Below are 72089 nucleotides of genomic sequence, written 5' to 3'. Positions count from 1 at the left end.
GGTCTGGACATAGGTTTTGCCACAAAAGAGTAAAAGTTGGAAGCATAGTTTGTGGCCTAGAAAAGCTATACCATAGATTCTGCTTCCAAAAATACATTAATTACAATATACACTGTACAATTCTCTGTGAAAGAGGCAAATCCAGCCTTGGGCATCAGCCACAATGTACACTGGTCAATAGCTGCAAGTCTCTTTCACAATTTTACCTACAGTTGAGTCTTAACTGTCTTGTTTTTCAGTTGCTCAGTCATGTCCAACTCTTTGCAACCCCATGGACTGTAGCACACCAGGCTTCCCTGTCCTTCACCATCTCCCAGAGCTTGCTCAAACTCATGTCCATTGAATCAGTGATGCCACCCTCCATCATGTCCTCTGTCATCCCCTTCTCCTACTACCTTCAATCTTTCCCAGCATCAGGGTCTTTTCTAATCATTCGGCTCTTCGCATCAGGTGGCCAAAGTGTTGGAGCTTCAGTTCAGCATCAGTCCTTCTAATGAATATTCAGGATTGATTTCCTTTATGAGTGACAGGTTTGATCTCCATGCAGTCCAAGAGATCCTCAAGAGTCTTCTCCAACACCACAGTTCAAAAGCATTAATTCTTTCGTGCTCAGCTTTCTTTACGGTCCAACTTTCACATCCATACTTGACTACTGGAAAAACCACAGCTTGGACTATATGGACCTTTGTTGGCAAAGTAATGTCTCTGTTTTTTAATATGCTGTCCAGGTTTGTCATAGCTTTTCTTCCAAGGAGCAAGCGTCTTCTAATTTCATGGCTGCAGTCACCATCTGCAGTGATTTTGAAGACCAAAAAAATAAAGTCAACCACTGTTTCCCCATCTATTTCCCATGAAGTGATGGGACCAGATGCCATGATCTTCATTTTCTGAATGTTGAGCTTTAAGCCAACTTTTTCACTCTCCTCTTTGACTTTCATCAAGAGGCTCCTTAGTTCTTCACTTTCTGCCCAAAGGGTGGTGTCATCTGCATATCTGAGGTTATTGATATTTCTCCCGGCAATCTTGATTCCAGCTTGTGCTTCATCCCACCCAGTGTTTCTCATGATGTACTCTGCATAGAAGTTAAATAAGCAGGATGACAATATACAGCCTTGATGTACTCCTTTTCCTATTTGGAACCAGTCTGTTGTTCCATGTCCAGTTCTAACTGTTGCTTCCTGACCTGCATACAGGTTTCTCAAGACACAGGTAAGGTGGTCTGGTATTCCCATCTCCTTCAGAATTTTCCACAGTTTATTGTGATCCACATAGTCAAAGGCTTTGGCATAGTCAAGAAAGCAGAAATCGATGTTTTCCTGAAACTCTCTTGCTTTTTTGATGATCCAGCGGATGTTGGCAATTTGATCTCTGGTTCCTCTGCCTTTTCTAAAACCAGCTTGAACATCTGGAAGTTCACGGATCACATACTGTTGAAGCCTGGCTTGGAGAATTTTGAGCATTACTTTACTAACATTTGAGATGAGTGTAATTGTGCTTTGGTTGAGCATTCTTTGACATTGCCTTTCTTTGGGATTGGAATGAAAACTGACCTTTTCCAGTCCTGTGGCCACTGCTGAGTTTTCCAAATTTGCTGACATATTGAATGCAGCACTTTCACAGCATCCTCCTTCAGGATTTGAAACAGCTCAACTGGAATTCCATCACCTCCACTAACTTTGTTCGTAGTGATGCTTTCTAAAGCCCACTTGACTTCACATTCCAGGATGTCTGGCTCTAGGTGAGTGTGAGTGATCACACCATCATGATTATCTTGGTCATAAAGATCTTTTTTGTGCAGTTCTTCTGTGTATTCTTGCCACCTCTTCTTAATATCTTCTGTTTCTGTTAGGTCCATCTCATTTCTTTCCTTTATCGAGCCCATCTTTGCATGAAATGTTCCCTTGGTATCTAATTTTCTTGAAGAGATCTCTAGTCTTTCCCATTCTGTTGTTTTCCTCTATTTCTTTGCATTGATCACTGAGGAAGGCTTTCTTATCTCTCCTTGCTATTCTTTGGAACTCTGCATTCAGATGCTTATATCTTTCCTTTTCTCCTTTGCTTTTCACTTCTCTTCTTTTCACAGCTATTTGTAAGGCCTCCTCAGAGAGCCATTTTGCTTTTTTGCATTTCTTTTTCTTGGGGATGTCTTGATCCCTGTCTCCTGTACAGTGTCATGAACCTCCATCCATAATTCATCAGGCACTCTGTCTAGCAGATCTAGTCCCTTAAATCTATTTCTCACTTCCACTTCCACTGTTTAGTCATAAGGGATTTGATTTAGGTCATACCTGAATGGTCTAGTGGTTTTCCCTACTTTCTTCAATTTAAGTCTGAATTTGGCAATAAGGAGTTCATGATCTGAGCCACAGTCCCCTCCCAGTCTTATTTTTGCTGACTGTATAGAGCTTCTCCATCTTTGGCTGCAAAGAATATAATCAATCTGATTTCAGTGTTGACCATCTGGTGATGTCCATGTGTAGAGTCTTCTCTTGTGTTGTTGGAAGACGGTGTTTGCTATGACCAGTGCATTCTCTTGGCAAAACTCTATTAGCCTTTGCCCTGCTTCATTTCGTACTCCAAGGCCAAATTTGCCTGTTACTTCAGGTGTTTCTTGACTTCCTACTTTTGCATTCCAGTCCCAGACTTGGATTACTGTAATATTAAATGGTTTGCCTCAGAAACAAACAGAGATCATTCTGTCATTTTTGCGATTGCACCCAAGTACTGCATTTTGGACTCTTGTTGACTATGAGGGCTACTCCATTTCTTTTAAGGGATTCTTGCCCAGAGTAGTAGATTCAATGGTCATCTGAATTGAATTTGCCTATTCCAGTCCATTTTAGTTCACTGATTCCTAAAATGTCAATGCTCACACTTGCCATCTCCTGTTTGACCACTTCCAATTTGCCTTGATTCATGGAACTAACATTCCCTGTTCCTATGCAATATTGTTCTTTATAGCATCAGACTTTACTTTTACCACCAGATACATCCACAACTGGGTGTTGGTTCTGCTTTAGTTCAGCCTCTTCATTAGCATAGTGGGCACCTACCAACCTGGGACTTCCCATGTAGCTCAGTCAGTAAAGAATCTGCCTGCAGTGTAGGAGACCCAGGTTTGATCCCTGGGTTGGGAAGATCCCCTGGAGAAGGAAATGGCAACCCACCCCAGTATCCTTGCCTGGAAAATCTCATGGACAGAAGAGCCTGGTGGACTGCAGTCCATTGGGTCACAAAGAGTCAGGCACGACTGAGCGACTAACTAACTAACTAACCACTCTGGGGAGTTCATCTTTCAGTGTTATATCTTTTTGCCTTTTCATACTGTTCATGGGGTTCTCAAGGCACTAATGCTGGAGTGGTTTGCCACTCCCTTCTTCAGTGGACCACATTTTGTCAGAACTCTCCACCATGACCTGTCCATCTTGGGTGGCCCTACACGGCATGGCTCCTGGTTTCATTGAGTTAGACAAGGTTGTGATCCATGTGATCAGTTTGGTTAGTTTTCTGTAGCTGTAGTTTTCATTCTGTCTGCCCTCTGATGGATGAGGATCAGAGGCGTGTGGAAGCTTCCTAGTGGGAGTGACTGTGGTGGTGGTTTAGTTACTCAGTTGTGTCTGACTCTTTGCCATCCCATGAACTGTAGGCCACCAGGCTCCTCTGTCCATGGGATTCTCCAGGCAAGAATACTGGAGTGGATTGCCATTTCCCTCTCCAGGGGGATCTTCCCAACCCAGGGATTGAACCTGGGTCTCCTGCATTGCAGGCAGATTCTTTACCAACTGAGGTACATGGAAGGGACCCGCTATGGGCAAAACTGGGTCTTGCTCTGGTGGGCAGGGCCGTGTTCAGTAAATCTTTAATCCAATTTTCTGCTGATGGGTGGGGCTGTATTCCCTCCCTGTAGTTTGGCCTAAGGCCAAATATGTAGAGGTAATGAGTGGTAAGTCAACCTCCTTCAAAAGGACTTAACTGTCTACTGTTACCAAACTCCCTCTGCTAATTCAGAAATCCAACACAATACAAAACTCAAATAAGTCAATGTCATTAGAGTATTGAGCCACAGGCTATGGCAAGTACAGTTATTATGTGCTAAATGCTAGGGACTGTTAAGTGCTTTATAGTTATTATCTTCTTTGGTCCTCAGCGCAAAATATGATTTGGGTATTTTTATTCCATTCTACACATGGGAAAACTGTGACATGGATAAGTTAAGTAACAGAACAGCTGTGAAGAGGTATAGTCACAATTCAAACAGGAATTTGAATTGATTCTAAGTTCCTTCATACTATATTTTGCTTAATTTTGTATACATGTTACTATGAAATATTACCAACAACATATATGTGCCTATTGTTCACACTTGAGACTTTGTGGGACACTGAAAGTCAGGCCCTGTGCTCTGCATGGGGAAAGTGGACATGAATGAAGCCTTGCTCCTGGGTAAATGTGAAGCTAGTAAAGAATGAAGCCTAATCAGATCACCTGGGTTCAAATCCTAACTCTACTTCTAAATGGTGTGCAAACCTTGGGAAAGTCAGCTAATGTCGTGCTACCTCAATTTTCCTGCATTTAAAATACAATAAGAGTTCCTACCACAGAGGGTTGTCAGGTGGAATCATGGGACAGATATATAGTGCCCAGAGACAGTTAGCAGAGTGTCCAGAAAATGATGAACACACGATAATATTAGCTAATCTGATTATCACTGACACTATGAGCAAGCAGGGCTCCTGGGAGGTAATCACAAAGCCTGACTTCACTGTTCCTTTAAAATTCTTGCAGAGGTGAAAGGACTGCCAATGGTCCTGGGTAAAGTCTCAGACATTATCACATTTCTGAAGATTCCCAAGTAATAAAGAGAGTATTCAGATTGTTCTAACTCATTAATGTGGCTGTGGCTCCAGTGCTCTGCTGCTGCTGCTGCTGCTAAGTCATTTCAGTCGTGTCCGACTCTGTGCGACCTCAGAGACGGCAGCCTACCAGACTCCCCTGTCCCTGGGATTCTTCAGGCAAGAACACTGGAGTGGGTTGCCATTTCCTTCTCCAATGGGTGAAAGTGAAAAGTGAAAGTGAAGTCGCTCAGTCGTGTCCGACTCTTTGCGACCCCATGGACTGCAGGCTACCAGGCTCCTCCATCCATGGGGTTCTCCAGGCAAGAGCACTGGAGTGGTATGCCATCGCCTTCTCCAGGCTCCAGTGCTCGGTTGTCTCTCAATCCTTGTGAGCCCATGGACTATAGCCTGCCAGGCTTCCCTGTCCATGAGATTCTCCAGGCAAGAATACTTGAGTGGGTTGCCATGCCCTCCTCCAGGGAATCTTCTGAACCCAGGGATTGAACCAGCATCTCCTGCGTCTCCTGCTTGGCAGGCAGAGTCTCACTACTAGTGCCATGCGGGAGTCCCCAGTGAAATCATTAATAACTATCTTAATTCAGAAATCAGAATGTCCAGTCCCATGTAAGAAGTACAGCCTCTCAAAAACCACCACAATATTGTAAAGTCATTAGCCTCCAATTAAAATAAATAAATAAATTATTTTTTAAAGTACAACCTAGATGTCCATCAGCAGATGAATGGATAAAAAAGCTGTGGTACATATACACAATGGAGTATTACTCAGCCGTTAAAAAGAATACATTTGAATCAGTTCTGATGAGATGGATAAAACTGGAGCCGATTATACAGAGTGAAGTAAGCCAGAAAGAAAAACACCAATACAGTATACTAACACATATATATGGAATTTAGAAAGATGGCAATGATGACCCTGTATGCGAGACAGCAAAAAAGACACAGATGTGTATAGCGGACTTCTGGACTCAGAGGGAGAGGGAGAGGGTGGGATGATTTGGGAGAATGGCATTGAAACATTGTATACTATCATATAAGAGTCAAATCACCAGTCTATGTCCAATGCAGGATACAGCACGCTTGGGGCTGGTGCACGGGGATGACCCAGAGGGATGTTGTGGGGAGGGAGGTGGGAGGGGGGTTCATGTTTGGGATCGCATGTACACCCGTGGTGGATTCATGTCAATGTATGGCAAAACCAATACAGTATTGTAAAGTAAAATACAGTAAAATAAATAAATAAATAAATAAAAAGTACAGCCTCTAACCTGGTTTAATGTGAGAATGTTTCTGGGAGCGCTCTGCTGAAGGCTGACTGCGTTTAGGGAGAAAGACAGGCCTCACCCTTGCCCTCTTCTCCACGGTGCCCTCTCCCATTTTCAGCATTTCTACTTCTCCCCAGGTTGTCACTAGGTTTTCTACCCTGTCAGAGGCGAAAAACAAAGTGAGAAGGAGGAGAGGCAGAGGGCAGAAAGTTTTTATTTTTGACTGATTCTCTTTAGGGACAGTTTCTCACCTTTGGGGACAAACTTGCTTTTGGGTGTTTAAAGATGACCTTTTCTCTCTTAACAATTTCACAGATTCTTCAATATTCTTAGGAATATTAGACTGCTCTTCCTCTGACAAGGGTAAGGTAAATTTTGGCCTCTGACTGACCGCTTCCTTTCTTCATGGCTCGCTTGCAGGGGAACCTTCAGGCAGCAATCTTGGGAAAGATTTAAAGTAATGATTTCAGGGACATCCACGGCTGTCCAGTGGTTAAGACTCTGCTTCCAATGCAGGAGACGTGGGTTCAGTCACTGCTCAGAGAACTAATATTGCACATGCTGTGTGGCAAAGGCAAAAAAATGAAAAATTTTAAACAAAATAAAATGATGACTCCAGACACAGCTCCCATTTGCTCCAAGGGAACTCTTGACTCTCCCCAGCAGTCTCTAGGAGTGGCTCCTTGCTCCTGACACCAGAGCATCTGGCCAGCCAGCTTTTTGTTGTTGCTGTTCAGTCGCTCAGTCATGTCCAACTCTTTGCAACCCCACGGACAGCAGTACACCAGGCTTCCATGTCCTTCTCAAACTCATGTCCATTGAGTCAATGACACCATCCAACCATCTCATCTTCTGTCACCCTCTTCTCCTCCTGCCCTCAGTCTTTCCCAGCATCAGGGTCTTTTCCAGTGTGTCAGTTCTTCACATCAGGTGGCCAAACTATTAGAGCTTTAGCTTCAGCATCAGTCCTGATGCTGATTTCCTTTAGGAAGGTTGATTTCCTTTAGGACTAACTGATATGATCTCCTTGCTGTTCAAAGGACACTCAAGAGTCTTCTTCAGTGCAACAGTTCGAAAGCATCAAATTCTTTGGTCTTTTATAATTTCCAGGCAAGACTCAATGAACCACTCTGTCTCCCTAACAGCCAGGGACACAGCTCCATTAGTCCTTTTGAAACCCTTCTTCTGAAGGAAGCATTCTCCATGCTCCTCCTGGTAGAGAGGGAAGACTCAGAGCACAGCTCTTGCAAAAGAAATCCCCCTCAAAAACCTCTTCACAATGTTACTCTCTTGATCCTTTAATATCATAGTGTGGGTGGGGGTTTTTTTTTTTAGTAAACTCATGGAAACTTGCATGAGAAACTCATGGAAATTTGCCTCTTTTGATGTTATCTCACTTTGAAATTTCATACTTATTGCATTCTTGTGCCTCAAACAAAACTCTTGATTTCATATTGGTACATTTTAATTTATCATTTTTAGTGAAATATAAAGCAACTATCATATACTGCGGTAAGTGGTATAATACAAGTATAATCTTTATGGTAATATAGAAGACAGATAAATTTTATCCAGAGTTGGGAGTAGATGTCAGACATGGAAGTCTTCATGAGGGAATGACTTTCGAATTGAGCCTTTAAGGATTTATTTACTCATCTAGCAAATATTTATTGAGTTTGTATATGTTCCAAGCAGTATTCTAGTTGCTTGGGATTTATCAGTGAACAAAACAAAGATCCCCACACTCATGGAGCTTACATTCTAGTAGAAGAATGGGAGAATGGACAACAGACATAATAGATAAACTATATAACTTGATTTAAAAAGTGATAAATGCTATGAGGGAAAGAGAAAAAGCAGGACTAGAAAAGCCCATGAAACAGAAAAGAAAAAGGACCTTCTAAGGGGAAAAACAGTATGAACAAAAGACCTGGACGTATAAGAGGAATGGCATAATGAAATAATTGAAGACACTGTGGAGTCTAGAACAACATCAGAGATACTCAGGGCAGATCCTTCCGCCAGCTCATCTCAATGTGACCATTAACACTGAGTACCAGTTATCTGCACACTGCCCCCTCCTTCCTCCTGGAACCAGGAGAGTTTTTCCTTTGTACTTATCCCCATGGACCCATATCTAATGCCTAAAAAGAGAGGAAGTACAAGTAGAAGAACTGGGGGGGAAACTGTTTTAATTTATTTAAGATTCTATAAGATAGTGGGCTGAAGAGGCTTTGGTGCTTCTCCAGCAACAAGAAAAAAAAAGATCAAGCACATGCTCCACAGCAAGCATAGTGCTGGTGTTATAGATACGGTAATATGCAAGGCAGAGATGCTCCTTGTCTGTGTAACAAAGCAAAATGCAGAGGGAGAAGCAAGCCCCACAGCTCTGCATGGGGTCAGCATGACTGGCACACAGAAGGGCGACTAAGACCCACTGCTCAGGTGCCCAGTGGTGACACCACCTGGTGACAGACAGCGCAGCTCAGCACTAGAAACAAATGAGAGATCTCTGTGCCACCTGCTTCTCAGGCAAGCTAGACAGTAGACAGAGACTGAAAGGTAAAAAAAAAAAAAGTTTTTAATGGAGAGGACTACAAGAACTGCAATAGTGAGTCAGGTTACAAACCAAAGAAATATAAGTTCTATATAAGTTCTATTTCCCACACTTACCCCAGATCAATCTGACTAAAGAAAACCAGCCAACAGTAGCAACAAGGACTGTGGACTCTGCTTTTATAGACTGAAGCCATTACAGCAACTGCATCTTGAAAATGCTGCTGTTGTAGACCTTTCTTTTTTTTTTTTTCTTTAGATACAAATCATTGTCTTCAGAATAGAGTTAGCTCTCAGGCTAAAACTCCCCCTTAAATATCTAACCCGAAGCCTTCTACTGACATAGCACAGGACCTTCACCAGTAAATGGTTTCCCTGTTGGCTCACACGGTAATCTGCCTGCAATGCAGCGACCCAGGTTCGATCCCTGGGTTGGGAAGATCCCCTGAAGAAGGGGATGACAACCCACTCCAGTATTCTTACCTAGAGAATCCCACAGACTGAGGAGCCTGGTGGGCTATAGTCCATATGGTCAGAAAGAGTCAGACACGACTGAGCGACTAACACTTCACCAGTAAGTAAGTTCTTGACTCCCTTCCTTAAAAAAGTTGACAATCACCTTGGAGACAGGCTCCCCCAATGTAAAGGTTCGGATTCATTTGCTACTCAAAGACAGCAACTTAAGAAACAAGCTATGTTCTCCGACTTGAAAGGAGGATGTGGTTTCATTAACAAAAAAGATTCAAGGAAAAATCAGACAAAAAACCTTCTCAAGTTAGAGCCTGAGTTGCCTTTGAAAAGTGGGGCTCTGCTGCCCCCTGCCTTCCACTAAAAAAATTGCTGAGGATAGAACTGGAAATCACTAAAGGCCACTAAGCCTGATGGGCTGCCGTCTATGGGGTCGCACAGAGTCGCGATGGCACCCCACTCCAGTACTCTTGCCTGGAAAATGCTATGGACGGAGGAGCCTGGTAGGCTGCAGTCCATGGGGTCATTGAGAGTCGGACACGACTGAGCGACTTCCCTTTCACTTTTCACTTTCATACATTGGAGAAGGAAATGGCAACCCACTCAGTGTTCTTGTCTGGAGAATCCCAGGGACGGGGAAGCCTGGTGGGCTGCCATCCATGGGGTTGCACAGAGTCAGACACGACTGAAGCGACTTAGCAGTAGCAGCATCAAAGGACACTTTTTTCTCTTTTTTTTTAATTAATTTTTTTATTGGCGTATAATTGCTTTACAATGTCGTGTTAGTTTCTGTTGTTCAGTTGTTCAGTTGTGTCCAACTCTTTGCGACCACATGGACTGCAGCACGCCAGGCCCCCCTGTCCATCACCATCACCCAGAGCTTGCTCAAACTCATGTCCACTGAGTCAGGGATGCTATCCGACCGACTTGTCCTCCACCGTCCCCTTCTCCTCCTGCCTTTAATCTTCCCCAGCTTCAGGGTCTTTTCTAATGAGTTGGCTTTTCACATCAGTTGGCCAAAGTGTAGGAGTTACTGTACAGCAAAATGAATCAGCTAAATCCCCTTTTTTTGGATTTCCTTCCCATTTAGGTCATCAGAGAGACTGAGTAGGGTTCCCTGTGATACTTTCTCTCACACGTATATGCATGCATGTACACGTATATGCATGCTAAGTCGCTTCAGTTGTGTTTGACTCTTTGCGACCCCATGGACTGTAGTCCACCAGGCTCCACTGTCCATGAAATCCTCCAGGCAAGAATACTGGAGTGGGTAGCCATTCCCTTCTCCAGGGGATCTTCTCCACCCAGGGATCGAACCCGAATCTCTTTCATCTGCTGTGTTGGCAGGTGTCCCAGGACCACTAGTGTCCCCGGGAAGCCCAACATGTGCACATACCCCAGAACTTAGGGGTTCCGAAAACATCCTCCATCCTCTTAGCACCACTGTTACCTGAACAGAGGCTACCTGCTTGCGGTGATAAGCAGTATGAGGCCCCAGGTAGTGGCAGCTGGCTGAACAGACCTGACTCCCAGCACCTTCCCCTCTGTGCTCTTCCTGCCACAATCCTCTGACTTGAGCTCTTGCTTCAGGATGACTGAGAATCTCCTACCTTCACCAGCCATGCTTCACTCATACCTGGATATCCAACACCTTCAAACCCCAAATGACTAAAACTAGCTACATTTTCCCCTCACAAGTCAACCAACAGGAAGTTGTTTTATTTTTTTTTCAATGGGCTCAATTGTTTTAACAGCACTACTGCTATTGTCACTGAAGTAAAAAAATCGCACAGTCTTTGACTTTCTCCCTCTTCCTAGGCCCCAGCATCACATGATCTGCAAGCTTGTTCATACCTACTGCTTCTCCATTGTTAGCCTGCTGAGGCTTCACTGGGCCCTTTACTCTGCATCTGGAATGTCCTACTAGCCCTCCATCTAGTCTTCACCTCCTGCCAGCTTTTCTTTACTCCAGTGCACCTTAAAACTGCAGAAGGGTTTATCTTTCTGAAGCGCAGCTTTGCCCATGTCACCCCACTCTTTCCCTCTGGCCTGAGAATAAACTGCAAACACTTCACTCTGCATCGAGGCCTTCCAGGATCTGCCACCGTCCGATGCCACTGCCTTGGGCAAGTCCTGCACTGCAGCCACGTGGAGGACAATGCTGGTCCCCAGACAGTCCAAAATTTCCTCTGGGCCTCACTCTGGATGATACCTCTTCCTTCGCTGGTTTTCTTCCACCACTTCCATTTCCCCAGTTCTTTACATCCAAGTCATTTGCATCTTTCAAGTTCTAGTTCAAATGCCACTTCTTCCACACAGCCTTCTCTATTTCTTCAGCTAGAACAAAAGCTTTGTCTGAAGTCCAATCACATTCTATCTATTCCTTTCTTCTGTTCAAGTGAGCAAATATTTATTGAGCTCTTACAGTGTAAGGGAATATACAGGCCCTGGGAACACTGAGAGAAACACAAACAGACATGCTCACCATCTTTGTGTATCTTACAGTCTAATATTTATACTTTCCAACTTATATTCTCTTCCTGTCTATATATTTCCCTTCTAGCCTGAAAAATTCATAAATGAGTATCAATGCTTCAATCTCCCAGACACTTTTTAAGCCTTTCTCACACATAGCACCAAGCAGAGTGTATTACATGTGTTTATTATTCAGTAAGTATTTGAATAAACCAATAAATGTATTAAGGGTACCTAGACAGCTGAATGTTAGGGTCATTATTCACTTCCCAAATTTAAGGAACTGAATAACTCTTAAGCTCAGTTCAGCTCAGTCGCTTTCTCATGTCTGACTCTTTTCCATCCCATGGACTGCAGCACACCAGGCTTCCCTGTCCATTACCAACTCCTGCAGCTTGCTCAAACTCATGTCCATCGAGTCGGTGATGCCATCGAACCATCTCATCCTCTGTCGTCCCCTTCTCCTCCTGCCTTCAATTTTTCCCAGCATGAGGGTCTTTTCCAATGAGTCAGTTCTTTGCATCAGGTGGCCAAAGTATTGGAGTTTCAGCTTCAGCATCAGTCCTTCCAGTGAACATTCACAACTGATTTCCTTTGGGATTGTCTGGTTTGATCTCCTTGCAGTCCAAGTGACTCTCAAGAGTCTTCTCCGACACCACGTTCAAAATCATCAGTTCCTCGGTGCTTATCTTTCTTTATAGTCCAACTCTAACATTTGTACATGACTACTGGAAAAACCATAGCTTTGACTAGATGGACCTTTGTTGGCAGAGTAATGTCTCGGCTTTTTAACATGCTGTCTAGGTTGGTCATAGCTTTTCTTCCAAGGAGTAAGCTTCTTTTAACTTCATGGCTACAGTCACCACCTGCAGTGATTTTGGAGCCAAAAAAAAATAGTCTCTGACTGTTTCCATTGTTTCCCCATCTATTTGACATGAAGCAATGAGACCGGATGCCATGATCTTAGTTTTCTAAATGTTGAGTTTAAAGCCAACCTTCTCACTCTCCTCTTTCACTTTCATCAAGATGCTCTTTAGTTCCTCTTTGCTTTCTGCAATAAGGGTGGTGTCATCTGTGTATCTGAGGTTACTGATATTTCTCCTGGCAATCTTGATTTCAGCTTGTGCATATATCTAGCCCAGCATTTCACATGATGTACTCTGCACATAAGTTAAATAAGCATGGTGATAATATACAGCCTTGACATACTCCTTTCCCGATTTGGAACCAGTCTGTTGTTCCATGTCCAGTTCTAACTGTTGCTTCCTGACCTGCATACAGATTTCTCAGGAGGCTGGTAAGGTGGTCTGGTATTCCTATCTCTTGAAGAATTTTCCACAGTCTGTTGTGATTCACACAGTCAGAGGCTTTGGCATAGTCAATAAAGCAGAAGTAGATGTTTTTCAAGAATCCTCTTGCTTTTTCTATGATCGAACAGATGTTGGCAATTTGATCTCTGGTTTCTCTGCCTTTTCTAAATCCAGCTTGACTATCTTGGAGTTTCACAGTTCACATACTGTTGAAGCCTGGCTTGGAAATTTTTGAGCATTACTTTGCTAGCATGTGAGATGAGAACAATTGTGTGGTAGGTTGAGCATTCTTTGGCATTGCCCTTTTTTGGGATTGGAACGAAAATGGACCTTTTCTTTTAGTTTAAATTTATTTAATTGGAGGCTAATTACTTTACAATATTGTATTGGTTTTGCCACACATCAACATGAATCTGCCACGGGTGCACACGTGTTCCCAAACCTGAACCCCCTCCCACCTCCCTCCCCATACCATCTCTCTGGGTTATCCCAGTGCACCAGCCCCAAGCATCCTGTATCCTGCATCAAACCTAGACTGGTGATTCATTTCTTATATGATATTATACATGTTTCAATGTCATTCTCCCAAATCGTCCCACCCTCTTCCTCTCCCACAGAGTCCAAAAGACTGTTCTATACATCTGTGTCTCTTTTGCTGTCTCACATACAGGGTTATCATTACCATTTTTCTAAATTCCATATATATGCATTAGTATACTGTATTGGTGTTTTTCTTTCTTGCTTACTGCACTCTGTATAATCAGCTCCAGTTTCATCCACCTCATCAAAACTGATTCAAATGTATTCTTCTTAATGGCTGAGTAATACTCCATTGTGTATATGTACCACAGCTTTCTTATCCATTCATCTGCTGATGGACATCTGAAAATGGACCTTTTCCAGTCTTCAGAATCAGATAGAACTGGCATGAATTACAGCTTTTCTATTTACCAGCTGTGTGTACTGCACTATGATGGATCTGGGGGAATTACTTAACCACTCTGAGCCTCAGTTTTCCTAAGCCAAGTTTGGATGAGGATTAAATAACAATAAATGCAAGGGAACTAACACAGTCCCTAACATGTCCATGTTTGACCAAGTGAGGCTATTACTATAGCTATTTGTTTATTGCTATTGCTTTCCTCTGAATCATAGCATATCAAAACCATTCCCCAAGGCTTGTTGGGAAACTGACTCAACTGTCTTTGCCAGTCATCTTCTTTCTTGCCATCTTCCACTCAGCAGAGCGAGAGATGGCCAGTGATCACTTCTGGCCAAAGAGACATAAGCAGACGTCTGCCAGAGAATTTCCAGAAAGATATTTGCCTTCCCACTAACAGAGATGGATATGTCTGGGAACTGCTTTCCTGCCATCTCTTCTTCCTGCCTTAAATGTAGATAACACATTGCTTGGAGCTGCAGAAGTGTCTTGAGTTGATGAGGGAAAGGCCAGAAGAATCGACAGGCTGACTCAGACAACACTGAGCAGCTGAGCCAACATCAGTAGTTGTCTGACTCCAGATTCCTCATGTGAGAAAAGTAAACCTTTTTTGTTTAAGCCAATGTAAGTCAGCTTTTATCATCTGCAATAAAACACAATCACAACGGATTCAACCTCCCAAAGTACTTTATGATATGTGTAAGAGAACATTATTAAAAGGCAAATTAGAGCTTCCCCGGTGGTCCAGTGGTTGAAAGTCTGCCTTGCAATGCAGAGCACATGAGTTCGACCCTAGTCCCGGAAGACCCCACATCCTGTGGAGAAAATAAGCCCACAACTATTGAGCCTGTGCTTTAGAGACCAGAAACGGTAACTGCAGACGCCCTCACACCTTAGAGCCTGTGCAACGAAAGAAGCCACCACAATAAGAAGTCGAGCACTGCAACTACAGAGTAGCTCCCGCTCGCCGCAACTAGAGGAAGCCCAGGCAGCAACGAAGACCTAGCACAGCCAAGAATGATTAAGTAAATAAATCTCTCTCTTTTTAAAGCAAATTAATAATAGCTCTGTTCTTTAAAGACCCTCTGAAGGACAAATACTTTTATCAAAACTCTGTATAGGAGTGTTCTACCTTAAAGTCTAAGCCAGATTAAAATTGAACTAAGAGTCATCCTGAAATCAACTAATCCTGAGGGGAAAAGCTAGAAGGACTCCTCACTAAAATCTGAATTGTCAGGGAAAATTTCAGTGTGATTATCATGTAGATATGTCTCCTGCTCTCGTCTACTGTTCTATGTCTAAACAGAGAACTGTGAGTGAGACTGAAGGGTCTGTGTGAACCTTTGGGTTTCCATTCAGCAAATATTCAACCCCCTCCCCCTTCCCACTGCAGGTGTATTTCCCTGCCCTTTGACTTCGGTCTTAGCCATGTGTCTTGTTTTTTCAATTATATTTTTGAGAATGTGACAAAAGCAGAAGCTTGAAATATAGTAGCATGATTGGATTTCCCTTTTGGCACATCTGCTTTTCATCACGAATGGACTCAGCTGGCCACTGATCCAAAGAGAAGGAGAGATACTAGGAACAGACTGGATCAAATCATCAGCTTGAAGTCAAACCTTGTCCAGCCCAGCCAATATTATATCAAACCAAGGAAAACTGCAGACATGAGAAAAACAAAATGGAAAACAAAACATGTGTATTGCTGTACACCATTGAGTTTAGGGTACATTACTGAACGTTATCATAAAAATAACTGTAAAAAACTATGTCTCCAACAACTCTGTAAGATACAGATGTTCAAGGTTCCTGGCTTTGGATCGCTTTAATAAAGTGGTTTTCAACCAGGAGCAATTTTGCCCCAGACAGAGAAGCCTGGCAGGCTGCAGTCCATGGGATCACAATGTAAGAGTCAGACATTACAGAGCCACTAAGCACAGCAGAGACGTTTTTTGGGCTTCCCTGATGGCTCAGATGGTAAAGAATCCGTCTGCAATTCAGGAAACCTGGGTCAGGAAGATCCTCTGGAGGAGAAACTGGCAACCCAATATTCTTGCCTAGAGAATCCCATGTAGAGAGGAGCCTGGCCGAATACAGTCCATGGAGTTGCAAAGAGTCAGACATGACTGAAGTGACTTAGCAAGTAGCCAGAGACATTTTAGCTTGTAGTAAATTGGGATGGGTAGCATCCAGTGGGTGGATCACAGGGACACTGCTAAACATCCTACAATGCAAAGGACAGGCTCCCCAACAAGGAATTATCCTGCCCAGACTGTCAGTAGTTTTGAACTTGAGAAACCTTGTCCTAATAAAGTAAAATGCTAATAAGGATGACATATTCTTTCCCATTTTGCCACACACCTCTATTCAGCCAAAAGAACACCTGGGGGTATGTGTGTGGCAACATTGACTGATTAACTAGTTACATGAATAAATACTTAGTGAATGCCTGTCACCATTCCAGATGCCAAGGAACCAGGGTTGAATTAAAAGAAGCAATTTTTATTTCCATGGACCTTACGTTCTCCTGAAACAGACAGGTGATAAATAAGTGAAACAATTTTAGATCTCGTGCTGACATGCACCCATGCTCAGTTGTGTCTGACTCTTTTGCGACCCCATGAACTGTAGCCGGCCAGGCTCCACTCTCCATGGGATTTCCCAGTTAAGAATACTGGAGTGGTTGCCATTTCCTTCTCCAGAGGATCTTCCTGATTCAGGAATCAAACCTGCGTCTCCTGTGTCTCCTGATCAGAAGGCAGATTCTTGACCACTGAGCCACCTGGGGAGCTGTGGTTTTAGATCTAATGAGTAGTAAAAGGGTAATGGGATAGAGGATGATTACATGGGAAGACCTCTCTGAGTTTAACGTCATGACGAGGAAAGAGACCTAGCTATGCCATGGTTTGGGCAAAGAGCATTCTGGGCAGAGAAAACACTAAACACAATGGCCATGAGACAGAAGCAAGTGTGATATCAGTGGAGCAGAAAGAAGGCCAGTGTACCTGCGGCATACTGGGTAAGGTAGAAGATGAGCTCAGAAAGACCTCTGCAGGATCCCATATTGCTGGCAAGATACCAAACGCAGATTCAGATGAAGCCCTCAGAGATGCCATGCCATGGAGAGCTTGGTGTCTGGCGGTGACCACAAGCAGTGTGAGTAAATATTCATGAACACATGGGTAGAATGTTTCCCTGGTATTTGCGGAAAGCTGGAGTCAGGGTGAAGACTTTACACTGAACTAAAGAGAATAAGTTAATAAGCAGGTAAGGGTGAGAGCAGGAGAATTTGAATTATTTTTGTTACCGTAACCCACAGACAGCCAATTGATCCTAATGAAACTTAGGGAGGCATCCGAAACTAGAGGAGAAAGAAAACTATTCTGCACTTTCTTCTCTCACACAACATCTCGTGCTTCCTTGGACTGTGCCTCTTCATTCCTGGCAGGCACTGTGTTCCAAAGACCAGAGCACTGCCTCCTGACTACTTCCCAAAGATAACCCCACGGCTGTTGGCTCCAGATTTCCTCCTCTGGTGATCTGGAGCATGGGAAAAGCTAAAAGAAATCATTTAGGACCTCTTAAGCAGAAGGGAAACCCTGAAAGTCTAGAGGCCAAGTTTATAACGTGCCATGTATCCACAGGTGGTTTCTAGGCACACACAATTTTTTTTTTTTTTATGGAAACCAATACTGTCAAATAGACCTAAGTGAGCAGATCACTCCTGAATTGAAACTGCCCCACTTTCAGCCTCGGTAAGACTTCCAAGGATAAGGATTATATCCATTTATTTTTAACTGTATCCTCAGCTCCTAGTACTAGTGTCTGATATCTAATAAGCACTCAGGGTATGTGAGGTGAACAAATAATGCTTCATGGACTTCCCTAGTGGATAGGAATCTGTCTGCTGGTACAGGGGACATGGGTTTGATCCCTGGTCCAGAAGATTCCACATGCTGAGGAGCAAAACAAGCCTGTGTGCCACAACTACTGAGCCCACGATTTAAAGCCCCCAAGCTGCAACTACCGAGTCTGTGTGCTGCAACTAAACCCACATGCCTAGAGCCTGTGCTCCACAAGAGAAGTCACAGCAATGAGAAGGTCATGCACCACAATGAAGAGTAGCCCCACCTCCCCACAACTAGAGAAGGCCCATGCAAAGCAAACAAGATTCAGCCAAAAATTAATAAAATTATTTTTTTTATGCTCCATGAAAATAGTCTCCAACTTATAAAAGTTAGATAATGCAAAACACAATAAAATAGCTGGATACATCTATTCTCAAAAGGTCTGTATATTTACAGATATATACTTCCAAGAGAAAAATAACTGTAACATTCAGTCATACGACCAGTTCATTTTTTTGAGCACCTACCATATACAATGTATTGTACTAGAAGCTGAAGACAGGGAAAAAAAAAAAAAGAGTAAGGCACAGATGCTTCTGGGATGCAGAGGCCTACAACACAGAGTGGAGAAAGAAATACCTACACTATGGTTTATTAATGAGTAGAGAGGGAAAAGGTCAAAAAAGCCTACACATGCTCCTTAGAACTGAATCTAAGGCTGCCTTTTTTTTTAATCCTAATATATTTAAGCAAAACATTTATTTAGAGTTCAAATTCCATACCCAGCTGTTTTTAATATATCTAGATCAGTGGTTCTTAACTAGGGAAGATTTTGCCTCCAAAAGGACATTTGCCAATGTCTAGAAACATCTTCAATTGTCACGACTGGCAGTATCCTACTGGAATATATGAAACAGAGGTCAAGCATGTTGCTAAATATTTTATAATGCACAGGACATTATGTTGTGGACAGCCTTCCACAACAAAGAATTATTCTGTCCAAAATGTCAACAGCGCCAAGATTAAGAATCCATGATCTCGAATGAGAGAAGAATTAGGAAGTACCATGGAGATGATGGAATTCCAGCTGAGCTATTTCAAATCCTAAAAGATGATGCTGTGAAAGTGTTGCACTCAACATGCCAGCAAATTTGGATAACTCAACAGTGGCCACAGGACTGGAAAAGGTGTTTTCATTCCAATCCCCCCAAAAAACGGCAATGCCAAAGAATGCTCAAACTACCACAGTTGCATGCATTTCACACACTAGCAAAATAAGGTTCCAAGTAATTCTCCAAGCTAGGCTTCAACAGTTCATGAACTGAGAACTCCCAGATGTCAAGACAGATTTAGAAAAGGCAAAGAAACCAGAGATCAAATTGCCAACATCTGATGGATCATAGAAAAAGCTACAGAATTCTAGAAAAAATATCTACTTCTGCTTCATTGACTACGCCAAAGCCTTTGACTGCGTGGATCACAACAAACTGTGGTAAATTCTTCAAGAGATAGGAATACCAGATCATCTTACCTGCCTTCTGATAAACCTGTATGCAGGTCAAGAAGCAACAGTTAGAACTTAACATGGGACGACTGGTTCCAAATTGGGAAAGGAAACGTCAAGGCTGTTTATTGTCACCCTTCTTATTTAAATTACATGCAGAGTACATCATGTGAAATGCCAGGCTGGATAAAGCACAAGCTGGAATCAAGACTGCCAGGAGAAATATCAATAACCTCAGATATGTAGATAATACCACTCTTCTCACAGAAAGCGAAGAGGAAATAAAAAGTCTCTTGATGAAAGAGCAGAGTGAAAAAACTGGCAAAAAACTCAACATTCAGAAAACTAAGATCATGGCATCCAGTCCCATCACTCCATGGTAAATAGATAGGGAAATAATGGAGACAGTGACAGACCTTATTTTCTTGGGCTCTAAAATCACTGCAGATGGTGAGTGCAGTCATGAAATTAAAAGATGCTTGCTCCTTGGAAGAAAAGCTATGACAAAACTAGACAGCATATTAAAAAGCAAAGACATTACTTTGCCAACCTAGGCCCATGTAGTCAAAGCTATGGTTTTTCCAGTAGTCATGTACGGATGTGAAAGTTGGACCATAAAGCAAGCTGAGAGCTGAAGCATTGACGCTTTTGAACCGTCGTGTTGGAGAAGACTCTTGAGAGTCCCTTGGGCTGCAAGGAGATCAAATCAGTCAATCCTAAAGGAAATCAGTCCAAAATATTCATTGGAAGGACTGATGCTGAAGCTAAAGCTCCAATACTTTGGCCACTTGATGCAAAGAACTGACTCATTGGAAAAGACCCTGATGCTGGGGAAGATTGAAGGCAGGAGGAGAAGACGACAGAGGAGATAGTTGGATGGCATCACCAACTCAATGGACATGAGTTTGAGCAAGCTCTGGGAGATGGTGAAGGACAGGGAAGTTTGGTGTGCGGCAGTCCACAGGTGGCAAAAAGTCAGACATAACTGAGGGACTGAACAACAATGACAACAACAACGGAAATAAATATACAAGTAAATCATTTAATCAAAATTTCTCTAATATAATTAATGTGATAATAGGATCACTTAATAGCCAACTCAAATGTAAGTCAATAAAACACAAGTAATAAAACAATCTATTTTTTTGTAATAACTATGAATAAAGTCTCAAGATATGTACAGTTCAAATATTTATATTAATCAGCCATGTTCCTAGCACTGCGTATCAAACACAAGGTCTTAGGAAAACACTGCTTGATTAGAATTTCAAAGTGAAGAATGTCACACAAACAGAAATTGTGGGTTCTTTTATAGCTTTCAGCTTATAGGATGTAAAAGGCTTAGCACATTCCTTTTGAGTTTAAAATTACATTACATAGTCGTATGTTCAGCATCCTTTAGCTGGATACGTTTGTTCCCTGTAGGAAGTTTATAACTTGTAAAAGGAGTTTTATGCAGAATACAAATTGGGAGTATTACATGACTACCTCTTGAGGACACTGAGTTGTGCAAACAACATCGTTTTATCTGACGTAGTGGCTCTGGATTGGTCTGTCTGTTCACCCCAGGGCTGTCTGGAATTATAGATCAGGGACATCACTGTCATACCCCAGCTGCTGCAGAAAGCTACTGAAAGAGGAGGAGATTTATGAGTATTTTGGTTATACTGAACCAAGGATACAGGAGCTATACAACAGGGAGCCTGGTGCCTCTAAATTGTAGGCATTATGCAAAAAGAAACTGCAGAGTTGGGTGTCAAGGGAGCCCTCCAGGAGCAATAGGACATCTTTGTAAAATCTCTAAAGAATAAATTTAACAGTTATTAAAGAATACCACCCTGTTGTTCCAGGCACTGAACTTTATATCCCGTGAAGAGATACAAGGGATTTACAGGCAAACATCTGTCATTTAACAGTGAGATTGACCTCGGCTCTGACAAGCAATTCAAACCCCAGGTGAGGAGAGTTGTTTAACTCTTTGCGGTGGCTGAGTTTGGAGCTCCAATATTAGCAGGTTAATAATATCCTTGACAGCGGAGGACCTCTGATACTGAAGGAAAAAAATTATGAGGAACAACTATGATTGGTTCTATGAGCCATTTATCATTTCTCTTTATATCAAATTATCAGGTCATAATTAATTTTGCCCAAAGGCCTATGCAAATATTATGGAGAAACAAGTAGATGTGATATAATCTCCAAAACATATGATGAAAGATCAGGACTTGTTTAAAATAAATGTGAAAAAAACCCCAAATTTTTGTATTAATTTTACATAAAGATTTACCAAGCCAATACTTCCTTTTCTCTCTTTTTTTAAATTAGCAATTTTTTTATTATTTATTTTTTTAATCTTTTGGTCATACCACAGGGCATGTGGGAACTTAGTTCCCTGACCAGGGATCAAACCCAGGTCCCCTGCATTAGTAGCGCAAAGTCTTAACCACTGGACCGCCAGGGAAATCCCTTCTTTTTCTCTTTTATCTCTAAGTAAAAATAAATAAATAAACTCTGACATTTAGGTAACAGTAAGAAAAGTAAAATGTAAATGCTGAAAGCCAGATAAGTACCCCAGACAATACTAGGTGTTAACTTATACTCATTTAATCTTTGCTTCAGTCATACAAGGAAGATAGTAGTGTCTTTATTTTACATATGAGAAAACTGAAGCTTTTCTTAATTTAAATGTTTTTCTCAAAGTAGGCAAAACTAGAACATGGTACCACTGCCATAGGGGTGGGGAACAAAGACGAAAAAAGATCTGCTTCATTCCAAGGCTAAGAAGCTGTGTTTCACTATGCTGCCACAAGAAATTATATTTTTATTTTTGTCAGACACATGAATATTAAACTCATCACTTGAAAGAGAAAACATTAACACTATAAGTTAATTATAAGCTCCCCATAGCTCCACGCTCATGTATCCAGCTGCTTACTTGATATCACCATTTCAATATACCACAGGGAATACCAACCTATCATGCCCCCAAATTCATTTATCATCCACCTCACCTAAACTTGTTCTTTTTGCATCTCCTATCTCAAGGAACAGTATTAACATGGTTATATCCTTGTTTAGAAAACAAACAAAAAACCAAATAGGTAGAGTTAAAAACTTACTGCTTTCCCAATGGAACTCCCCACTTTACAGTTAACACTATTCTTTCAGACTTTTTTCTGTGTAAACACATTTATGCATTTCTATACAAATATGTGCTTCCCTGGTGGCTCAGTGGTAAAGAATCCACTAGCCAATGCAGGAGACATGGGTTCGATTGTTGGATAGAGAAGATTCCCTGGAGAAGGAAATGGCAACCCACTCCGGTATTCTTGCCTGGAAAATCTCACGGACAGAGGAGCCTGGCAGGTTACCGTTCATGGGGTTGCAGAGTCAGACATGACTTAACAACTAAACACCAACAACATACAAATATATAGTTTGGAGTTTATATATATATACATATATACACACACACACACACACACATGCAGTTTTCCCAAGTACAATTCTAATATATCATTATACTGTAACTTGTCTTTGGATATCATTCCATGTCAGGATGTACAGTTCTCTCCCATTCTTTCTAAGGACTATCTAGTATTCAACTGTCATGATTGTACTATAATTTAATTACTCCCCTTATTAAATATTTGTTTCCAATGTCTCATTATTACAAATATTGCAAAGACCATTTCTTTAGATATATTTTGCTTCAGTAATTTCCAGACACATTTCCCCCCTCCCCCATAGTTTATCATCTCTGGAACTGGAATGCATTTTACAATTGATGACTTTCTTATGATTGCTGTCAACCAAGTGGCATGTTTTTGACACCTTCTCATAAAAAAGCATCCACCTCAATACATTTTAGATTAGATGTAACAAGTTATCTTTGCATTCATGTGCATTTCAGATTTCAGGAAAATGAATAGCTATTTATGAAGAGGACTGGATCAAATAATCCGTGCTTTTCAAATTTTGCAAGTTACTTTCAAACTGCCCTCCTAGATAAAGTGAAACAATTTATTCAGTCATCCACCATCTGAAAGAGGGCCCACTTTCCTCATCCAAAGTAGCTATGATATTTGAATATTTATCAACATAACGGTTGATAAATTGGCGCTCTTTGACTTAGTCTTTGGTCGCTTATACATATTGCAAATATTTTCTCCGCTTCTGTCGCTCCTTTCAATGTCGTTCAGGGTGTCTTTCACTCTACAATAGTTTCTTTCGTGTCCCAAATTTCATGTCAGCATTTTTCTTAATGTCTTCTGGGGTTTATATCTTGCTTAGATAGACCTCCATCCCCAAATTGTGATTTTCCTACATTTTAGCTATGTCTGTTTTATCCATTTGAAATTTATGTATAAAGTGACATAGGTATTTACCTTCCTCCAGTGTGACTGTTCTATACTGCCTGTCTCCAAATCATTCAGTGTACTTTATCTTTTATCCTTGGTTCAAATTGGTATCTTCACTGTATACTATGTATCTACATATTATGTCTATTTCTTTAATCCATTTCATTGATCTACTGATCTATTTATCTTTAATGTATTACTGTAGTTTTGTTGTTCATCTCTAGTAAGAAACATAAGCCAAATTCTCCTTTGTTGTATTTTCAAGTTTGTTTTTCTTGGTTATTTACTTTGTGTATGAATTTTTATACCAGTTTAAATGGCACATACTGCTAATAGTACGCCAACCTCCATTTTCACCTTCCCTATAAAATCTGAATAAAAGGTCCCTGCTTTTTACCAGAAACATAACAATATAAAATATATACAATTCCCCACCTTTTTAACAGGTGTGTTCATGTGGGTGTTTCAAGCAATGGGATTAATGGAAGTAATATTCACATACTGAGGTGTGGGGAAGTCACTCTAGCTGATACATAATTTAACTTGAACTTTAGGCTAGTCAAAACAGCCAGTTTGTAGTCTATTAAACATGCATTGTACACGTGCTTCAACCATTTAAGAAAAGAATGCATTTAAAAATCAAAATGGAGTAACTATGGTTCAAGCATTCAAAATGGAGCTGGGTGGCCACTGTGAAAAACCCACTGGGGTGGTAAATTCATTAATTCACTTGAAGATAACTGACATCGGGACAATACTGAGCTTTTACCAACAAAAACATTAAATGCTTATTTTTTAGCTGTTTTACATCCTTCATTAAAGTGCAGTTTTCCTCATATGGATCTTATACTTTCCAATTGTTTATTTGTAAATAGTATATATAGTACAGATTTTTACTGCAAATAGGATTTTTAAAATTACATTTCAAATTGGCCCTTACCAACCCATAGAAAGCTACAGGCTTTTGTATATTCAACTATTAAACAAAGCTACCTTTCATAATTTCTAATAGCTTTTCACTTGAATCTCTTGGAGGTACTATCTCCACAATCACATTACCTGAAATGACATTGTTGTCTCTCCCTGATATTTCTATCTCTTGTGGTTAAATGATTGTTGTGTAACCAACAGGCTTGATCCTGACTTGAATGTGGACATTTGCTGAAGGTTTTTGGTAGATGTCCTTAGCCAATTAAATTTTTTTTTAATCTATTCCTAGCCTGACAAGACTTAAATCTGCAGGGAGTGCTAAACTTCAGAAAATATTTTTCCAGCATCTGTTGAGATTATCATATGATTTTTTTCCCATTTAATCTGCCTTTTAAAAAAAGTCATAGTATTGCATTACATTAACAGATTATTTAGTATTCTTTGGATAAATCCTACTTTCCCATGACCAAGTCTTTCAGATTTGTTAATGTTTTTTTCAATGATTACATTTGTTCCTGAGATTGCTTTATAGTTATCTTTGACAGACAACATTCTGGAATAAAAGTAATGCTAGTCTCAGAGACCAAACTCAGAGGTGTTTCAGATTTCTGTATAATCTGGAATAGCTTAAATAAAATGGAAATTCTTGACATTTCCTTTTTATTTTAAAGCAAGCATCACAAGGAAAGTTTTCTGATCTGATTTTTATTATTATCCACCTGTCAATTTCTACTTTATTATACTGTGGTAATAGAATGGAACCTATATGACTTCTTTGTGGCCTGCTTTATGATTAGTTTTCATAGTATTTGAAAATAAATATAACTATTAAAGTTTTAGAATTTTATGATACAAAACCTGTGTCCTCAACTTTGAACTTTTCATCTAATAATTTTTGAAAGAGCTATGTTCAAATACTTAGCTATGGTAACAAATTTATTTCTGTCAATGGTTTTTTATCACATAATTAACTTGATTTCATGTTATTGAGACATCACTTTGTCTACAAAGGTCCATATAGCCAAAGCTATGATTTTTCCAGTAGTCATGTATGGATGGAAGAGTTGGACCATGAAGGATGAGTGTTGAAGAACTGATGCTTTCTAATTGTGGTGCTGTGGAAAACTCTTGAGAGTCCCTTGGACTTCAAGGAGATCAAACCAATCAATCCTAAAGGGAATCAACCCTGAATATTCACTGGAAAGACTGATGCTGAAGCCAAAGCTCTAATACTTTGGTCACCTGAATTGAAGAGCTGACTCACTGGAAAAGACCCTGAAGCTGGGAAAGATAGAAGACAGGAGGAGGAGGGGGCAAAGAGGACGAGATGGTTGGATGGCATCACTGGTTCAGTGGACATGAGTTTGAGCAAACTCTGGGAGACAGCGAAGGACAGGGAAGCCTGGCATGCTGCAGTCCATGCGGTTGCAAAGAGTTGGATACAACTGCACAACTCAACAACATGTTATTGAGTACATAGTATGACAGTTAATTTCCAAATCTTTCCATGTTCTAGAATTTCTAAAATGCATTCATTGTGTACTCTCTCAAAATAAAAGTTTAACTTGATAGAATTCTAAATTCAAAACAATTTGTCTTCATACCTTTAAAAGTAACAGTATCTTTTAGTATCTCGATGTACAGATAACAAGTCTGAGACTAGTGTTATTCTTTCCCCCTTATAAGTTTTCTTCAGATGCTTTGAGATTGTCTTTTTATCCTGGAATTACATAAACTTTGTCAGGATTTATTTTTCAAATGTCTCCTTTTCCATTATTTTTTCTCAGTACTTTTTAAAAGGCTTTTTAATATGAGATCAATCTCTCATTAGAATTTTTTTTTACCTGAAAGAAAATTGTTTTACAATGCTGTGTTGGTTTTGGTTACACACCAATGCAGATCAGTCATAATTATGCATATATATCCCTTTCATCTTAAGCAATTAAAATTTTTCTCCAATTTTTTTTTCTGTTCCCACCTTCTGGAACTCATACCCATATACATGCATGAATCATTCATTCAAAAATATTGATCACTTACCAAACACCAGGCACTGTGATGTATGCATAGTGAATTCTCTCTCTATATGGCTCCTAAGCTTCCCAGGCGGCCCAATGATAAAGAATTCAACTGTCAATGCAGGAGACTCAGAAGTGGGTTTAACCCCTGGGTCAGCCCATGGACAGAGGAGCCTGGCAGGGTACTGTCCATGGGGTCTCAAAGAGTCAGACAAGACAGCAATTGAGCACACACGGCCTCTAAAGTCATTAAGCTTTATTTTAAATGGATGGTATTTACCTGGACCTTCTATGTCTCTTTACTTTTCTATTTTTCACCTATTTGATTTTATCAGATTCTGTAACTATTTCTTAGGTCAAAATTCTAGGTCAGTAGTTTGATTTTCAGTCATGTTTATTCAACTACTTGGCCTAAAAGAGAAATTTTTATTTTAGCAACTATTTTTTATTTTCAAGTTATTTCCTTTTCATAGCAGTTTGCATTTTTTAAATTAGATCTCACAAATCTCTTTGAAGATTAAAATACATAACACTGCCCAAGGATTATATATAAAGTTATTATAATTACTAATTATTATTTCATATAATACTAATTATACTTACTCTGAAGTTCTTTTTCCCTCCTGTTTTATTTTCCTAGAAATTATTTTTGCTTGTTAAGATCAGTTCAGTTCAGTTCAGCTCAGTTCAGTCGCTCAGTCGTGTCTGACTCTTTGCGACCCTGTGAACTGAAGCCCACCAGGCTCCTCTGTCCTTGGGATTCTCCAGGCAAGAATACTGGAGTGGGTTGCCATTTCCTTCTCCAGGGGATCTTCCCGACCCAGGGATCAAACCCAGGTCTGCCACATCGCAGGCAGACGCTTTAACCTCTGAGCCACCTACTGTCTATCTTTCACATTGCTCTTTCCCTTCAATTTTTATTGCTTCTAGGTTGTTAATATGAAAACCTAGGAATCAGCAAAATTTTTGTAAAGGGCCAGTTAGCAAAGTATTTTAGGCTTTGAGGGGTATCTGTCATATAGTCCGTTTTTGCTTCCTAAAGCCCTTTAAAAATGCAAAATTCATATGAAAACAGGCAGTGGGAGTCTTACAGATGGTAGTCTGCCAACTACTAGATTTTTCACTATTGTTACCTGGTTTATTTTTATTTCGAGGAAGCTAGCATTCTATATTTGTTGAGAAAGGAGGGAGGAAGTCAGAAGGAAAAATGGGAAAGGGACAGCCCCAGGTTTTTGTTTGCTGGTTTTCTAAGTATGAGGAATCAAAGCTCCTTGTGGTATCCACAGAACACATAAGGTGTTGCCACACTTTGATGGCCCTTAGATACAACCTCTAGAAGTCTCCTACATCAGAAGTTTCACTCCATTTAGCAAAAGCAAGCTGTAGCAATGGCTTTCACTTGAAGGATTCTATGAACCAAAGAGCTCTGAGCTTCCCTGTTCTTCACCATCTCCCAGAGCTTGCTCAAACTCATGTCCATTGAGTCAGTGATGCCATCCAACTATCTCATCCTCTGTCAAACCCTTCTCCTCCTGTCTTCAATCTTTTTGAGCATCAGGGTCTTTTCTATTGAGCCAGCTCTTCTCATCAGGTGGCCAATGTATTGGAGTTCAAGTCAACGTATTGGACTGAGCTTCAGCATCAGTCCTTCCAATGAATATTCAGGACTGATTTCCTTTAGGATTGACTGGTTTCATCTCCTTGCAGTCCAACAGACTCTCAAGAGTCTTCTCCAACACCACAGTGCAAAAGCATTAATTCTTCAGCGCTCAGCTTTCTTTATGGTCCAACTCACACACCCATACACGACTACTGGAAAAATCACAGCTTTGACTAGATGGACCTTTATCAACAAAGTAATGGCTCTGCTTTTTAATATGCTATCCAGGTTGGTCATAGCTTTTCTTCCAAGGAGCAAGTGTCCTCTAATTTCATGGCTGTACTAACCATCTGCAGTGATTCTGAAGTTCAAGAAAATAAACTTTCTCACTGTTTCCATTGTTTCTCAATCTATTTGCCATGAAGTGATGGGACCTAATGCCATGATCTTCACTTTGTGAATGTTGAGTTTTAAGCCAGCTTTTTCACAATCTTCTTTCACTTTCATCAACAGGCTCTTTAGTTCCTCTTCACTTTCTGCGATAAGGGTGGTGTCATCTGTGTATCTGAGGTTACTGGTTATTTCTCCCAGCTGTCTTTGTTCCAGCTTGTGCTTCATCCAGCCTGGCATTTCTCATGATATACTCTGCATATAAGCTAAATAAGCAGGGTGACAACATAGAGACTTGACATCTCCTTTCCCAATTTGGAACCAGTCCGTTGTTCCACGTCCAGTTCTAACTGTTGCCTCTTGACCTGTATAGATTTCTTAGAAGGCAGGTAAGGTGATCTGGTATTCCCATCTCTTGAAGAATTTTCCACAGTTTGTTGTGATCCACACAGTCAAAGTCTTTGCCATAGTCAATGAAACAGATGTTTTTCAGGAATTCTCTTGTTCTATGACCCAACATATGTTGGCAATTTGATCTCTGGTTCCTCTGCCTTTTCTAAATTCAGTTTGAATATCTGGGAGTTCTCAGTTCACATACTGTTGAAGCCTAGCTTGGAGAATTTTTAGCATTACACTGCTAGTGTGCAAAATGAGTGCAATTATGTGGTAGTATGAACATTCTTTGGCACTGCCTTTCTTTGGGATTGGAATGAAAACTGACCTTTTTCAGTCCTATGGCCACTTTTGAGCTTTCAGAATTTGCTGGCATATTGAGTGCAGCACTTTCACAGTATCCTTTTTCAGGATTTGAAATAGCTCAGCTGGAATTCCATCACCTCCACTAGCTTTGTTCATAGTGATGATTCCGAAGGCCCACTTGACTTTGCACTCCAGGATGTCTGGCTCTAGGTGAGTGATCCCATCATCATGATTATCTGGGACATGACTATCTTTTCTGTATGGTTCTCTTGTGTATTCTTGCCACCTCTTCTTAATATCTTCTGCTTCTGTTAGGTCCATACGATTTCTGTCCTTTATTGTGCCCATCTTTGCATGAAATGTTCCTTTGGTATCTCTAATTTTCTTGACGAGATCTCTAGACTTTCCCATTCAACTGTCTTCCTCTATTTCTTTGCATTGATCACTTAGGAAGGCTTTCTTATCTCTCCTTGCTATTCTTTGGAACTCTGCTTCAGATGGGTAAATCTTTCCTTTTCTCATTTTTACCTCAACCTCATTCTTAAGAGAGGACTATGTTACATGATTATACACTACTATAAAATATGATATAAATAAGTATGTTCTACAATAGTGTGATACTGTAAAATACACATAGAATATCCAGATGTTATGATATAGTCAGGTTATAGTCAAATCTTGGCTACTCTAAAATCCACTCCTGTCTTCTGAAGTAGGATCATAAATTCAAATGTTTATGGGGAGAGGCAGTTAATACAAATATGTTATGATTGATATATAAGGCTGAAGAAACAGAAGAGGAACAAAACACAGAGCCACAGGTGCAACCCTAAAAAGATTTGGATATTAATTACACTGGCTGGTATTGAAAGCCAATGAAGGATTTTTAAGTAGGGGAATAACATAAGAGAAACCTCGTTATATGGAGAAACTACTCCTCCTATTATTATGACTTTATAAAATGCTTCTAAGAAATAATTCAGTAAGAGGAGAAAGAACAACAACATTTGTAACAGGTCATTCCAATGCTTTCATAAACTATCATGGAGACTCTCTTAAACCTGTAACAGTTTATTAAAGGACAAATGCCCCTGCTTTGATATTAGAGTTTCAGTAAATTCACTAAAATTTCTGTAAAAGCACTACAAATATTCTCAAATGCAATCAATGACGACTACCCACAGAATCACCTGGGATACCTCTTAAAAACACACCAATGCCCAAGAATATGACCTAGGACATCTGGGGCACAGGTGCCCCTAAATTCTCACTTTAACAAAAATTAAGAACTACTATCCTTATCTTTCCTCAGAGCAACCTCTTCTAAAATTTAAGGATGAAGCGTCTACTAATGAAAGCTGACAGGTACAGGTTCCAGAAAATGCAAAGTTCTGAAGATATACAAGTTTCATTAAAAAACTAAAAAAAGGCCATCAGAACCGGTGGCAAGAATGATATAAAGTCAGAGATCTAAACAAGGCCTGACTGCCATGATAAGGAGTTTGGATTGTACAGGTACCAGAAAAGCCCCCAGAAAACTAACATTATCTGAATACATTTTTAAAAGATTATACTTTTGTGTGGAAAACTGAATCCTAACAAGGTAAGAGTAGAAGCAAGATTAGTTAGTAAGCTATTTCAATAGTTCAGGAAGGAGATGATGGTGACTTGAACTGGAGTTGGTAGCAGCTGAGGTGAAGAATGAGCAGATAAATTCAGGAAGTAGAAAACACAGACCTTCTGATAGACTGGAGGCGGTGGTTATTGTTTAGTCACTAACTCATGCTTGACTCTTTTGCAACCCCATGGACTGTAGCCCACCAGGCTCCTCTGTCCATGGGATTTCCCAGGTAAGGATACTGGACTGGGTTGTCATTTCCTTCAATTCCCTGGATCAGGAAGATGTTCCTGATTCTGATCTGAACCTGCATCTCCTGCTTTGGCAGGCAGATTCTTTACCACTGAGCCACCAGGGAAGCCCAAATGCAGAGTGCATCACACAAAATGCTGGGCTAGGTGAATCGCAAGTTGAAATCAAGACTGCCAGGAAAAGTATCAACTTCAGATATGCATATGATACCACTCTAACGGCAGAAAGTGAAGAGGAACTAAAGAGCCTCTTAATGAGGGTGAAAGAGGAAAGTGAAAAAGATGGTTTGAAACTCAACATTCAAAAAAGTAAGATCATGGCATCCAGTCCCATCACTTCATGGCAAATAGAAGAGGGAAAACTGGAAGTAGTAACAGACTTTTTTATTTTCTTGGGCTCCAAAACCACTGCAGACAGTGACTGCAGCCATGAAATTAAAAGATCCTCTTTGGAAGGAAAGCTATGACAAACCTAGACAGCATATTAAAAACCAAAGACAGCACTTTGCCAGCAAAGGTCCATATAGTGAAAGCTATACTTTTTCCAGTAGTCACGTACTGATGCGAGAGTGGACCATGAAGAATGCTAGGAGATGAAGAACTGATGCTTTCAAATTGCAGTGCTGGAGAAGACACTTGAGAGTCCCTTGGACTGCAAGGATTCAAACCAGTCAGTCCTAAAGGAAAACAACACTGAATATTCATTGGAAGGACACTGGAAGTAGACAGTGATAAAAAGAGACTACTACAGGATAGTCCCTAGGCATCTCGTTTAAACAACTGTGTATGCTGTATATAAATTTCTTTGGTTACAGAACTGTATGTTTAGCCTTTTGATAAAGAAAAAAAATAATACTTGGATAACAAGTTAAAAGTGTATTAAAGTGTTACATTTATGTAATATCACAAAAATATTGAAAATATTAACACTAAGGATCACAAAAATTAATCTGCCTGCAAACTAAACTGCCTCTCTACAAATCATCTGAAAAGATATACAAAATTTAAATCTCTGAATTAAACACACACAATATATTTTATTAATACTTTGCAAATAATCTGAATAAATGTTTTTACATGTTTCTGAACAAAATTACTACTTAGATGTTCTTTATCTCTCTTCTAAAATGTTTAGAAGTTGTTACAGAAACTCTTGTTAAACAGAAATCTTTTCAAAAGTTTCACGTATCAAATTACCTGGGACCCTTTTTTTTAAAAAAGTACTCTACTGGTACACCAAAAGAATCCAATACAGTCATCCCTCAGTATCTGCAGGGGTTGGTTCTAGGACCCCCAGAGATACCAAAATCCACAGATGCTCAAGTCCCTTATACAGAATGGACATTTTGTTGTTGTTTAGTTGCTAAGTCAAGTCCTGCTCCTTTGAGACGCCATGGACTGCAGCCCACCACTCTCCTTTGTCCATGGGATTATCCAGGCAAGAATATTAGAGTGGGTGGCCATTTCCTTCTCCAGTGGATCTTCCTGACCCAAGGATGGAACCCACATCTCCTGCACTGGCAGGTGGGTTCTTTGCTACTGAACCACTTGAGAAGCCATAAAATGGACACAGTATTTGCATATAACTTATGTACATTTTTCCCTACACTTTAAATCATCTTTGGGTTACTTATAATACCTAATAAATGTGTTATATAAAATGTAAATGCCACATAATTGTTGCCAGTGCTTGGCAAATTCAAGTTTTACTTTTTGGAAATTTCTCAATTTTTTTTTTCCCGAATATTTTTGATCTGCAGTGGGTTGAATCTGGAGATACAGAACCTGCGGATACAAAGGACCAGCTACAATTCTAATCTAAAGAGATCTGGTCTCCTTTTATCTTAATCTTTCCCCAAAATTTTAAAATAAGTGAGAAATAGGAAGATCTATCAAATCCGATAACTTCTGAGCACAAAGGCTCTCTGATGTCTCTTTAAGTAAATACAGACTCCTAGATAGGATCTAAATTCCTCTAATCTTCAACTAACCTTCTCTTATTTGACAGCCAATCCCAGCTTAAAGGAGATCAGTACTGGGTGTTCATTGGAAGGACTGATGCTGAAGCTGAAACTCCAATACTTTGGCCACCTCATGTGAAGAGCTGACTCATTGGAAAAGACCCTGATGCTGGGAGGGACTGGGGGCAGGAGGAGAAGGGGACGACAGAGGATGAGATGGCTGGATGGCATCACTGACTCAATGGACATGAGTTTGGGTGAACTCCGGGAGTTGGTGATAGACAGGGAGCCTGGCGTGCTGCGATTCATGGGGTGGCAAAGAGTTGGACACAACTGAGCGACTGAACTGAACTGAATCTAGTCCACTACAATAAACCCAAATTGACCTTAAAAAAATCTATTTTTAGAAGTCTGTTGTACACAAAAAGAGAGATTATCTGCGAAATTCTACAAATACCCATACATTCACCCACTTATTGCCTTAAAATTACATACCCATATGTTCATCTATCCAATGCCTCAAATTTTTCAGAAGCTAATTTCACTGGAAGAATCCCCCTCCCAAAAGATTCCTTACCAGAGTTAAGATTCAAATAAGAGCAATACTTTTTTCAGTGACACAGTCATCTGAAGATAAGACAATCTATCAATCTATCTTCCCCAACGGCTCAGCGGTAAAGAATATGCCTGCAATGCAGCAGACCCGGGTTTGATCCCCCGGTCTGAAAGACACCCTGGAGGAGGGCATGGCAAACACTCCAGTATTCCTGCCCAGAGACTCCCATGGACCAAGGAGGCTGGTGGGCTACAGTCCATGGGGTCACAAAAAGTCAGACATGACTGAAGCAACTGAAGTGACTGAGTACACAGTCTATGGATCTCATCTTCTCTTCTGAGTATGAAGCATACAAGTTATAGAAAGGAGAGAAATATTCAAGAGAGGAATAATTCTTTTTTAAAAAAGTGATTGTTTGCTTCTTGGTTCTTCAGCCAAAAGCAGCCATGACAAAAGAATTAACATCACTATGAAAAATTATTTGTATTCAAATGTATTTCCAAGAAGATTTCAAGATCTGACACAGGCACAGAGAAAATGAGTGAATTAAAACAAGTATAAACAGGTCAGTTACAGGTTGATCTCTAGTTGAATTAGGTTTAAAAATATTTTAATCATACTTTTAAAAAAGTGAAATTTTTTTTTCTTTAATTCAAGTCAATTTAATTATCTTAAAACACTCATATACCAAGATGAACTCATATATTAAGGCAAATTCCAATTTTATATAGTCATTTGATTAATTCTGTTTCATTTTAAATTGCTAGTCCAGGGAGAGAAATTTTGTAAAAAACATTTTATTGCTACAAAGGGAAACATGGTCACAAAAAGCCTTTAAGCGTATCTTAACGCAAATTACTATATTCAATGTCCAATGCAGTAAAAAAATACACAGAGCACAAAATACTTGCCCAACTTATCTCTTCTAGGGTAAGTATTCAAAACATTAATGCACACTTGAATATATACTCCCAAGAGCAGCATTTAAGTTCAAATGATTAGAACAGACATACTAACAATACACATCTGTTATCCTTAATACCAATAAAGTAATAAAAATTAAGCTTAAAAATTATACAAACAATTTCTTGAAACTAAGTTAGGTAGCTATAAAAACTAAACTAAAATAGTCTTACCTTCATTTTATTAAACAAATGCCAAACATTTAGAAATTATATAAAACAAATTGTAATGTGTGGAATGCATGCAACATGGGTGTTAACTCTCATATTTTAAACTACTGAAATTCTTACCCTTTTCCACATTGGGACAAAAATTTAAAGCTTCTTTTAAAACTAATACCTTATATTTAATTTTCTTCTGCTTGGTCAACAGAAAAGCCGACAGGCTCTTCCTTTGCTTCTTCCTCTACTTCCCCTCCCCCCTCCCCCTCCCCCTCTCCTTCCCCTACTGCCCCCACGTCCCCCTCTCCTCCTACGTCCCCTCCTTCCTCTGTGTCCCCCACTCCTTCCACTCCTCCGCCTTCCCCTCCTTCCTCTACTTCCTCCACTTCCCCCACTTCCTCCTCTTCTTCCTCCTCTTCCTCCTCTTCTTCCACAGGTTCATCAATCTTTTCCTCTTCTTCCTCATCGCCTTCTATTTGTTGATCTTGAGAATGATCTTGAATTTCAAAGGGATTCTCACCCTAAAAACATGAAAAAAAAACTTTTAAAAGAGCGTATTTTTTAATCAGTGAAATTTTTATTTGCTATATCATTAAAAATAAATACTATTTGAAACTTAATTTCAACTTATATTAAATCTACTTTTTTTGAGTATTTTAAATCTACTTAATATTTTTTGAGTATCTATTTCATACCAATGTGGGTATTTCTGTTCCTGAAGTCAGTACTTTATACTCCATAAAACAAAGCAGATGAAGATTTATGTTCTACTTAATTGTATCAGTATTCAATGCACTACTGTTGCAAGTTCTCTTTAAAAAATTCAAATGAAAATCAGTACGTTTGAAAACTCAAATGAAAATCAGAAACAAATTAGGTATCATACTTTACTTTTACTTTAAAAAAGATAAATCTGTAATTCACTAAACATTCACAGCTTTAGTATTTTAATTTACTTAAATAATTATGTATCTGGATTATGTCTCATAGAGCATATCAGAGGGCTATATTAATAATATAAGAAATGAAGAGGCAATGAAGGTTATTAAAACAGGGAAGTATAAGACTAGTGCTACACTTTAAGATACACTAGGTAGGAAGATACAGGTTGAGTGGCTGTAGCAAAAGAAAAACTATTAGCACTGGGCTACTCTAATAGCCCAGGAAATGAAAGGGTAAAAGTGACACCATTGACAGAATGGGTAAATTAAGATGGGGAAAAGAAGCAGGTATATACTATATATAATTTGAATTTAAGATGTCTAAATGTTTAAAGGACAACTATAAATTTGCAGCTCAGAAGAGGAAAGACTTCAAAGTCAGATATTTAGATCTGTGAATTGCTTGCACAGTAAATAGTGAAGCCAGGTCTTAAAAAGGATAGCCTAGGGCAGAGCTGAGAGAATGATGAAAAAAAAAAAAAAGGCTGAGAATAAAGCCTACTGAAAAAGCTTGTACATGGGGACAGAAGTTAGAAAAGGAATATTTAATGCAGAAACCTAGGATTATAAAATATCATCTAGCAAAACAAAGTTTCAAGAATGAAATAATAGATCAACACTGTTATATGATGCAAATAGGTAACAGTAGAAAACAACTGAAAAAGTTCACCAAAGCTGGTAATAACTAAAGCTAAGGAAAAGTACCTGAGGGATTTATTGTACTATCCCCTTAACTTCTGTATGTTTAAAATAACAAACAATAAAATGTTACAAATTTTTATTTGAAAATTAAATTAAGTCACTGGTAACCTTAGAAAGAACAGTTTCAAAAGTATAATGTAAATGGAAGTTGGATAGCAATGACTGCCCATGAATGAATCTTCATAATTCCCTCTTAAGATGAAACTCCAGTACTTTAGCCACCTCATGAGAAGAGATGACTCATTGGAAAAGACTCTGATGCTGGGAGGGATTGGGGGCAGGAGGAGAAGGGGATGACCGAGGATGAGATGGCTGGATGGCATCACAGACTCGATGGATGTGAGTCTGAGTGAACTCCGGGAGATGGGGACTGAGCGACTGAACTGAACTGAACTGAAGCTCTCAAAACACACTGGCCGAGAATCCATTACTCTGAGATACTGATTTAATCAAGTACTGAAGCTCTTGCTAAAAGCACAAAATGAAATAATTTCAGACCTAAACCTCTTGAATCAAGTGTCCAGGAAAGAAGTTTGGTAATCTGCATATTTAAGAAGCAGTTCAGTTCAGTTCAGTTCAGTCGCTCAGTCGTGTCCGACTCTTTGCAACCCATGAATCGCAGCACGCCAGGCCTCCCTGTCCATCACCAACTCCTCGAGTTCACTCAGATTCACGTCCATCGAGTCAGTGATGCCATCCAGCCATCTCATCCTCAGTCGTACCTTTCTCCTCCTGCCCCCAATCCCTCCCAGCATCAGAGTCTTTTCCAATGAGTCAACTCATCACATGAGGTGGCCAAAGAACTGGAGTTTCAGCTTTAGTTACCATCAGTCCTTCTAAAGAAATCCCAGGGTTGATCTCCTTCAGAATGGACTGGTTGGATCTCCTTGTAGTCCAAGGGACTCTCAAGAGTCTTCTCCAACACCACAGTTCAAAAGCATCAATTCTTCGGCGCTCAGCCTTCTTCACAGTCCAACTCTCACATCCATACATGACCATTGGAAAAACCATAGCCTTGACTAGACGGACCTTAGTCGGCAAAGTAATATGTCTGCTTTTGAATATACTATCTAGGTTGGTCATAACTTTTCTTCCAAGGAGTAAGCGTCTTTTAATTTCATGGCTGCAGTCACCATCTGCATTGATTTTGGAGCCCCCAAAAATAAAGTCTGACACTGTTTCTACTGTTTCCCCATCAATTTGCCATGAAGTGATGGGACCAGATGCCATGATCTTCGTTTTCTGAATGTTGAGCTTTAAGCCAACTTTTTCGCTCTTCTCTTTCACTTTCATCAAGAGGCTTTTTAGTTCCTCTTCACTTTCTGCCACAAGGGTGGTGTCATCTGCATATCTGAGGTTATTGATATTTCTCCCGGCAATCTTGATTCCAGCTTGTGTTTCTTCCAGTCCAGCGTTTCTCATGATGTACTCTGCATATAATAAGCAGGGTGACAATATACAGCCTTGACGTACTCCTTTTCCTATTTGGAACCAGTCTGTTGTTCCATGTCCACTTCTAACTGTTGCTTCCTGGCCTGCATACAGATTTCTCAAGAGGCAGGTTGTGGTCTGGTATTCCCATCTCTTTCAGAATTTTCCAGTTTATTGTGATCCACACAGTCAAAGGCTTTGGCATAGTCAATATTTAGAGATATCTTTATCAGAAAAGTTTGAGAAGCCCTAATTCAGAAGGTCTTATAAGGGGCCTGAGTAGCTTTTAATTGATTTTAACTTCACAGGGGATTCTAATCATACACCTCCTATTGGGAAATACTAAAGAGTGAATAATATATAGGAAGTAAAGAGCACAATGCAGGGTAAACCACCTTTTCAAGTATGATGATAAGAGAACAGATAAGAAGGGCTTAAGTCTAGGAAAAGTTCAGTCATTTTTAGTTTAAGAAACTCATAAACATGTCTCTTTGGGATAAAGTAGTAAGATAATAAATGGGGGGAGTAATCAGATGAAAATAAGGAGATAACTGATGAAACAAGAACACAGATAAAGCACAAAGAAGAATATTTTCCTTCACATATAACAATGAGAAAAAAAATAAATAATTCTAAAGTAGAAAGCAGAAAAGTTAGAGTTCACATCCAGTGGTCTTCAATCTCCCTAGAGCAAGAGAAGAGATAATAATATGGTAAGTGGAGGAAGTAAATAAAATATGGATATGTGAAGAGTGAAAAGTTTGAAACAGTCACTGCAGGAAGCACATTACATTGATTGATAGCAAGTAAAATTATTGTGAACTGCAGTGAAATCTGGCAAACATAGTACTGGCACAATTCCATGATATTTTTAGCAGGAAAGAGTTAGTAAAGCTAACCATAAATGGCAGAGTTGAGAACTAGTAAGCAGTAGAAAAATTAAGAAAAGAGTTTTAGAATAGCAGCACTGCACTGTTACAAGGGCTGACCATGTGCGTCCAGGCCAGAGTGAAGGCAGAACATATATAAGTGGAGAACTGGGAGAAACTGATGAACTGGTTATCTCACAGGACAAAGATTTTAAAAGGTATTTTGTCATTCTAAGCACTTAAAGATCACAGTGTTTTCAAGCCATGACCAGAGCTGATTATGAGCAGAAGTTTTCTGTGGCCTCTAGAACAGCAAGAAACGGAGAAGACAGGACTGCTGGACAAAAAATGCCAGACAAAGAGCATCTCCGAATAATGAGACACCAGTGCTTCTTGAATTTTAACATGCATATAAATCAACTACGATCTTTTTTAAAATGAAGATTCTTATTCAATAGGCCTGGATATGAACTGATACTCTACATGTCTAAAGAGCCTCCAGGGTGATGTCAATGCTGCTGATCCCTGGATCACATAGAGTAACAAGGTTCTAGAAGATTCTCAGTTAAGTTACTTTCTCCACAGTATGCATGAGAGGCAAGATATTCCAACATCTCCCATTCCATGAAGTGACTCTAAAGTGTAGCTTGAAAACTTTACACAGAAATTCTACTTTGTGTTCTTTTCTCATTACAAATTACCTTCATACATCATTAGAAACAATTAACCTCTCAAGTTTGTGATATAGCAAGGATAATAAAAATCTAATCTTTCCTAATTTAGCTACAATGCTTTAATGTTTTTGACACCATATCTCCAACAAAATATGATTTCAAACTAGGGCAGTATTCACCTTTTAAAAATGGTGTCAAGAGTGCAGTCAACAGTGCCAAATAGAATAATCAGAAAATAGGGCCTTCTGGAACAAGTGTAAAGAACTGAGATTTATTCGGCTTGGAAGTCATCTGGTTGAAGAATAATATGTAAAGAAGGATCACTGGAATAATATATGGCAAAAATCCTGAGAAGCAGTAGGCCAGGTATACCCAATTGTTCACCTCTGAGTTTCCTAACTGAAGCAAACCTCCTTCCTTCTGGTCTTGTGATGCTATGAGCAGGAGCTTTGTTTCTGAAGCAAAGTATCTGAACTTCCTGCTTCCCATCCAAGTGTTATCTAGGAATGACTTATCCAACTGGCATGCTTAGAAGAAGAAATACCAATTGGATAGCTCATTCCTCTTAGGAATTTCCCTTCACTAGGAACACCCAAAAGAGGGGACAGACGGGATTCACTTGGGCATCAAGACCCTCTTTTGTGTCTTCTAAGCAACGGAAAGGGTGCATTCTAGTCTGCTCTGTAATGTGGTTGACTAAGCGAATCCTACTGCTGTTCAGCTGAAGCAGTCACAGAAGTTGGGGGGAGGTAAGTCTATCTAGGAGTGAAACATTAGAAAGTCCACAATAACTATCTAAGACATATTATCCAAGTCACCCTTTAAAAAAAAAAAAAATCAAGGATAAAGCTGACATTTGAGTCTTCTATCAAGATTCTTATGTATCTCTCAAATGAACCAGAGCTAGAAAGGGAATAAGAAAGGAATGGTGTCTTGCTCCCACCCCCAACAAATCCCAACAATTAGAAAAAAAGACATTTTACCTGTATGTATGACATCAAGTAAAATTCTCCTAATTTTGTGCTATATTAAATATTACAGTTATCATGCTATATTTAACTGTTACAACATTACAATATAACCCAGTTTTTGCTCTCAAGCCTTACCTTAATAAAACGTTCATATCGTGCCTTCACTATTGGATTATTTAAAATGCTTGTAGCAGTCAAGACACTCTCTCTTTTTATTTGTTCCTTATAAGCCTATGAAAAACAGAACACACTGAGACACTTGAAAACGATGCCATGAAAAATATTTCCTTAATTAAAATGACTGCATGCTCAAACTCTTAGAATTAAATGACTTTAATTTCTGGCAAATAAAGCTATAGAACAACAAAAGCTATTGTAACTACAATCTAAATGATCTATAAATTAAAACAATGAAGATTCAAAAAGCCAGTGAACTTTAACAAAAAACACCTAGTCACTAAATACTCTTTAAGTCCAGGTCTACTAAACTCTTGCTTTCTCTCCTATCTATTCTGGAGCTACCTTCTCCAGCCCCAGCTATTCCAACTATTAATTTTCATGCTATCAAACGTAAGCCTTTAATACTTGAATTTTTAATTTGCTTTTCAAAAAAATTTCTCACAAAATAAATGTTTTCATTTGAAATAAATTTGACTAAATAAAACTAACCAACATAGGAACAAAATAATACTAACTAACCAACATAGGAACAAAATAATACTAATCAAGAAGAAAATAGTAGAAGTTTCCTAGAATTTCTGAATAAATTCTACTAAAAATGTAAGAATAGAAAGTAACTGGCTTTTTATTTTTCCTAATCATCAAAAAACAAGTCTTTCTTTTTTGTTCTAAAATACATGAACACACACTCATAAAACAATTTTGCACCACCTTTAAAAAATGTTAACAATAAAAAAAGCAGTTCAATAACAGCTATGATTTCATGAATACATACTATGTGCCAGGTACTACTTTAGATGCCTTTTACATTTTAATTAACCTAATCCTTAATCAATCATAGAAGATTTATCCATCCTCATTTTATAGATAAGGAAACTTAGACAAAGAAAAGTTTATTACTTGCTTAACATATGTATGTACTGAACCAGGATTCACAGAAGTCTTGCTCTGGAGCCCACAATACTACACTTAACCACTACACTACACTGCCTCTCTAAGTATCTTTACAGTAAGTCACTCATGAGATTAATTGTATTGTACACAAGTAGGCAGGTGTGAAACAATAGCCTTTAAAGGGCAATAAGAGATCAAATAAATAATTCATTGACTTTATTAAGGTAGATTAAAACTGACCTGCTTTCCTTTGATATGATCAGGAGATTTTAAGTGCTGCTGAACTGAGCTGTGTAAAGCAGGGATATACACACTGCAAGCACTGCAGTGAACAGTCTCTACTTTCATCATGTGATCATCTGCAGTAACACCTACAAAAGAAATGCAACTATTAATAAGAACAGCAATGATTCACATGCTTCTGACATATCAAGCTTTCACTGTTTCATTTCCATTATGATTTATACTCCTTCTTCCAAAAAAAAAGGATCAGAGTATAGAGTTATTCTACTGTATCTCATAAATCTGCATAGATTAAAAATGAAAGGATAATTATGTTTTCATACTTTATTCAAGATTCCACATGGTATTCAGTTGCACTGAGCAGCTTCAGAATGCATGTAACAAAACCTGATAAATTCTCTCTTCATTTTTGTTACAAATAGTTTCCTTGTTACGGCTGCTTAGATGCACACATCAATTAAAAGTGGACATTTAATTTCTAAATACATGAGGTTTCTAAAGTATCTTTGATATTAATCTCTCATTTTGATATTAATTTCTCATTATGATATTAATTTCTCATTTAAATTCTTTCTTCTCTGCCGGGGTCCAGCCTCAGCAGGGTCCAGGGATACCCTCAGGATGGATGGCATTGGCAAAGAGAGAGAGAGAGACACAGGGAGACCAAGCTTCAGTAAGCGAGGCCCATAACTTTATTTTCAAAAGGGGGTTTTATACCCTTACTTGTACATAGAGGAAAATGAAAGATGCAAGGTCATGCAGTCAGCTCAAACACTGCAGCAGTTTTGCCCTTATCAAAACCAGGATTTTTTTCTGTATGCCTTTCCATAAACAAGGGTCTTATGTTATGTACATTATCTTCTGGCCTGGAGGCCTGTTGACATTTTATGACCTTTTTTTGATAAAGGTTGATCAACCAGAAAACTTGTTCTCCCTTGAAGTGTTTTATTTCTTTATATTTCTAATCTGTGTCAGCCTCAGAAGTACTAAACAGAGTTACATTCTCATGGAGCAAAGGTGCAGTGGGTCACAACAAAGAAAGAACTTATTAGCTCAAAGGTCTGATGTGGTTAATACCAAGGCTACTACTTGTTTTTCTTACATTCCAACTACATTAACTAATGCACTCCCGGGCACACAATGGATAAGGAATATGGGAACTTGGCAGCAAGCATTGGCTTAACGATGAAACCCTTCACCAGTATTATTTTAATAAAACTTTTTCACCCCTTGAAGGGCTCTATATTTTTAGAATGCTTAGGCTTCCCGTGTCATGGTTGGGATGTTGTGAACAAGCATATGCGTAGTTGCAAGAGTCTGAATAAACCTGCCAAGCAAGCTAGAATGCTAACAGCGGGGTTTGAATTGAAATGCTCCTTTCATGCCCCCAGGAGACTTATCAACTAGAGCCCTAAGTTGACTTTCTCCAGAGAAAGGTGGTCGGGGATAGCCCCCTGTTAATGTCAGAAGAGTTGGTGAAAGGCATAATATAGTAAACAGTAGACAGATTTTGGTTTGGGGTAGATGCTCGAGCAGGTCCAGGGAATCCCTCGAGTCCTGATCCGCCTTGCTTGTCAGGTCTCCTCCACAAACCTTGTCACGGGTGGGATCTCCCATGCTGGCTCCCGGCACTTCTCTACAATCATCATCCGTGTTTTTTCAGCTTGTGAACTTTATCAAGGCTTTCAATAGCTGTTAAAGATCTCTCTTGGTAAATGTCACATTGCACTTTAAAATATGTGGGTTATTTTAAAGTATCTTTTGATACTGATTTCTAACATAACTCCACAGTGACAGAACAGACTAGGATTTCAATACATGACATTTTTACACCTTGTTTTATGTTCTTGGCTTCGTTTCAGTGTCTCCCAGTTTACAGTCTATAGGCCGTTAAAAAACTATATGGATAAAAGATTAAAATTATAAACTATAATTACATTATATTTCCTACTCATCTTTTACAACGATTTTCTGAGGCCTGTAAGTTCAACCCCCAAAAATATAATATAAAAATGTTGCTTCTGTAGTAAAGTAAGAATTTTCATGCTTATGAATGTGGGTGGGTAGAGACGGGAAAAAGTCAAAATTGGATTCATAAAAGACAAAAATGTATGTTAGATCTTAAAAACAGTGATTGAGAGTCATTACAAGTGAAGGCTACTTTATATGTTTTTAAAACCTATTTATTTGTTGATTTCTACACATCTCAATAGAAAGAAAATAACAGCTTTGGCTCCCAGGCTTATCACTGTATCTCTGGTTCCTTGGAACAGTGCCAGCCACATAATAGGACTTTAGTAAATATGTTAAATTAGTAAGTTATATGGCGAAGGCAATGACAACCCACTCCAGTACTCTTGCCTGGAAAATCCCATGGACGGAGGAGCCTGGTAGGCTGCAGTCCATGGGGTCATGAAGAGTCAGACATGACTGAGCGACTTCACTTTCACTTTTCACTTTCCTGCACTGGAGGAAATGGCAACCCACTCCAGTGTTCTTGCCTGGAGAATTCCAGGGACGGAGGAGCCTGGTAGGCTGCCGTCTATGGGGTCACAAAGAGTCGGACACGACTAAAGCAACATAGCAGCAGCAGCAGTAGGTTATATGTACGTTCACAGGAATTTTCTTTAAATGCTGCATATGAAAAACTGTTAGGAACACACCAGTTTCCTTAGAATTATATCATTTTTAAAGAATCATGTATTTTTCTATGTTGAGAACAACTGATTTGGCTCTTCCTTGGGCAATTGAATTTATCATGACATTTGATTAAGAAAACAATAGATAACATGCAGCTTCAACTAAATAAAAAGATCTGCATGATCTTTCACATTTCATTCTTGAAGTAATACTGTAAGGTATTATATGGTGACCATTTGTATCTGCTGGTTCCAACTCTGCAGATTGAACCAACCATGGACAGAAAATATTAAAAAAAAAAAAAAACTTCTAAGAAGTTCCAAAAAATCAAAACTCCACACCAACAATTATTTACATTAAGTATCATAAGTAATCTAGAGATGATATAAGAAATATGGCAGAAACAACACAATATTGTAATTATTCTCCAATCAAAAATAGATAAATTTAAAATAAAATTGAAGAAAATGTCCAAAAAATAAGAGTATATAAGAAGACATACATGGTTTATATGCAAATACTACACCCATTTTGTATAAGGGATTTGAGCATGACAGATTTTGGTATCTGCAGGAAGGTCCTAGAACCAACCTCCGTCAGACCCAGAGAGACAGCTGTCTATGCAAAAGAAAGATCTAAGAGAAAATGGAACTTTCTGGGAACTGCAAGTAATTCATTATTGCAGGGGCACAGACTAAAGAAGGAACAAAAGGGAAAAAGAGCAGGGCCAAGATCATGAAGACCTTTGTATGCCATGCCTAGGAATTTGAACTTTATTCTGTGGAGGATGCAGAAGCCACTTTATTACTTAAATTCTTCAAGTAATAAAATCATGTAGTAGAATAAGAGATAAGACTGAAAGGAAGGAAACTAATTAGAAAAATAGAACACATAAAGATTTTAACAAATTCAGTATTTTTAAAAGACATAAAGAAAACAGACTTGGTACGTATTCAAAAGACAGAATCGAGAATCGACTGAACAAAAATACTACACAGTAAAGCAAGTGTTAAGTAGTAAGATTAACTGCACAGTTCTGGCATTGATGGGGCCACTTCCCAAGATAAATGAAGGAGATACCTGTTAAGTTTTGTCTTGTTTTCTTCATGGGGTGGGGGATACTCAAGGGAAGGATAAATTTTTTTAGTATGTTCAACTTGCGAAGACTGCTAAAGAGAGATGTCAGTAGGCAGCTAGATGTAGGAGACTGGAGTTCAGAAGAGATATCTGTGCTGGAGATATAGATCTATAAGTAATCAACATATAGATGTTGATTTAAATTCTATATATAAATTAATTCATCAGGAAGAAATATAAAGAGAAATGTTAACAGGACTGACAGAATACTGAAAAATATCAACTTCTAAAACCTTAGTAGAGAAAGAAAACCACAAAGAGTAAAAATGACAAGGGAGTAGAGAGAGGCAGTGAGTACCACAGAAACCAAGGGAGGAAACAGATTTGTAAATAACAGTTATCAGTGGAAAATGCTGCCGAATAAAACTGAAGTTGGTGTTGGTGTCCTCCGTCATAGCAGTTTCAGTACACTAATGATAGCAGAAACTTGTCCACTGTGGGTAAAGTAGTAAGTGAGAATGAAGAAACAGAGACAGTGAGGACTATGCTTAAAGAAGGGTGGTTGTTAAAGAGAAAGGCAGGTTTTACAGGAATTAGTGTCTATGTTTTTCTATTTTCTTTAGGTCTTTTTTGTTTGTTTAAGTAAGTGTATAGGCTTCAGAGACAGAATCAAAAGACAAGGAAAGACTGAAACACAGAAGAAAAGAATTCAGGATTTGAGCAGAAGTCTTTAAGGAGATGAGAAGGAATAAGAGAGAGAGGTGACATATACAAGTACAGGCAGCCCTCTGTATCCATGGCTTCTGCATCTACAAATACTGGAAAACCAACTATGGGCCTTGGGTATCTGCATATTCTGATACCTCAAGCAGGTCCTGAAACCTCTCTCTCTCAAATACCTAGGGATGACTGTATCTTCCAGTAGAGGCAAAGCTGATACTTTCTCTATGAAGGAAAGGAAGTGAAAGACCTAAGAGAAGGTAGTGATAAACTTGTAAGCCTGAGAACAGGAATCAAAGGAGTTCATTTCTGATAACACACTCAGACCTACCATATATGACTATGTACTGTATCACTCTAATGGGCATCATTTACAATGAAATAGGTTATGGTATATAAAATATATATGTAAATTTCTAAATCAGTTTGTTAACTTACCTTCCATAACATCCTTTTCTATTATTTTGACTGCCTCTGTTTGATTATTTGTCTGTTGCTTACGAATAGATGTTTTCTTGAATTTATTTACCATACATTCCTAGAAAACAAAATAGAAAGAATCCAAAAAGTTTTTACTGAGTAAGTAGTATAGTATAGGCCCAGCACCATGCTTGGCCTATGAAAAGTAATAGTACCTGGTATATAAAACTGGTGAATGTTTTCAAGGAGCTTACAATCTAATTGAAAGGACTATAATGAAATACCAGGAAACTGCAAAAAGTATTTACTTTTCAAGATATATTAATATTTTAGGCATATATATAGAGAGAGATCAAAGACAGCTGGAATAGGCAAGAGATCTCAGAGCAAGTGAATACTTAAGTCCTAAATGACAGGAATCAGTTGAACAAAATTACAGAAAGAAATTTAATTAAGCTAACACAATTCTCCAAGGATCACTGTACTTCTAACCTTCTAACAATTCCATCTCTTTTGCCCAAATTAATTTCAAGTACAGTTAGCAGCCCAGCTCCAGCCCTGATCCAAACTACCCTACCCTTCTCCAAGTCACTTCTACTTACACTATCACTCAGGGCTCTTCTACTTAATAGTGTCATCTGTGTGTGTGTGTCTGATTTCCAATTTCTGTTAGTTCACTAAAGGGAATGTCTGTGTCTTCAGCGTCTTCAGGTGCTGTGCCTGCATAGCACCTACTCGTAAGTATTCAAGAAAAACTGTTGACTGATGACCACACTCTGATAAAGGATGCCAAACAAACAGGCTCTCTGGCCCTGAATTCAATTCAGACTTCCATTTATTGAAAGTCACTAAACTGCTCTCAGCATAATCTTTTAGGATAAAGACAAATTGGTATATTGAAGTGAAATATGAAGAAAAATACCCAGCACAATACCAGGTGCATAGAAGACTGTTAATAGATGACAGCTGATTTGGTATCAATAAACAGCTGTTAAAGGAATTTTCCTGACACCTCTATCAGAAACTTCTGTAAAAAATGTAAAATGTACTCTTAAATCACAAATCTACAATCTATGAAAGAGGAATTCACATGTACTTCTAAACTAATTTTAACAAAACCTTTTTTAAGTGAACAGTAAATTGAATTCTTAGAAACATAAAACAGGAGAACTATGGGTAACGATGAAAATCTAAGAAATTCAAATGTCAGATCAAGTGCCTCTCACTTCAAAAATAACTACTTACATGCAAAAACTCCATAACCACTTTATCAAATTTGGTTTGTTTTTGAATATGATCTAACGTTTCCTGATGTGAAGGACTTTCCAGATGGAGTTCAATATCTTTTTCTTCAAATGTTCGAAATTTACAAAATGAACATGTGAATGCCATTCTGTAAAGGGAAAAAAAAGTGTTTGTTTAAATATTACCTTATTTACTTAGAAAGCATTCATAAGACTATCCCAATGAAATCAATTTTACCAGCATAAATGATTTCCTCTCTTCCAAGTAATGGTTGATTTAAATCAAGCTCAAGTCAGGAAAAAAAAAGCATTTAAGTACTTGTCTGGACAACACTGTGATCATACTAATTGGCATTTCTGGACCACACTGGAGTTACTGGGTATGAAAAACAGAATCAGTGGATCTATTTCATCTAATCCTAACTATCCACTTCAAGTCTAGATCAGAAAGCCAAAGCAAACTTCAAGCAGTATCAAGTTCCAAAGTTCCACTAACGTTACACTCTTCTATCTTCAACCTTCCAAATCACTGAAGTAGAAACAAACGTAGGTAGGACACCAGAAAACCATAATTCACTCTATTAGAGCTCCTAGATGATCAAAAATCAATTCAGGATGACTAACAGGCCTGGACTGGACATATGCACTCATTGAAAAGCTCAAGAGTCACTCCAGAATGAATTTTCCCTTTTCTCCCATTTAATTATTCTTACCTCATATATCCCTGTTACTTCCTTTTCTTCAAATTATGACAATAGTCTCTTAATGGGTTTCTTTATCTTGAGTCTCCATTTTCCACCTAATTCCTTAGAGTACTATTATATTTATTTTCCTGAGTAAGAGTATAGAATCTGAAATCTACTGCTGGGTTTATTTCTTAGCATCTTTATGTGACTTTAGGCAACTTAAATTCCCTGGGCCTTAGTTTTCTAACCTTAACGAGATGAGAACCCTCACAGAGCATCCTCACATTTTGGTCTTCCAAGGGGTTGGGGATATGGAGGCTGTGTAGAAGAGGTGGTGATCTTAGAACCAATTCACTATGCATATCAAGGGATGACTGCAAATATCAAAAAGTTAAAATCATTCCTATATATCTTTAATCAATCCTTTTCATTAGACTCTCAGGAATTTTTTCACATCACAGTTAATTTATCTGCCTTTTCTAAGAAACATGTTTAGGTGTTTTTTTTGTTTTATTTGATGCTTAAACAGTATTTTATTGATTCTAAGACATTTTTCCTGATCGCATTTCTGAAATCAGTCTGTATCATAAAATTAATGAAACATCACAATCTCTTTTGGCCAGATAGATTATTGCTTGTGCACATAGAAAAACCAGGAATTCTAGCTGTAAAATCTATATAGAGTGATTGTCAGTGGCTTGAAAGTCTCAAGGACAGTGATAAAGCATTCTTTTAGACCTTGAGGAGCAAATCGTTATGGATGAGGTGGACAGTAGCAAACTAAACATATCTGTCAATATCCTTGAGACAGGTATCAAACACAAGCTAACTCTACATAACTATAGAGTAACTGTAATACCAGGTTAAAACACCAACAATAATACATTTTTAAAAAATACAGTCTTTTTAAAAATTTGATTTTTAAAATCTTTTAAAAAATATAACATTGTATAAGTTTAAGATGTACAACATAATTATTTGATATATGTATATATTATGAGCACTATGAGTTTAGTTACTGTCCAGCACCTCACTAGTTGTAATTTTTTTCTTATGATGAGAACCTTGAAGATCTATTCTCTTAGCAATTTCAAATATATAACACAGTATTGTTAACAACAGTCATCATCTGTACAATATGTCCCCAGAACTTATTTATCATTTAATGGAAGTTTGTACCTTTTGGCCACCTTTACTCAATTTTCCCACCCTCAAATCCTAGAAACAGTTTTTTAATGAGTCCAATTTTCTGACTACTAAGCACAAACCTGTATCCATCTCCGTATTTCTCACTGTTTTTTTCTCTCCTGCGTCTTTGTTTCTCTCGCCGAGCTTCAATTCGCCGCTTTTCTTCTTCTTCATTTTTAGGATCAGTTTTTGCTAGGGGATCAGACAAAAAAGTTAAAACTAAAAATCACTTCTCCATTCTCCTTTTCCAGTCCCCAATTCATAAACTACAGACAGATGATTTATTTGGTGGTCATTATCTAAACTGAACTCACCAGAAAAATCAGAGTTTGAGATTACTCAATATTTCTGAAACTTCATTCACATGAATACCTTCATCATAAATTTTGTCTATTTACTTCTCACCTATGTTTATTATTTGCTACATTATTTTTCTCTAGATCCACTCATTTTTTATCTTAAGTAATAATATCCACATTACCTAAAATAATTTTGAATTATCACACCTTGGAAAACATTTGACAAATAACCCGACCTTGCATGAAAGTGGAAAAACAATGAGCACTAGAGACAGCACCTTGGATGCAAAAACTCAATATTATAGCAGCTTTCTTAAAATTTCTTAGAATGAATAAAAGCAGGTTCTTCCTCTTTTTCTCAAAATGTCTTAATGTGAATACACAAAATGTACTATTTTAGCCATTTCAAAGTGTACAATTTAGTGACATTAAGTTTATCACAAGGTCATGCAACCATCACCACTATTTAGTTCCAGAACTTTTTAATCAATCCAAAGAGAAGTCACTAAAGCACTTGGTAAAACTACTAACCTGCTTTCTGTCTCTACAGATTTTCCTATCCTGGATATTGCATATACAAGGAAGGATACAATATGTGGCCTTTTCTGTCTGGTTTCTTTTATTTAGCATAATGTCTTCAAGGCTCTTCCATGTGTTGTACCATGTATCAGTACCTCCATCCTTTTTAAAGCTCAATAATATTTCATTGTGCAAATACATCACATTGCCTTTTCATTCATTCATCTGCTGATGAACATCTGGATTGTTTCAACCTTTTGACAACTGTGAATAATGCTGCTATGAACATTTGTCCACAAGTTTTTCGGCTGAATACTTCTTTTCAGTTCTTTTAAGTACATATCTAGAAATGGAATTGAGCCACCAAACTGTTCCCCACAACAGCCACACCATTTTACATTTCCATAGTAACGTATAAGGATTCTGATTTCCCCACATTATCATCACTTGTTATTTTCTCTTTTTTTAAGACCATCAACTTCATATGTGATAGGAAGTGATATCTCATATTAAAGGAAAAAAAGGTTCTTCCTTATAATATAGTTAATTTTAAACTTTAAAAAAAAACTCATCTGCCCTCCAACTTTTCCTTTTATTCACTGTTTATCTGTTTGGATTACCTTTGGAAAAATATATAATACAAAATCATGAACACCTGGGGATTCATGAACTTAACAATCAACAAATATTAAGTATCTGCTATGCATACAGCAGGATGTCTCAAAACCATATAAACTCAATACCTTAAAATTCAGTATCTAGATTATTTTTCATCATTTTATAAGAGGTTAAACACACGTTCCTATTTTACTAATCATTTTCAATATCCTCTTTGTTTCTCTCAAACCCTCTATGGAAAAAAATTGGTTGTTATATGACCTTAAACTAGAAGCAATTTCATTTTCCTTTCACATGCTAAAGCTGATACACACTGTACCTCTATCCAAACGACTGAATATGATTCCTTTCCTACTGCATTTCAACAAATCATACAGTCTATATATTACAGCATAGTAAGACTTCTTATTCCTGAACACTCAGCGGTTACCATTCAGAATGCCCACCTCATGCCTGACAGTGAAAACCTGATTTGACTACAGAATTTTGGTTTCATTCTTAAGTTATATACTACACTACTCTCAAGTTTTGTTTAAAATAAAAAAAAGAAGTCAAGTCACATATATCTGCTTTAGTGACAAATAAGTATCTACATCAAACTGTGTAATATTTATTTAACTATACCTGCAAAATATACCTTTGAAATCTATCCAAAGAAGATCAACTGAATTGCCTATTCTGGTAATATTTAGAGTACGCAATTCAGTAAATAACAATCCATCAAGTAACAGTATAAAACTTATTCCTACTAACACACACTCTAATCAGGTTTCCAGAATTCCAGAATATTGTTATTTTTTATTAAATAATATAGATGTCCAATGCAAAGCATGGCAGGAAAGTAGATTTAAAAATAGTATTTAAAGTGCTACTGAGTTTTGGATTATAATTCATAATTTTGAGGAAAAAATCCAATATTTACAATTTCAAACATCATATTTTTGATATGATACATTAAAATGTCTGCAATGTTCTAATTATTTGAAAAAAGTTGTTTTAAATAAGGATAATATAATACAAAGTAATTTTCCATTACAATCACATGGATCTTTACCTGAAGGGTCTCTAGAGTAAGACTTGCCCTGAATAAACCCTGGCTTTGCCAGTTGTTTGATCCAGGCAGCAAATTTATCTGTTCTGTTCCTGTTTTTTTCAGCTGTAGAGGGTTTGGTACACTACCTACACCTGAGCAGGCTGATGTGAGAATTACATAAGCAATGTCTGTTATGCCCTTTAACACACTGCTGCCTAGTATGCAGTAAGCATTCAGTTAAGTGCTAGTTTACTAACAGTTATATATACAATCTGTCAAACTGGATACATGTATTAATCCTGAAGCGATTTAAATAGAAATGAAATTCAAAGAACAAAATAAATATACTGTCAGTATTCAAAAATATACAAAAAACATGTTTTAAAGTAGGACTTATCTAGGCCTCCTTGCTTCTTTCCTTCCACTTTCTTTTTTAAATAATTATTTGAAGGCTATCATGACTTGTTTAGCACCTCCAACATCAAAGGAAGTAATAAATTCATCTTAACAATTAATGTATCTTATTTTTTAAACTGGACGCAAGGATGTTTTAAAAATTAGATCACAAAAATTTGAAATATTCATTCATTACAATGATCTTCACCTTGCCCAGTCCCAATAACAGGTAATCCAATGTTAAATCTAAAGAGGAGAGAAATTTTTAATCCCTTGTAATGTCACCTAATTTGGAAAGATAAAATACTTTTCAATCATCAAGGCAAAAATAAAATAAATATAAAAAACAAAACATAATTCAGTGTACAGTCAAAAATGGTAAAGTATCTATACGTATTTGCTATTATGTTTTCACAACGAATGCTGAAAAAGACATTTCCTTACCTTTTATTTATGTATATTCTTGACAATCTATTTTGATCAAATGCACTTGATTTCATTTAGAGATATATTACAAAGTTAAATAAAATACAGTAACAGAGAAAGTAACAATAATCCAGCTCAAATGTTTCAGATTTATTAAGACATAATTCATACCATATGAGTCACCCTTTTGAAGTATGTAATCAATGTTTTTCAGAACATTCACAGATATGCACAAACATCACCTTAATCAACTCTAGAACATTTTCATCACCTCACGAAGAAATCTGGTATCCATACACCCCACAGCCCAAAGCAACCACTAATCTACTTTCTAACCCTATAGATTTCTGTATTCTAGACTTCCAAATGAAAAGAATCATATATGTGGACTTTTGTGACTAGTTTCTTTCATTTTATTAACCTTTCCAAGGTTCATTTAAGTTCTAGCATATATCAGTAAATTCTACTGTATGGACGAACCACATTTTGTTTAACCATTCACCCACTGATGAGCATCTGGGTTGTTTATACCTCTGGCTACTCTGAATAATGATGTTACGTGTATCTGTACATAAATTTTTGTGTAGACATATGTTTTCATATTTCTTGATACATACCTAACCGTGGAACTACTGAATCATATGGTAATTTGTTTAATCATTTGAGGAACTGTTTTCCAAAGTGCCTGGACCATTTTACATTCCCACCAATGGTATATGAAGATTTATCCACATCCTTGCTAAGGCCTGTTATTATCTTTTTGATTCTAGTCATTCAGGTAAGTAAAAGTGGTCAATCTCACATGGTCTTGATTTTAGAATCCCAGAGATGGGGGAGCCTGGTGGGCTGCCGTCTATGGGGTCGCACAGTCGGACACGACTGAAGCGACTTAGAAGCAGCAGCAGCAACTAACTATTGAGCACTTTTTCATGGGCTTATTGGCTATCTGTATATCTTTTGGGGGAGAAAATGTCTGTTCAGATGCTTTTTTCAAATGGGCTATTTGTCTTTTTATTGAATTTAAAAATTCTATAAATGTTTTCTCCTTCTCTGTGAACTATCTTTTCACTTTCTTAATGTGTCCTCTGAAGCACAAAAGTTTTCAATTTTGATAAAATCCAGTTTCACTGTTGTTTGGTCAATAAGTTGTGTCCAACTCTTTTGCGACTGTGGACTATTGCCCACCAGGCTCTTTTGTTCACGGAATTTCCCAGGCAAGAATATTGGAGTGGGTTGCCATTTTTCTTCTCCAGGGGAGCTTCCTGACCTAGGGATCAAACCTGTGTCTCCTGCACTGGCAGGCAGATCCTTTACTGCTGAGCCACCAGTGAAGCCCAAAGTCCAATTTACCTGTTTATCATTTGGTTGCTCTTTTAGTGTCAGATGAATTTCTTGCCAAATCCAAAGTCATGAAGACTTACTCTTGTTTTCTTCAGAGTTTTATAGTTCTAGCCCTTGCATTTAGGTGCTGTATGTTAGTTTGTGCGTGTGGCTATCCAGTTGTTCCAGCAGCGTTTGTGGAACGCTCCTCACTAAATAATTTTGACATCTTGGCTAAAAAAAACCATTTTACCATAGATTTATGAGTTTATCTCTGGACTCTCGATTCTATTCCATTGATCTGTATGTCTGTCCTTGTGCCAGTACCACTCTGTCTTAATTACTGTGGCTTTGCAGTTAAGTTTTGAAATCATGAAGCAGTACTCTTTCTGTTTTCTTCTTTTTTTAGGATTGTTTGGCTATTGTAGGTTCCTTGCAATTCCCTATGAATTTCTGAATCAACTTGTCAATTTTTGCAAATAAGTCAGGTGACATTCTGACAGGAATTGGGCTGAATCAGTAGATCAGTCTGGGGAGTATTACCATCTTAACATTAAGTCTTCTGGTCTGTGAACATTTATTTAGTATCCCATTTATTTAGATCTTCTTTAATTTCTTTTAACAATGTATTATAGTTTTCAAAGTATAAGTTTTGTACTTCTTTTGTTAAATTTATTCCTGAGTATTTACTTCTTGATGCTACCATGAATTGTTTTCTTAATTTCACTTTCAGACTAGCTCTTAATTTTTAACAATGTAAAAATGGAAGTATGATTATCTCTAGGAATAATGTCCAGAAGACAAAAGGCAAATTAATTTTCTAGAACATATAGCTTTTCCTGGCACCAAGGACAATGAAAAATTTCTTGCCTTTGACCTCATAAAAGAAACTCTATGTAATGTAACATACTACTTCCTCAATAATTATCCAACAATAAATATAACACCCAAGAAAGGAATCCAAATCAAAATCATGTGTAAGATCTTTTTAAAAATATAGATGTTCTGGTTCCACCCTAAGTCAAGATTTAGGGAAAAGGAGTGAATCAGGGCATGTGAATTTATAAGTATCTTTTGGTAATTTTGATATCCATGACTACAGATCTAATTTATACAACTGTAATTATTGTACAATTTGTCTACATAAACATGAAAAAATTATTTAAATGCACTGAGTTAAAAAAAAAATAATGAAAACTGCCTTGAACCACAGCAATTATGTTTTCCAACTTACTGGGTGATTTGCTGAGGCTCATCTTCTCCACGGGTTTTGCTAGCTTGGGTTTCTTGATAAAGGTCCCACCAGGCTTATTAAACGGTTGCATCATTTTTCTCTTTATTCCTCTTGCAGCAGCAACTGTCACATTGGTGGGCTTGTTTTGATAGTCAACAACAATCCCAGGTCTATGAATGCTTCCAAAATCACTCATATGCTGCAAATTTGTGAAATCAAGAAACATTAGCACAATATCCAAAGAAAAAGTATGAATTCATATATAAATTACATTTTATCTATCTAGAATTTTTCAAATGAAAATTCCTCAGAATGTAACTAAATTTTACAAGTCCACTCTAAATACACTGAAAAATTCTGTAAATTATTACAGGAACTCAAATCCAGTGAATCAGTATTTTTATCTCCACAAGAACAAATATGGATATTTCCTATTGTTTGATTCTTAGGATTCAAAATTGCTTGAGATCATAAACAACATTATGTGCCTGTCAGAATATTACCACTTGTACAACTCTCTGACAACTCCTCTTCAGAGTTCCTAATCGATGTTTTCCCATGAAAAGACCTTAAAAGAAATCTTTACTAAAACCTGGCTTAAAACTAAGATACACAAAGAAGACCATATCTGAAGTTTGAAGTTAAAAAAGATCCAGAAATGATTTAGGATTTCTCCCTGTTGAAAAAGGGATGAGAAGGCGAGATGGAACATTAGTATGAAATAGGAGAGTTAAAGCATAACCATGCATCAACTTCCAAGACACACTTCAGATAAAGAATTGCATCTGGCGTTCCATTCACATTCTTACCTAGAGAAACATATTCTCACCCAGAAGCCCAAGAAGCAAAAGTTTACAGACGAAGAGTCATGCAACCAAACGACTCTTTGTGTCCTTTCTTCTCGTCGTTAACAAAACCCACTATACCAAGAAGCCACATGTTCATACAAATTTACTCTACTAACCTTACTTTTAGAAGATAAAGATTGAGGAGTAATCTGAAGAGAAGGATCCAATGGGAATTGTACAAGTGAAGATTAAAAAGGAAAGACCTATTGGTTCATCTATTTCATTAACAGGAAGAAAGAAAGAAAAGTCGACTTCGACTAGAATGGTGGAAACAAAGTACAGGAATACCTGTTTTTCTATCATGAAAACAAAATTGGCATTTCAAGTGTCTTTGAGGAAAAAATCGTTTGCCTAAAGTAATATACAGCATGGAAAACATTAAGAGTTTTCCAAATTTTCAAACTGGAGTAGATTTTCAATTTCAAAATCCAAAGCCTATTATCCCAACTATTTTCAATTAATCTACAACCATAAAGCATGGTAGAACAGCAACATACTAGTTGCTTACATTTGTATATTATGCTTAGGAATACCTATCTAACCTTGAATAAATTAAGTGTTTCCAGGTGATTTAAATAGTTACATCAGAAAAATCTTTATTAATTATCCATTAAAGGTGCAATGCATTTTACATAAGTAACGAGTAACTGTTAAAAATGCAAAATTTCTACACAAGTATGACAAACTATGCTGATGTACCAAAGATTAGTGAGCAGTCAAAAATATGTGCCCTACTACGTTTTCTTAATAGCAGCACTTTCCTCTGCAAAGAGAATATTAAGAGCAACTGACTTCCAAAAAAAAAAAACACAATTCTTACATGATGGCAAAAATACAATATTCTTTATAAATCAAACTACATAATAACTCCACAATCTATGTACACTTCCTAGGTAAAATTTCTTGTCAGTCAAGTTACCTAAGAATGTAAAGGCATAACCTTTATACTACATATCCTGAAATTAAATATTTGAAGACTAGCATATTTATTCATTTAAGCAGTAATTTATAAAATATTACTTCCTGGGAAGAAGCCATAGACATGTTTCTACAGGGAGGAAATTATTTCTCAACAGTAAAACTAGTGACAGAGGTAAGACAGAACACCCAGCAAACAGAACATACTGTAAGAGAGTGAGTTAGCAAAATTATACTGACCACAACTCATCTACAATCTACTATACATATCAACTTCCTCACCACGTAAACCTGGCTAAAGTACCCTTAGCTATCACCAACTGTTAGTCTCTCTTGTGTTTAATGTGAAATATGAAGCTTTGAAGAATTTCTATGTGCTGGAGTTTAGCAGCAAAGTATATACGTGTTATCATACATTGCACCTTTAACCTACTCAGAAACTCCAAAAGGGTTCATTACCTTTAAAATAATCCAAGAACTGTCCCACTAGCAAAACTGCTAGTGTTTACAAGGAAAAATGCAACTCCTTTTAACCCCTTTTAGACCAAACCTAATATCCTCACCTTTTTAATAAAGGGAGATTTAGCAAAACTATATGAACAGTCATCTCACACTGCCATGTATTTTCTAAGGTACTGGGAAAACTTTTACAGGCAACCTAAAAATTATGCTTATGACTCAGCTTTTGCTTCAAAATACACTGGGATGAACAGTGTTTATTCTAGTTGAAAACCATGGTCTTGAAAGGGTTTAAAAGAGTGACTAGTGAAAAGAATCTGAAAAGATTCTGTTGTACTTACTCCTCGGCCTCGGCCTCTGCCTGTTGATGGTCCTCCAAAAGCATCATAGTTTCTGCTTCCAAACGTACTTTCAGGATAAGCAGGCGTTCCTCTCCCCCGAGAGCCTACAGGTGCAGGCTTCATATGGGGTGAAGAAAAACTGCTGTAGGAAGAGTAATTCTCTCTTCCTCTGTCCTCCATAAACCCAGGCCTCAATTTTGAACGGGAGTAAGGTGCTTCCCAGCTAGACCCGCCCTGGTTTCTACCTCCGAAAGAGTCAAGGCTATTCCGGTAGGAGCTCTCAAATCGACCACCATAACTACCTCCGAAGCGGCTTTGTTCGGGTTCATTAAAACCATAGCCAGATCTGTACAGATCTCGCCCACCCAGAGAAGACCTGGAGTCGTAAGACTCATAAGGTCCAAACCTGGAAGAGTTGCACAGTGAGGGAAAAAACAAAAGTAAGCTTACTAATGTTAGACAATTCAAAAGACAAATTATCAGATGACATTTATCAACTAAAATTCATTTATACCATACTGGTTTGCAGTTCTACTTTTATTCACACTTGATTAGGGCTGGGCAGTTCAACATGAGACCAGATAGAAAGCTATCTGAGTCAGTGTTTAAATATGAATTGAGTTAAGTAACCTTAGCTTAAATATCTGCTTTTTGGCAGCTATTTTATTAGAAAAGATTTGTCTGTCATTATTTAAGCCCAGCCCTAGTCTTGGAAAAAGTCATTTGTTAAAGTTCACAGACTACTCAAACTTTCTTTGAACCCATCTCTAATACTGTAAAATACAAAATATTTACAACATTTTGTCTTTCAATAGGGACACAAATTGAAGACTACAAAGATGCAGGCTACTTGTGACACAGAAGAGATCCTTTTGCACCCACAATAATCTATATGACAAAACTGCTTCAGTATGTCTACAGCAGTCAAAATTGGGAGAATTATCTGGTTACACAATTTAACAACCTGCTAAACTTTGGTTAACGTTAATAATCAATTCTTAGTCACTTTTCACTTGTATACTAATAAATCTACAAATCTAGAAGAATAAGCACATAAAACAGAACATAAAAGACCACCAATATATACCCTTTGCATATGAATTTTCAAGGCAGATTAGAAAGAATACATTTTATAATGTCTTCAATTATTTGAAAAATTATTCCCTATCTTCAATTATTTGAAAATTATTCCCTATTATCACATGAAATTATCACATAAAGCTACTCTAAAAAAGGGAGCACACAGTCTCCTTAAGGTTTTAATAGAGTCAACAGAAGAAACAAATCATACTTCTCACCAAAGCATGGATTACAAAAGTTGCTTATCTTACAACATAGTTTTATAAAGGCCCACAATTACATGAGATAAATTATAACATCTACATAGTTCACACACATTACATTTACAGTGTAACAGGGCAGCAACTGATAAAGTAAAATATTTAAATGTGTTACATTACTTCAATTATTTATCACTAAATAGAAGGCACTTTACTTCTGAATCCTAGTAACCATATAAAAATCATTCCTCTTTTCAACTACATTTTTCAAAACATCTATCACATAAGCAAAATTGTTGTATCTATTTTCCTGATTTTTCTCTACTATAAACCATAATGGCACACTTAAGCAGAAAAAAGGAAAGTAAGCATCATTCAATCCATCTTAAGGAAACCAGATCCTTCAATTTATGAAGAAGGACAATACTTTCAAAAAGTTTCCTAACTAGTTTTACTTATATCAATGTTTAGTAGGAATCTCTGCACCTCCTTGGCCTAAAATGTGGTCAACCCTAAAGCCTAAAGCAGTTCAGCTAGGTTTAAGGTTTACACAGCATAAACAATGAAACATAAGTACAACCAAAACTGTACTGCATTAAAATAAACAAAGATATTGTATTCATTCATGGCTTTAATATAAAGCTCCTAGTCTAGACCACAAGTGTTTCTGGCATAAGTAGAACCTGCCAATAAATAACCTAAACATGATTTAAAGAATATTTTTATTATTACAATACGCTCTTATAACTCACATTAAAACTAAAACAATACGCTCTTGTAACTCACATTAAAACTAAAATTAAAAGAATAACTATCTTAAATGTTTCTTACAAACTGAGTGTTGCTAAACAGGTTCGGTTAACTTCATTTTAGTCAAAGACTGTTTGCTACTCTATAAAGCACTCCACATTAGTAAATACATTTTTGAAAAATCATAAGAAAAAGCTTCACAAATAATATTTCCAATAATATTTTTATATCATTTGTTTAGGGCATTTTGACTGACCAGGAGTTTAAAAAAAAATCACTGCTAAAGACAGAAAATCTTACTCTAGCATAATGAAATAATGGTTTTCCTAAAGTAATGTCTGCCAATGATGTTGAGACAGTTTCTATAACCATTAACACCTTTAAACATTTAAGGTGATTATTCAGTTCTAAATATAGTTTAAGTATCATAACATGCCTAAAGAATACTTAAATCATCTAGAATCTTATAATCATCTACTTATTTGGCTAAGTGATGAAGCAATTTACCTGCTACCCCCACCACCACCACTGTGATTGTCCATGCCATATGACTGGTTTAGGTAGGAGTCCATGGATCTTTGACCCCCATAGGATCCATGGCCATAGTCACGATCCATCCCTATAAAGAGTTTAAAAAGAAAAAAAATTAAATGATGCTCACCTTTACTGGCACTCAAAAGAAGAATTTTTAGATAAACATCCTTGAATGCCAGACCTCCGTAAGATCCAGGGCCATAATCACGATCCATTCCTAAAAGATAGTTAATAACAAAAAGTCAGTAAAATACCATTCTCTTCAGGAATCTTTGTATAAAACACAAGATATTCATATCAGTCACCTGAAATGATAATTCATTGTTAACATTAGCTAAATTCACACTAGACACTGAGGGAAAAACCATACAGATTATAATCTAATGAAAAACCAGATCTGCTAATGAAATCTAATTTTTTTTAAAAAGCTATCAACTAAAAAGTTCTACATTAAAACTACCTTCAATTTAGCCAATATTTATACGACAAGGGTACTACCATAGGGGTCCTATGTCATATAATCTACTGAAAAATCAGATTTGCCAATAAGACCTGATTTAAAAAAACCTATCAACTAAAAAGTTCTATAGTACAATTATCTTCAATTTAGCCAATATTTATGTGACTTCGGATACTACCATTGGGTCCTTTGTCAGGTGCTACAATAGTACATAGTTAATAATTCCTATTCTCAAGAAAATAAGGTATTTAATAATGTTAAAAGGAAAAAAAATTTATAGTATCGTTTTCTGCATCTGCTGCTGCTGAGTCACTTCAGTCGTGTCCGACTCTATGCGACCCCATAAACGGCAGCCCACCAGGCTCCCCCGTCCCTGGGATCCTCCAGGCAAAAATACTGGAATGGGTTGCCATTTCCTTCTCCAACGCATGAAAGCGAAAAGTGAAAGTGAAGTCGCTCAGTCGTGTCGGACTCTTCGCGACCCCATGGACTGCAGCCTACCAGGCTCCATGGAATTTTCCAGGCAAGAGTACTGGAGTGGGTTGTCATTGCCTTCTCCTTTCTGCATCTAACTCCTCTCAAAACATCTAAAAATCTGAGGCAGCCTCATTTTAAATATGCCCAATTGAAATAGTTCACACAGTAATTGAAATAGATATTTTTAAAAAGTAAAATCAGAGTGGGGCCATTATGTGATACTCTGCATATAAATAATGACTCAAATATTTAAATCCTCAAATACTTTGAATAAAAGGAATGAATGTGAATTCTAGCAATGTAAACACTAAAAAAATTATAATCAAAGCACTAACTGTATTTCATTACAATTCCTATAATTCCACCTACATCCCCACCTCTGACACAAAAAACAAATACAACAAAAAAGGTAATAAAATGAATTTACTATGATCATAAAATTGAAAAAATTGAAAAACCGTTTACCTTGTATTTCCTATAAAGTCCTTTAAAAGTCATTTATCACCCTCTCCAAGTTTTATGTATTAAGAGTATATACAAATCAAGTACATTTATTTTTATTTTTTTTTAAACACTAAATTTTAATTATAATTACATAAATATTCTGGTCCTAACAACAAAATCTTGCAGCTTTAAACCTGAAAGCAACCTAAATAATCATATTTAACCTTTTCATTTGATAGATTATGGAACCAAAAAGATGAAATGATTTTCCCAAAGTCTATAAATATCCACCACTTTAGCTTCACACTGTTGCTTCTACATGAAACGCTCTATTGCCCAAATAATAGCTTATTGAAATTCTTTAATTTTTTAAAGTCCATTTCAAATACTAACCCTTTTAAGAACACCTTGCTGATGTTGTCTCAATTGATTATTGTCTCTTTCTTTTGAATATCTGCAGAAGTCTGTAGTTTTTACATGGTGTTTATGATACTCTGCCTTATACAGTATTCTGCTATCTGTGGCCTCATTTATCTAATCTTTTTGTTTTTGACTGCACCACGTGGCATGTGGGGTCTTAGTTCCACAACTAGGGATCAAATCCATGCACCCTGCAGTAGATGTGTGTAGTCTTAAGCCACTGGACCTCCAGGAAAGTCCTGTGACCTCACGTTAAATGTACACTAGTCTTGTGGTTAAGGTCTCTTTTTTACTAGTTTTTTATGTACCCCAGGCCTGTAGGTTTCAATAGCCCGTTGACCACTAGTTGCCAGGACCCTTTCAGGGGATCCACAAGGTCAAACTATTTTTATAAACATTATTGATACTAAAACATTTGCCTTTTTCACAGTGATGAAAATTTTTTTGCACTGAAGATGCAAAACCACTGGTGGGTAAAACAGTTTTTGCTATAGCACAAATCAAGGCAGTGACACCAGACCACACTAGTATTGATAGCTGTATTGCACACCTGCAGTAAAAAAATAAAATACCAAAGATAATAAAAATAATAAAATAATCTTCACTTAAAGAATGTCCTTGATGAAGAAGTGAAAATTGGCAATTTTATTAAATCATGACCTTTGTGTATACTTTACGATATTCTGGATAGTAAAATGGAAAGTATACATAAAACAATTTTGCTGCATATCACTGCATAAAGTTTCATTAAGTGCCATCGTTCTCTTTAGGAAAAGCCACTGAATTAGCCATTTTTTTTACAAGGAATACTGTTTTTACTAAAAGGAAAGACTGACATTCAAAAACTATGGCTTTCAGATTTGAGCATCTGGCAGACACTTTCTCAAAAATGAAGTAGAACTGTCACTTCAAAGAACAATTGATAGTATTTGTTGCCAAAGATAAAATTCAAGCACTCATGTGAAAATTAAAATTTAAAACTTGAGTTTGACAGTTTCCCAATACTTAAAAGGCTTTTCTGATGAAACTGACACTGGTATTACTGAATACAACTTTTTAATTTCTACAATAAAATCTGCCAATATTTGAAAAATCTGAATAAACCAGTATTTTTCAAATAACTAATACCTGATATTACAGGATTACACATCATAAAAAGATCCATTCAAAGTACAAGGCATACCAATGGATTTTAATGACAAAAAGTTTGTCATACCAATATACAAAAAGTATTAATGAGCTATTCTAAATGTTTTTTGTCTATACTAAGACTTCAAATCAAGTTCATATTAAGACAGCACACCTCAATTCAGACTATCCACACTGAAGGTACTCAACAGTCATACATGGTTAGTGTCTATTAGTGTCTACCACATCAGATAACACAGTTCCAGACTAATAAAAGTCATTGGTCTTTAGAGTTGATAAGTATACAATATAAGTCGCTCATCTCTCTCAAACAGAGGACAATTTTGACATTAAGATGAAGACTTCAAAATAAAAAGCTTTCCTCTAAAAAGTATTAAAAAGTAATTTTAGAGTTAGGTTCAGTTAGGTACACAAAACAAAAAAACTTAAATTGCTACTTCTGCTAATTTCTATTTTCAGTCAGCAGAGGTTGCCTTTGGATACTAATCCTTCAGTTTTTTGATTCTGTATATTTTTACTTCACTACAGAGTCATAAATTACTAACATTTATTGAACACTCACCTTTTCCCAGGCACTAGAGAGTACACAAAGATTAATAGAGCTCTCTTTACACAGCAATGTCTTTTGGTTTATTGCTCATAGTACTATCACTAATCAGTTAGTTAAAAAGGAGAAGACTAAAAGTCTTTATAGGTACTGCATATAATCAGTGTTGATTATAGGGATAGAGTCTATAAGAGGACCATGACCATTTACATATCTTCCAGGTTATTGAATGAATTTAAAAATCACTTTAAAAATAAAGTTATTAAGACTATAACATATCTTTACTGTTAACAGTAAATGAGAACAAGGATATACTGTACAACACAAGGAATACTGCGGTATTTTATAATAACTATATTATATATAACCTTCAAAAATTGTGAGACACTGTTATACATCTGACATATTTAGCATTCCATCAATTATCCCTGAATAAAATATATATTAAATAAGAAAACTATTCACTCAACATTAATCTGACATATTTTAAATCAAATCTATCCTACTGATTTGATTACACCCTTCTGGCTCTGCTGGTAAAGAATCACAATGCGATAGACCTGGAATCAATCCCTGGGTTGGGAAGATTCCCTGGAGAACGGAAAGGCTACCCACTCCAGTATTCTGGCCTGGAGAATTCCATGCACTACAGTCCATGGGGTTGCAAAGAGTCAGACATGACTGAGTGACTTTCACTTTTCATAAATGATAAGCTCAACAAATGTTACATTCACTTATAATTAAATCACAAGAGGTGTGGAGTAGTATGAAAAAAAAACTGACATGATCAAAATAACTAACAAGTTGTGTAACACTAAGTCGTGAATGAGACCACTTTTTATCACCTCCACACTACTATCAGCCCGGTACAGGCCACCAGCATATCTCACCTACATTACTGCAACAGCCCCCCAGCTGATTTTCCTGTTTTCATTTCTGCAAACTTTCTGTTCATTCTCAAGAAAATAGCTAGAAGAATTCTGTTAAAGTGTAAGTTAAATTATATTCAATGCCCAGTACCTTCCAGTGGCTTCCCAACTTACTCCAAGTAAACAAGCCTTTAGATGATCTATAAGACCTGTATCAGTGGTTCTTAACCATGGGCAATTTTGACCCCCCGAGGGGGTCAAACAATGAAAACATTGTTGGCTGTCACCAAAATGAGTAATGGGTGCTGCCTGCATCAAATGACAAGAGACCAAGAATGCTCCTAAAACATTCTACAGTGCACAGGACACTCCCCCACAACAAAGAATTACCTAGTCCAAAATGTCGACAGAGACAAAGTGGAGAAATCTTTCCCATTACCTCTTAACTTGATCTATTTCCACTTAATTTCATCACCTGTGATCTCGCCTTATTCACTCCACTCTAGCTATACTAGGTCCCTTGCCGTTCCTAGAGTACAACAGGTATACACCCATTTTTGCATCTACTATTCCCTCTGCCTGGAATGTTCTTCCTCTGTGTCTGTGTTGCTCACACCCTCAATTCTTTAAGGTCTTCACTTTCTATTACTTCTTGTGTGTTAAGCAAATTGTCTTTGACTTTCACTGACTTCTGGCTACACACACCTCCCTATTCTAACCTTGTTTTAAGATCACTCAGCAAAAATCACCTGCTGTAGTCAAGCCCATCTTCCTAAGTCACTCTGAAGCACAATGCACTCAGCCCTACCTGTGTTCCTGCTTTCCCTCTATCAGAAATGCTTTCCCTTTTTTTTTTGTCTATTTACATAAGAAGAAGGAAATATGGAGACAATGGCATGGCTTGCATCTTCATCTCCCTCAACTCTGTGCTCCAGTTACCCTGTTAGCGATTCTTACCCTTGCTAATCTCTTTAAAATTTTAACACACACACACACACAGCTGTCCTGTGTTATTATTCTCCCAAGCAATTGCTGCAATACAATAAATATTACTTCTTGTTTACTATTTCACCCGACTAGACTGTACACTTCAAAGGCAGGAATATTTGTCCATTTCGTTCACTACTGTATTGCCAGCTCCAATAACACTATCTAATACAAAACACTCAGTAAATTTCTGTTGAATGAAGTCAAATTACATCCCTGAAATTAAGTTCCTCATTTATAAAATGTAGATAACTCAGGCCTCAGTGTTGTCAAGCAGTGTTCTTTAACCAGAGGTGCATTCTAAAATGATTCAAAGTATCAATAGTTCTTAAAGCTGACACAGTTGGGACCATTTACCCTAAAAATTAAGATTCAAGAGGACTAGAGTATGACCTAAATAGATACATTTTGAAAAAGCTCCACAGGGGAGTCTAACAATCACCCTTAAATGAAAACCACTAATGGAACTAAAATTAAGAGGAAAAAAAAGTCTAACATTTAACTGCTAGAAAAAAAATCTAACTTGAAAAGATACATGCATCCCAATTTTCACAGCAGCATTATTTACAATAGCCAAGATACAGAATAATCTAAGTGTCCATCAATAGATGAATTGATAAAGTTGATGCAATGTGATATATATGTATGCATATACATGGAATACTACTTTTGCCATGAAAAAGAATGGAATCGTGCCATGTGCAACAACATGGACAGGCCTTGAGGGTATATGCTAAGTGAAACAAGTGAAGTAAGAATGATAAAAACTGTATGACTTCATTTACATGTAGAATTTAAAAAAAAATCAAAACAAAACAAAGCAAAAAAATCCAAGCTTGCAGACATAATGAACAGATTGGTGATTGCCAGAGAAGGGGGTGGGAGTCGTTGAAATGGGTGAAGGGAGTTGAAAGGTAACAACTTCCAGTTATAAATAAATCAGGGGGATGTAATATACAGCATAGTGACTATAGTTAATAATAGTGTATTGCATATTTGAAAGTTGCTAAGAAAAGTAAATCTTAAAAGTTCTCATTGCAGGAAACTATATGTGGTGATCAAGGGTTACCAGACTCACTATTGTGATCATTTCACAGCATATATAAATATGGGATCATTATGCTGTATACCTGAAACTAGTATGTTAGATGTCTACTACACCTCAATGTGCCTGTTTTCAAAAGAAGGTCCTAACGTCAGTGACAGAAATATTTTAAGCTTTTTCTTTTTTTCCCCACAATCCTGTATGTTAAGAAAATAAACTTCTGACCCTCTATGATTCTGTATTTCAAAGTCCTATATTTAGGCATAAACTCAACTCTCTGGAAATCATGGAAATAGTGGAAATCATGGCCTTCTATCATTCCAGATCTCTTTGGTAAAAGTACTAGTCCTGTTCACTCCAGTTTCCAATCCTGGATTCATTGTTATGCATCCCTCTCAATTTTCTACTCACTACTAGGCAGCCTGAAAGTTCTGCTAACTTTCTCAAGAAATGGCTTAATATTTTAAAAATTAATGTCATTACCTCCCAAGGTGAAAAATTCTTACACCTGAATTTATGAAACTTGATAATCTTCCTCCTTGATAATTTTCCAGTTTTCAAAATAACCTACACGTGGATGAAAATTAAACTTCTTTTGGTAACTTTATTATATCACTCTCCTGCTCAAAAATATGTTTTTCAGCACTTAATATATATTGACTTTTCCTATATGTTTAACCTTTTTAGCTGACATCAAATTTGAAGTTTCTCTAAATTCCTAGAGATGATAAGTAGCAATTAACTGTATGGTAATTATTCTCATGAAATGACACAGTCTTCTTTGTTTAGTAGTACATTTGCTTCAGTTTTATTTTGTGAATAGATTACATTCTGTACAATACATTCTGTACAACAGTTGAAAGTTGTATTTTTCTGGCAATCAGGGAATTTAATTCCACTCTCTGGGGTCCTTCATATAATGCTTTTATAACCTCTTGAACTGTTTCATGCTCTTCTTTATGTTCTTATCCGTCTGGCAAAGCCTTAACTCTAATTTAAACTATCAAAACTCTACCCCAATTGTATTCTGCATATGTCATGATTTTATCTAGCTCTTTAGTCACTCTGATGTCATACTTATATTGATAAGGCTTCTTTATATGCTCTAGACAGTTCTTAATATACTAACACATTTGGACACATTAAAGCAAATGACCTCAAAAACAGGTCAAAATGAATTATGAAAGCAGCAACATAAAACCAAGCCAATAATCCACTTAATCTACATTACTCAATACCAAAGCCTCTAACTCAACAAAAATAACTCAGCTAGTTTCTTATAAGTCATCACTCAATACAGTCAGAGCCTTCTGGAATTAAGAACTCAGAATTCAAATAAAGAGTCAAACTACTCTGAATAGCCCTAAGGTTTTCTGAATCCAAATTTCCTAACTCAAATACTATACATAGTATGACAACATTAACACTAACACATCCAAAGACTAAACAATGACTGAAACAAGGCAGAATTTCCTTCTTACATTGGTACTTTAGATGGGTGACAAAAAAACTGAGATGCATTCCCTTAATGTATTTTAGATCAAATGAAAGAGGATACTCACCATTAAAGCTCTGATAAGTATTTCTGCAAGCAGAGTGTGTATAATCTATGAAGACACATTTAACAGAAAGGAATTAGTGCATTATTAACAAAAATCTTGAATGATATACCCACTTACTAAAAACAAACACAATTTTTAAACTGCCATTAACTCAACTATCTACAAAAACAGGGTGTTAATAATTATATATACTTCATATAGGAAAATATATATCCCTTTCTTTTCACTATCTCCCCAAATGGCAGGTTTATCATCCAAATCATGGCAATGTAAAAATTAGTTAATAAAACCTGATATATAATTAAGGCCAAAAAGGGAGATCTAGTACTGATTTATACAGCATAACAAAAGGGAAGGCTGATAAATTATATATCCAACAATGCAAAAAACAGGGACATGTGAGAATTGATTCTATATATATATTTTTTCCCAATGCACTATTTCTCTTAGCGCTTAATTTGCTCTCTATAAAGATTTCAAGATCTTATTTGAGAAATGCACATTCATGTGTGCATACCTGTGTGTGCTATTTCTAGTCAGGACGTGGCATCATTATCAAAGATCATAATTTCTTTGTCAAAACTAATTTGGCAATTGTTAAATCCTTTAGTTAATTCTACTAACAAATAGGAATTTAATAGAGCAGTCCTTTGGATACAATAGACTCCAACTACACTATACAGGATTAGAGTTCAACATATTGTCAGGCAAATTCCATCCCCCAAATAAAGCAGTAGGGGAAGGGAGGAAGCAGGAGGGAGGGAACATTTTATCAGTGACATTGTTTAGAATTTTATGCTTCACACTGTTTAGAACTGTGGGCAGATGGTGATAATAAAAAGTAAACATCCTAAGACAATGGGTTCCTTCATGGGGGGAGGGGACCATTCCCATCACTCCCTCCTCCCACACTGGTAGTTTCTGCTGCACCTTGGGTGTTGGTACTGTCACCAAAGTTTGGTGTGAACACACAGCAACATATTTTTTAAATTCATTCCCAACTCTGGCATTTCAAATATTCAGTTTAAAGGTAACGATATCAAAATGAGTCAAAGTTCAACTAAAACAAACACTAGAGTGTGCTACTGTTAATATCTGAACTTCCTATTTCAAAGTAACTTAAAAGTATCCACAAAAGGTTATTCCAGTCCCTTTTCATATACTTAGCTTCCCTGGTAGCTCAGACGGTAAAGCCTCTGCCTACAATGAGGGAGACCCAGGTTCGATCCCTGGGTCGCGAAGATCTCCTGGAGAAGGAAATGGCTACCCACTCAGGTAGAGCCTGGAAAATCCCATGGACTGAGGATCCTGGTAGGCTACAGTCCATGGCGTCGCAAAGAGTCGGACACGACTGAGTGACTTCACTTTCATACACTTAGACTTGGCAGCTTTAATTCTTTGTGGCATGAAATCAAATCAAAGATCAAAAGATCATTTAATCAGGCTCAGCATATTCAAAGTTGGTTGGGTTAGAGGCTCACGACTAATTAGTGAAGCCATTTTATTCAGAAACGCCCGGTAACTCAGGAGTAAATTCAGTATATTCACATCCCTTTTCATGTCTCCCTAATGCTGTCATTACGTACTCATCTTACCCTGACACCAATCACTATAAAAGTTGAGCAAGATTTGAAGACAATATGAAGACCAAATTAATTTTATTTCGTGAGCGTATGAAACGGTTTAAAGAACTGGTGTTTAAGAGACGACCGAAAGGTACTGCTCATTTAATTAAACAGCAGTCCATCCCAGGCGGCTGTGTGTAGGTCTGAATTTGAAGGGCACGTGATGCTGTGCCAAAATTTTGACTAACTTAACACAATGTCCAGAGAAAACGCTTTGGTTCACAGAAGCATTTTAAATTTAGGGATTAACGCCCGGACACTCTTTGTTGGCGGATAAACATCCACTTTGCTAACCAGAAATACCTTAACGTTCCATTCTGGATGGAGATCTACTATACTTAATCACTTACAGACGCCCTTTAAACTCATCTTAAAAACTAAGACAACCAAGGAACACGATCATGAACAAGCCTCAGAAAACCCTATCTGGCAAGAAGTAACCTGGAGTTGGGGATTTACTAAAAGGACGATCTGGGTCGCTGCCCACCGGGCGAGCGCGAGCCGCGGCGGGGGAGGCCCGCTCGCCCTCTTGCCCAGAACGGGAAGTTGGAGGCTTCCTGGCAATTTGCTCGCAGCGGGGCGGGGGCCGATCTGGGGACTCCGGAGGCCGCGGCGCTCTGGGAGCCTCCTTCCCCGCGCCGAGGCCGGAGCGGAATTCAGGGTCGCGGGCCGCAGCGGGCGCCGGGCGGGGCGATCCGGGCGCGCGGGTCCCCACCGAGGCCGACTCCAGGCACTGGGCCCGAGGCGGGCAGGCGGGCCGACGGCCTCTAGGCCCGCAGAACAAAGCCCACACGGCCATCTTGAGACGGTAAACAGACCCCGGGGGCAGGCCACCCCGCCTGCCGCCCGCCGCGGTGACCAGCCAGAGGCCGCGCTTACCGTCCTCGAAGTCCATGGCGGAGGCTCGGGGCCGACGGCGTCGGCGGCGCTTGGCTAATCTGTGGCCGGAGAAGAGCACCCGCGACCCGCGGTTCCACACTACGAGTCAGCGCGACCAAGAGCGGCGCTACCGGCCCGGGAGCCGCAGGCCACAGCGAGGCTGGGGGGCGGGCCCGGCCGGCGCTGCCAGCCGCCGCAGCGCAGCCCGCGACTGGCTGGCGCGGGCTGGTGGGCGGGCCCTCGGATGGGGGCGGGAAGCAGGTCCGCGGTCGCGCTCCCAGGTGCTGACCCTCTCGGAGCCGCCGAGGGGCAAGGAAGGTTAAAAAGGAGCCCCAAAGATTGGCCGGGCTCAAGGGAAAGAAAGCCGGGTTTTCCGGAAGGTCGGGCTGAAGCCCGCCATGTTTGATTCTGGCAAGAGCGAAAGGATCTGCTTGGAATACCTTCCCTCTTCCCGAACTAATATACCACGTGCCGACCTTTCCCTTTTTATTGGCTGATAATGACTGATCGGAAAATGTAAAAAAAAAAAGAAAAAAAAAACCCTTATGGAGTTAATGCCGTGGAGATTCAGAAGGCCAGGATATTTTTAGACCTCTGTGAGCAGAGGCCAGGGAGGCCTGGCGTGCTGCAATTCCTGGGGTCGCAAAGAGTCGGACACTACTTAGCGACTGAACTGACTGACTGAGCAGAGAACAGATTGCTAAATAGGGAACAGTTACGAGTGTGATCCAAGACCGACCACGGTCGAGTTCTGAATTTCAAGGTGCAAAATGAAAGTGTTGTAAAAGTTCACAGAGGGAAGATTTTTGGAAGGAGTCGTCCAGATCTTGAAGAACAACCACGGGCAAACACATATCAACATATTTTGGTACATATTAACACTGCATTTGGAGAAGGAAATGGCAACCCACTCCAGTATTCTTGCCTGGAGAATTCCGTGGACAGAGGAGCCTGGCAGGCTACAGTACATAGGGTCACAAAGACTCGGACAAGACTGAGCAAGTTATCACTCAGCATTGTATTATTGTCACTTTGGAAATAGT

General features: G+C 38.0%; 1 protein-coding gene across 5 annotated transcripts; it reads right to left on the bottom strand.

Moving 5' to 3' along the window:
- Positions 1 to 34080: 34080 nt before the first annotated feature.
- On the bottom strand, positions 34081 to 71725 carry ZNF326 (zinc finger protein 326). 5 transcript variants are annotated; one of them, XM_069597480.1, is made up of 12 exons: positions 71047 to 71475; positions 68543 to 68587; positions 60764 to 60799; positions 60556 to 60667; positions 58019 to 58424; positions 55453 to 55651; positions 49688 to 49799; positions 47735 to 47882; positions 46508 to 46607; positions 41630 to 41760; positions 40451 to 40546; positions 34081 to 35248 (listed from the first exon to the last, which is right to left on the bottom strand). In XM_069597480.1, the coding sequence occupies exons 1-12, from the start codon at positions 71060 to 71062 to the stop codon at positions 34913 to 34915; spliced, it is 1737 nt and encodes a 578-aa protein (XP_069453581.1). In that variant the 5' UTR covers positions 71063 to 71475; the 3' UTR covers positions 34081 to 34912. The 5 variants fall into 5 exon arrangements, with proteins under 5 accessions (XP_069453581.1, XP_069453585.1, XP_069453591.1 ...); XM_069597484.1 differs by lacking the exon at positions 60764 to 60799 and having other exon boundaries at positions 71047 to 71509; XM_069597490.1 differs by lacking the exon at positions 58019 to 58424 and having other exon boundaries at positions 71047 to 71459.
- Between the last annotated feature and the right edge of the window lie 364 nt (positions 71726 to 72089).

This window comes from Ovis canadensis, chromosome 1 (assembly GCF_042477335.2).
Source record: "Ovis canadensis isolate MfBH-ARS-UI-01 breed Bighorn chromosome 1, ARS-UI_OviCan_v2, whole genome shotgun sequence".
Classification (NCBI taxonomy): domain Eukaryota; kingdom Metazoa; phylum Chordata; class Mammalia; order Artiodactyla; family Bovidae; genus Ovis; species Ovis canadensis.
The sequence above is the reverse complement of the archived record's forward strand: the minus strand, read 5'-3'. Positions and strand labels throughout refer to the sequence as shown.

Excerpts from the sequence above, each read along its gene's own strand:
- ZNF326 (XM_069597480.1), bottom strand. Across the intron at positions 60,800-68,542 it reads TACTTATCAGAGCTTTAATG|GAATGGATCGTGATTATGGC; the intron begins GTGAGTATCCTC and ends ACTATCTTTTAG. Across the intron at positions 40,547-41,629 it reads ATCATATCAAAGGAAAGCAG|GCTTATAAGGAACAAATAAA; the intron begins GTCAGTTTTAAT and ends TGTTTTTCATAG.